Consider the following 72,089-nt stretch of genomic DNA (forward strand, 5'->3'; position numbering starts at 1 on the left):
ATTAATTCCCAACAGAGAGCTTATCTGAATTCAGCAAGGAATTAAGCAGTGTAAATAAGTATCAAACTTTCCAGAACTAACAACACTTGTTTATGATCTTATGCAGTTTCTTTCCAACCCTGAGTAAACTGAAATGTGTATGGTATCACCTGTTATTAGCCAGAATTAGATTAATTTTATTGCAATTTAGAAGACTGTGTGTATGTGTACATCTCTGACATCCGACTTTTATTTCCTTTGTAGTCATCGAGAGCAGTTTTAGAGTCCAGTGTATCTAGCACTATTACTAGATGAGATAAATGACGTGCAGAAATGCCAATTGCTCATTACAAGGAATTTCCTGTTTAACATATTTATTGTTGATGTGAATGACAGAATTGAAAGCACCCTTTGTAAGTTTGTAAGTAAGTTTGTGGATGATACCAGTCTGGGAGGAGGTGTTGATCTGCTTGAGTGTAGGAAGGCTCTACAAAGGATCTGGCTGAGATTGCTGGACTGAGACCAATGAGATGAAGTTCAAGACCAAGTGCCAGATCCTGCGGTTTGGCCATAACAGCCCCAGACAACTCTACAGGCTTGGGGTAGAATCTTCCAGATGGAGTATTCTTCCAGATTGGCTGGAAGACTGCTTGGAAGAAATGGACCAGGGGGTGTTAGTCAACACTTCCTGAACATGAACCAGTAGTGTTCCCGGGTGGCCAAGAAGGCCAATGGCGTCCTGACTTGTATCAGAAATAGTGTTGTCGTCAGGAGCAGAGAGGTGATCATACCTCTGAACTCTGTACTCAGCCCTGGTAAGGCCGCACCTTGAGTACTGTGTTCAGTTTTGGGCTCTTCACTATAAGAAAGACATTGAGACCCTAGAGCGTGTCCAGAGAAGGGCAATAAAGCTGTGAGGGGCCTGGAGCACAAGTCTTATGGGGAGTGGATGAGAGAACTGGGTTTGTTTTGTCTGAAGAAGAGGAGAACTTACAGCTCAGGAGAGAACTTATAGCTCTCTACAATTGCCTGGAATGAGGTCATGGCAAGGTGGGGGTCAGTCTTCTGCGTAACTAGCGATAGGGATAGAGCGAATGTAACTAGCAATAGGGCTGGAGGAAATGACCTCAAATTGTGTCAGGGGAGATTCAGTTTGGATATTAGGAAAATATTCTCTAAATAAGTGATCAGGTACTGGAATGGACTGCCCAGGGATGTGATAGAGTCACCATCCCTTAAGGTGTCCAAGAAACATTTAGATGTTGTACTAAAGGACATTGTTTAGAGAGGAAATATTGGTGGTAAGTGGAAGGTGGACAGTTGGACCTCAGAGATATTCTCTAATCTTGATGACTCTATGATTCTGTGATTCTATGAAATCAGGAAGTCTGGACAACTAATTCAGACTGGAAAAAAAAAAAAGTGTGTTTTCATAACTGAAAAATTTGAATTCATAATTGATCACACCACACAGTTTCATGTTCTCCACAAACCTCCTGAAAATAAACTCAATCCCACTATTTGTGTCAGTGATTAGGATATTAAAGAGCACTGGTCTCAGTACTGGTCCCTGAGGGACAACACTTGTCACCAGTCTCCAGGCAGACATTGAGCCACTGACCATTACTCTCTGGGTATGATCTCAGTACATGCTCTAATTCCTCTTTCCTTTATTTTTCTGCATGTGGTAATCTGAGATTAGTGATAAACACATCAGGAAAACAAATCTCTGTCTGACATGATTAAGTTTGAGGTATGTGGAGATACATCCAGTTAATGAGTTCAGTGTATGTTGACTGCAAAATTTTTTTTAAAAAATGAACAAGGTAAAGAAGATGAGTGTAGTACATGCTTGGATTTGTAATATTTCAGCTATCTGAACATCCTAAATCTCATATGTATTCTATGAATACCGTTAAAGATCCAGACAGTACTGATAGTGGTGTCTCAGATATTTCAGACTGAAATATGCATACTAAATTTAGTATGGGCAGGTTATGGTAAAAAAAAAAAAAAAAAAAAAAAAAAAAGCAGTAACTATATATACTTTCTTATGCACTGCAATAAACGCTGACATATAAGATCCACAGGAAAAGATGAAGAAGAAGGTAGAGGGTTGCATTTAGTGAGACAAAGGCAAATCAGGCAGCCAAAGGCCAAGTCTTTGAATGAAAAGGTAATAAGATAGGCAGCCAGAGAGTGGATTTTAAAGGAACAATGATAATATAGGCAGTAGGGAAATGTGCTCTAATTCGGAGCTCTGTAGCTACAAAGATTAGAATGCAAAGGTGATAACAGTAAGCAGTTTCCATTCAGTGCTTTGTATTCTTCTTTTCTAGGCAGGCACTATTACTTATCGTCTATTTTCAGTTTCATACGCCTTTGCCTCTCTGTCTGTCAAGCTCCCTTTCCCTCCCTTTTTTTTTTTAACCTCTTCAACTTTCATCTTCACTTTTTATTGTATTGTCTTCTCTCTTTCAGATCATCTCCCTTCCTTCATTTCTTGCAAACTGACTCAGTCCTCTGGTGTACATTATGAATATGACTCTGAGGGCAATTATTTTGAAAATAATATTTTCAAATTTTGAATTTTTTCATCACACAAGTTTTTTTTTTTTTTTCCAGAGAAGATTTTTGGCCTATTTTTCTTGTGTCACTGGCTTAACTTTTAACACTGTGATTCAGAATAGAGCTGCTTCTGGAGACCTGAGGTATGAGGAAGATAGTTCCAAACTCTTGCTTAAAACAGGACCAAGATTATAGTTAAGTTGTTTAGGATCTTGTTATAAAAGTCTTCAAGGATGGATGCCATTCTGGGCATCCTGATACAGTATCTGATCACCTCAACCTGGGAAGGCTGAGTAAAGACCAAGGCAAAGAAGACACTGAATATCCCAATCTCTTCATTTTCCTTTGAATAGAAAGTGTAAAACATTTGTTTCTTATACAAGTAAGGTTTCATCAAGTGAGGAAAAAAAAGCCAGCTACTTTGTTATTTCATTTGGCCTCAAGAACCTAATAATCACATAGGACTAAATATAAGTAATTTCAGAATCTAATGACAGTTACTGTTCACATGGACTAGACCACCACCTTGGAGAACTGGGTTTTAATAGATTGTGAAACTGATCACATTTTCTGAGTTCATGTTGTGATAAATTTTTCAGAAAGTACCTTGCCCTCTGCAAAGACATGACAGAATTTATACTCAATTTGTATATGAGAAAACTTCAGGTTAGCACAGTGACCTGACTATCATTATAAGAGAAGACAAACAATGGGAAACAACTGAGTTACAATGACGTGGAATTTGCTAGCACAAATGAAATTCTGCAAGATGGGAAAGAATGCAATGGCAAAATCATTCCCTCTCCAGCTGTGTGACTTTAAATATATAGGAGTGCCTGAATAATGTTTTTATTAATAATCATATATGCACTTTCCTACCTAACAAAACCTACTGAGGGACAAGAACTTCTAACATCTGTAAATACAAGCTAGGCAGATCACATCTCTGTGTTACAATAAGAGCATTTTGTAATACCAGAGATGAACAGAGAAATTTTAAGTGATGTTTCTCTTTTTTAAAGAAATCACTTAGTTCATCCAGAAATTATTGATATGAGAAATGTTAGAAAGGAGAGCACAATAATCACAATAGTTCTTGAATCACTGATTAAAACTTTTCTTGAGGAAAAGTCCTAAAAATAAACCATAATATAAAACGACTTCTAAGTTTATTTACTTTAATGGAATTCTGTCATTTATTTGCAAAAAAAAAAAGCTGTCCTGAAGAATCCTACTTGAGCAGCTGTAAAGCCCATTATAAATAATACTAGATAAAATGTACAAAATAATCTGAGACATCTTTTCCCTTAGACAATATTGCACTCCTCTGCAGCACTGCCAGGTGTGTTCCATAGTAGTTTATGGGTATTGTGCTGAAGCTGATTGGCTAGTACAGTGAACCAGTACATATGGATTGCAGCATTGCATTTAGAATTATAGAACAGCTAAGGCAGCAAGATATCTCTGGAGATCATCTGATCTATTCCCCTCTCAGAGTAAATCTAGACTAAATTACACAAAGCCTTGCACAGTCAGCTTTTGGGTGTTCTCAGTGATGGACAGTTCATAGCTCTCTAGACAACCTAATGTACTGTTTGCCTATGCCTGTGGTGAAAAAAATCCAAATATATGAATGAAATTTCTCTTGTTGCATTTTTAATAGATGCCACTTGTTATTTTTCCATTTACTATCTCCATCTTCTACATATCTTCACATCCAATAGTTGTCTATAAGATAGTTAACTATAAGATCTCTCTTCTCAAAGCTGAACAAATCTATATCTTTTTATCCTCTCCTTACCTGTTATGCACTCCAGACCACTGACAGTTTTGGTGGCATTCCCCTGAAGCCGATTCTATGTCTTTTTTTGGATTGCATGCAGATATAACTGATCAGAGTATGCAAATGCCATCCCACAGGTATGAATAGAAGAAAAGTGCCGTCTGTAAGCAGTTGGCATTCTTTGCTGCAAGGCAACACTATTGTCTCAAGTTTATCTTGTTCAGCAAGGTCCATTTTCTGCAAAACTGAACAGTCTTTCTAGCCCAATGGCTCCCAGCCCCCTCCTTTTCCAGGGGTTTATTACATTACCAATCCAGGATTCTGCATTTGCCCTTGCTGAGTTTTGTGCAATTATTGACAATCCACTTCTCTGGTGTCTTGAGGTTTCTGAATAGTGATCCTACCCTCCAGTGTATCGATCCCTTTTCCCATCAGCTCTGTGTCTTCTGTAGACTGGATCATTACTGAAGTATTTAAACAGTATTGGGCCTATCTTTGCCCCTAAGGAATCTAACAGGTAGCCAGGTAAGAATGTTGATTATCACAGCCCTTTCAGCTCTGTGGTCAGTCAGGTTCCAAAACATCTTTTAGACCATCTGTCCAGTTTAGTTCTCTTCCTTTTGACTATATGAGTATTATGATCAAAGGATGTTTTTGGATGTTATAATTGTATCAGAAGTATTGTTGAAGATGAAGTAAGCAATGTCCACTCTGCTTTCCCCTCTGATGAAAACAATCACAACATAGAAGGACAAGGTCTCCTTGGGCCATATATATTATCTCTTGGTGTGTAAGGAAGAATTATAAGCTTATGCTATTTTTTTTTTTTTTTAATTTTGAAATGTCTGAAATTCTGTGAGATCTGTTTTTAAAGTATGAAAGTAGGATTGGATGCTACATGCTCTTGGGAGGCACAAAAGCGTGTGTGACTCTCTGAAGACATAAAGGTCACTGGAATAGTAATGGAAGAATCGATTTTGTTTTTGAGAATGACCCTGGAGTGAGTTATCCTCTGAAGAACAGCTAAGTTCCATCCCTGGAAAGGCTACCTGATTGACTGGAAAAGAGAGTCTGAGTGTGGACAGACAATTAAATGAATGGGTTTCCGAGAAGAAACCAAGGAAGCATGTTCTCTGACAGAGAACTTTGTTTAAAGGCTGACACCACTATCACTTCAGTGTATGAGATTTCCTCTGTCTGAATTACTGGCAAAGGAGAGCGTGGGAAAGAACAAGGATTCATAGCTCAGCTCTCTGAAGTTTTCTACCTAAAGTCCAGAGCATGGATTTTCAGGGATGTGGTATGTTCCCTTGGTCGAAATGGGGTATAGTCAGAATCAAAGTTTCTTTCTTTGCACCTAAACAAGAAGAGTTTCATGTTTCTTTAAGTTATAATATGGAAAAAACTTGAAATCACTGATCTGGAGGAAGGCAAACTCAAAAGCTTTAAAATTTGATTTAAGAATTATACTGTTTATATCAAGACACTTTTTTAACAGGGTGATTATTGATGATTTGATCCAAAATAGTTCTGTAAAAAGTATAAAGACAAACAAGAAGCAGGAAATGTACAGAGTGGAGCAGGTGGAAAATCAAGTGTGAAATTGGCAATTTTTTGCGTTACATGGGGTCTATGGCTTTACTGTTAGACATGGGGTAACTGGAACTGAATTGCTGAGGCTATGCTTTCTAAACAACAGCTATTTTTCATGTAGGAGTAATAGGATCCTGAACCCAGATTTAAAGAATGTGAATAATTATGATTTAATTGTAGTGAGCTAGACAAGACATGACCAACATATAGCTTTGACCCATGTAAATGGGAACTTTACTACATGTGGAGATAAAACTGAATGTCTCATTGCCAAAGCTGACTAAGGATTTTAATCCTGTCATGTCAGCACAGAGTAAAGGAGATGGGACTACACAATTTTGCAAGGACAGTTAGTAAAACAGATTAATTCCTTTTGCTTTACTCTGTAATGTTCTGTTAATATTAGTCTTATAAGGAGCAAGACTCATCATACCTGAATGGAAAGTATTGAATTAATAAATGATTATCGTTAATATACCATCAGAAAATCAGGAGATATCTATAATTTCTGGTAAATTTGTGATACTTGTTGTACTTACAGATTATATTTAACACAGGCACACCTCTGGCTAACGAGAATATTACTTAAATTACTGGAGAAGAGAAGAAAGTATGAAATCTAAAAGTGTCTTTAACTAATTACTCTGTGCAGTGAGAATTTTCACAGAGACTGTGACTTTCATTTCAGAGATATACATACAGACTTAGCTCATTCCTTGTTTTGCTTACAAACATTGATTACAAACATTGAAGCTAATGTATCAAAACAGCTCACACAGATTTTATTAATAATATAAACCTACTTAGGTTTAAAATCAAATATGTAATCATAAGAAACAACTGCAAATTTGTATAAACAAATTTTCAAATAAAAAAATTAAGACAGGAAGTGTAGAAGAAACTATTTTTTGTGTCACTACATTTTTTCTCCAAATTGTTCTTTTCTTGAATGTGAAAAGTGCATATTGACCTGGTTTGGGAGTGGTAAAATTTCACTTTCTATACTGCATTTTAGGTAACTGTTTTACAGGACCAAAGGTCATCTAACAACTAAATAATGACACCACAGTAACAAGATAAACTAAGAATGTAGTTGTACAGTTCTTAAGCAGAAGGATCAATATTAGCTTCTGAAAGAATATCATGTCTGTGTGCAGCACCCATCATTCTCTCCCTGTAGTTTACAAGGTTATCAATGAAGCTGTCAGTCACAATGGTGCAGTTTATTTGAAGGAGCTGAAGCTGCATCAATGAACTGTCCACAAATCTGGGAAACTGCCGGGGGAGAAAGCAAAATGACTTTGAGTCTAAATGCTGTCAGGATAATGTCGGAGACCTTGATCCACACTTTGCCACCCTCCTACTTTTCCTGGAGAAAGTGTGCTTGGGTCAGATTCTTTATATAAAAATAGGGATAATAAATGTTGCTGAAGACATGAGTTTTGAACAGATTATGAAGTGTTTCAGTGTTGCAGTGATGGGGAAGTATGAGTGTCAGACAAAGCGTTTGATGGAGTTTTCACTACATTATGAAAAGGAAGGTAAATAAAGCAAACAAAACCCACCTGTTTCCTTCTTAAAGCCTCATCTCCCCAGATCAAGTCTCTGTAGACTGAAGGTAACTATGCCCAGGTAGGTATAAATTCAGAATTTCCTGTATGTTCTTCTGAGCTTTGTTTCATCTTTAGATATGTCAGTGATAAAAAACATTAAAAATTCACTGAAAGAAAGGAAAAGTAAGCTCTATGTAATTTACATCCTGGCAAGTAATTTATAGTTGTATTGAATTTTTTTGACTGTTTTAAACACCCAGCTTCATTTGAGTGTCTGGTGATTAATAAAGGATTTTTGGTTTACCACTGTTATACTATTAATTTCCACTATTTTATTCTGTGTCTATATCTAAAGAACAGATAGGTCCTAGTGAGGACATGGATGTTATTTGAAGATTGGAACTAACTAAACTTTAGATGTCGGTAAACTGTAAAATAAAGGTGTTATAACCATGCTTGAAAAAACTACTTTTCCCTTTCTACTAAGCTGAGGCTGTCTTGGTCTTCACAATCTGTAACTCTGTCGATAATATAAGTATACTTTTTGTGTCTGTCCTTTTGGTTGTGGAACTTGGTTTTCCAATGGACATCAATGGCTTTTGCTTTATAACACAAAAAGAAATCTCAGCAGCATTTGTGGCAGCTTAAGCATATAATTTCTGTTAATGTTTATAGGAATTACATGCCCGATCTACCATGCACAGCCATAAAGAGTTTTCAGTATACCTTTTTTTTCATAACTGCATTTGTGATACTGCTTGTCACAGAGAGTTGATGCGTAATTTTACTCTTTTAATACAAGCAAGTGCTATTGACATTTTTCTACTTAACTCTTGTCATTATTACAAATAGCTGCACTTATAATTATTACATGAACATATTTATATTCATGTAATTTATATTATTTATACAAGAGGGGATGGGGAATTAAAGCCAATGTTTTCTTGTGAAGGACACAAAAGAAGCAGCACATTTTCACCTAAACAGATGGGATCAAAAAGTGTAGATTAATGTGTATTTTCAGTAATGTCTGTCCTTATTCTACCCTGTGGAACCCACTTGTATCTGTTTTCAGCAACATGAAGTGCATTTTGAGAGAACCTGGAAAGTAAACATGCAGTCTTACTGAAGCCAAATGTCCCTTGCTTAAGGCTATTGGAGATCTATGGATTTTTAGCTTTTCTATGCAGAATGCCACTGAATTCTTTGTTTTGAAAGTCAGTAGGGTGTGATTAGTACTTTTTTTTACTGTTTACACAATGCACATTCACTACAATTTTACTGGTAAGTCAGCTATTTAAAGGTAGCTTGGGCTATTCCCAACAGATATTCCTTTCTATCTGATGGAGAAATAAAATGATTTTCCAGCCAGAGTTCAGTTCTTAAGAAATGAGGGGGCAGTTCAGAATTGACACCACGATATACTGGCAGTACCCTTAAAGACTGAACACTATATGACCTGAGTCATATTCTCACTATGAAGAGTACTACACAAGAAGATAATATTATGCATTATAAGATACTTCCAGAGCTCTCCATTTTTTCTGATTTATTCATCCCTATTAAAAATTCATGATAATACATGCTGAGTGATTATTCCTTCAGAACGAACTAGCATTGACTTTTCAGATGCAAGTGTAGCCTTCATAAGGGCAACAAACTGTTTTATATTCAGAAGATATATTAATTTACACGTATAGTTTAATCTAATTTAGGTAACTAAGCATTAGTTGTTCAAACTAATTACCTTATGCTCCTAAATATGAGTGTTAACTCATCTTTGGGAATTCCCTATCTATCTCCACTGACCGAAAGAAATTTCTAGGTGCCCACACTGGATAAAATAAATTCTATGCAGTTAATTTAAGCTCCGAAGGGTCATAGTCATAGTTCAACTCCCTTATGGCCTAAGACACTGGGGCATAAGGCAACTCAACTGCTGACACTGTTTAGATAAATTTGCGTACTCTGACATGACTGTGCTGAGTGTTAATGCATTCTGACTCTTGGGTGGCTTACTAGCCCATGGGCGTACTCCTACACTTCTAACGTTTACTTTTGCACTATCCTGGTTTGTACTGTAAGTAGAGTCAGTTTTATTGATAAAGCTGCATAATTTGACCCTATCTGGGCATAAAACTAAGTGTAAAGGCACTTTATTTGACCATTCAAACAGATTTATTTGACTAGTTGGAGACCATTTAAGACTACATTCATTGCGTACATTACAACTTTTCTTTACTATATGGATCCAGATGTTTCTTTCAAGAATTTATGTGGATGTGTTCTATACTGATGAAAGCATATTCTTGCACATATCAGGAGAGAGCTTCTCAGGAGATTAGGGATTTGTTTCTTGTATATACAGCTTGAAAATAATTTTTGCAGCCAAGCATTTGAAATTGATTTGGCTGTTTCACTACTTCTCTGTTTTTGTGTACTAGCATTTGTCAGCTATGAAAATAATATTTTTGTATTGTTTTGTTTGTTTGTTTTTACTACAGTTCTCTTTCCCCTGGACATAAAATGTAACTAAATGCAAGCAAACAAACAAACAAAAACAGAAAAGGAGGATCATACTAATGAAGATACAATTATTGTCTTACCTGTCCTCACAGTATCATCCATTCCAGCCAGCTGAACCCTCTTTCGTTTGTGTTGAAAGAACAGTTTGTCTATGCAGAAACAGTCCTGTAGAAAAGCATATATAGATCCTCCATTTATTTTACAGATCTGAATTCTTAAAAATAAGAAATCAGTGGAATAGAATTGTGGATTTTATTTCTTTATTTCTTTATTTCTTTATTTGGTATTAATTATTTTGTCGCTTCCCCGTTTTTTTCTTTTACCTAAGGACTTGTGACTTTGTCTCTATACAGCCCTAGCATGCAAATGTCATATCTGTTTTAGCTTCTCAGTCCATTTAAGCCTGTCCCATCTTCACTGCCCTTCTAGATGTTCAGCATCTCTCCCATCTTACCAACACCTGTTTCTCCTCTGTTCCCAGTGATGTTCTCCAGCTTCAGGTTCCCCAGAGGACAATTGGCCTCTAACTAATCTCTCACCCTTGAATTCAGCTGTTACTGAGTGTTGTTAGCCTGCTGGCTGGGCTTTTCTGTTACACTGTTACAGCAAATTGGGAAAGCAGAAAGCATATAAATAGCAGTAATGGCTCAGCAAAAGAAACGTTTGCCTTTTTGAAAAAAAGACACCTCCCTCCTTCATCTTCTCCACAGTGTAGCTTTTTTTTCTTTTCTTTCCTTTACTCAACAGATAATTACATGGCATTATTAGCCATATGGGCTACAATAGCATAATCTGCAGATTTTATCCATGGTAGAGTTATGGTAATATTCTTATGTGGGCACTAGGACTCAGACGCTTACACTCCTTATTTAATTGTTGCAATAGTCCCTAGTCTGCTACTCACCTCAGCAGACTAACACTCTCCAGGATGTTTCCCAGATATAACACAGGCGTTTAGCATAGGCTAAGTACACAGTTTGGGTCCAGCCAGATAGAGAGGAGAGAAAGTTTAACAGAATGGATACGAGCAAACCATGCCTCTTGCTTTGGTGACCTGAGATAATGTCCCAGCACATTTTCTTTCCTATTATAAATGTAGCCAAAATTATTCACCTTTCCAGTTCTCTTCTAAAATTAGTCCAGTGATACCTTTGCACTTACATATGTGATGACCATATGATCTATGGATATGTAACTATATGGTTCTACTAATGTCAGGAGAGCTCCACTAGTGCCAGTAGTTGCGTATTATAGGACTATACAAATACCTGTTGAACATGCAGTGCGTTCTTGGATCCTGTGTTCATGTGACTATGAAAGAATCTCAAGCTTCATAAAAAAAAATAAAATAAAATAAATAGATTGCCAGAAAAACTTGAAAATATGTCTTCTGAGGCTGTAGCTTTAGAAATTCAAATTATGAATAAGAACATAACTTTTCTAATAAGAGCAAAAAGTCTTTCCTAAGTGTAATTTTTTTTCATTACTTTTAAACATCTGGTCAATTTTTGTACAATCAAAACTTGTTAGACTTATCAAATGTATTTTGTCTTGCCATTTAAACAGATGTCCAAAGCACTGCTGACTCAACTGGCATATATGTGTGCATGTTCTTCTGCAGTTAAGACTGGATTGTTATTGCTCTTACAAAGCTGCTGCCCAGAACAGTAATTTGAACCACCTGTTCAATCATGTTAATTCTGCAACCATTTGTTCATCTTAATAATCTCCTGTTACGCACTGTTCTGGTCAACAGTTTTGGAATATAACACTTTATTTGTGCACTATGTTTGATATTTAATCCATTCCACTTCTGCAATTTTTTTTAATTTTTTTTTCTGTCAAATGACTTTTTATTTTTATTTTTTTTCCCCCCAGTGCCAGCAATTAGTATTTCCAAGCTTAGTTTTTTATTTTGTTTTGTTTTGTTTATTTGTTTGGCTTCTTTTTAGAATGGTTTCAGGCTTGGGCAATGTGTATGTCTGTACAGTGCCAGTTTCTTTTTCCCCTCCCTTTCCTCCATGATCACACAGTTTAGCAGATTCTCAGGATGCTGTCTGATGTAAAACAACGAGGTCTTTCCAGCTTGAAGCACAGATGAGGTCAAAAGATACTTTCTTCATTCAAGATCCAGTTTCCACCTCTGATGGACGATACCAGCAGATCTTGTGCCTTCACTAGCATCAAAGTCATGCATCAAACATCCTCACTTGACAAAAGATAGAAACAATTCTGATGGATTGCAAGCAATATTTAGTATTTGCTAAAGTGATTTTTGTTTGGACTTCATGTGATAGAAAAATCCATAGTCTGAAGAGTTTTCAGAGGAGATTTTTAGTGGTTCTGTTAGTTCTGTTCTTCGACTATCTGATTGCTTTCTGTTTCCACATTTGGTTGCTCAACTATGTGTTGCAAGAATGTGGAGAATTTTGTTTTTATTATTATGATTTTTTAGGCTGTATCTGTTTCCTTACTGTTGAGGTCCAGATGTATGAAGCAGGATAACTGTCAGTGTCAGGCATCTTAAAATCAGATATATTTCAATGCCAATGTTTACTGGAAAGGAGAAGATAGTTATCTGCTCCCACTGTAATAGCTACAAAATATTTAAATCCAGGCATCGTGTTCTTGCTGGCATTCATAGTTCACCTGTAATGGTTTATGAACGTGAAGAATAATTGAATGCTAGTCTTCACACAGAAAACATGTTTTGGGGATTACATGATTCAGAAATCCTATGAACCTCTTTTGGGTGAGTTCTCCTGTTGTCTTTACAATTTGTCTGATACAGGCTCTGTTGATAAAAACAAGAAATTAGCTGTAAGTGGAATGCACATACTACACAGGTAGCTCTGTAATGTAAGTAATACCTCCTGTTTATTTCCATTGAAACTATAACAAAGAGCAAAATAACACTACTTGATAGAGCAAAATCTCATTGTTTTTCAACATAGGCACCACTGCTAGCTATGTATTTTCACCTGTCATAAACAAGAGGAGGCACAGGGAAACATCTCTCTATAACTACCTGAAAGGAGGTTGTAGTGAGCTGGGTGTAGGCCTCTTCTCTCATATAAATAGTGATAAGACTAGAGGGAATGCCCTCAAGTTGCTCCAGGGGAGATTAAGGCTGAATATTAGGAAATACTACATTCCTGGAAGAATGATCAGATGCTGGAATGGGCTGCACAGGGAGGTGGTGGGGTCATGGACCCTGTACATGTTCAAGGAACATTCAGACATTGTTCTGAGGGACATGGTTAAGTGAGAGCTGTTGGGGATAGGAGGACGGTTGGGTGAGATGATCTTATATGTCTTTTCTAAGCTTGGTGATTCTATGATTCTAAGAATCTGCATACCACTCATAAAAATCTGTATCAGTGAAGGTGCCCCACTACTTTTTCAACTGATGAGACATATCACCCTCTCTCTCACTGTGATCACATCCACTGTTTGGTCTCCATAAACTTTCAGCAAGTGTCAATGTCAATAAGTGCCATTTTTTCTACATGGAGGAATTTAATCACATACCTTTGCTTCATCTGTCCTTCCATGTCAAGACACCATTTTTTTCAGACTGCCCCCCCTTATTGCTATCTGCTGTATCACAGCAAAATGTAATGGAATATTGGTGGAAACATTCAGTCTCTACTGACATACCAGTAACATCTGCATCTGGCATCTTAGTCAACATAATAAAATAAGAGGCATTACTTTCAGAACAGCCCTCCTTTATTTGCCTGCTTAAGCCACTCACTGGCTGGTAGCAATCTTGGTTTATGATAATGATCAATGTGAGGACCAAAAGGAAAGATATTATCTTTATGTTAATGGGTCCATCAAAATTGGCAACTGATTCTATGAGGAAGACAACTATATTACTCCGCTCTGGTCCCCAAATGTATAAAACCAAGATTTTTACCTTCTAGTACTCAAGCCTGAATTCCAAGTTGGGGAGAGCTTTTTTGGTGTGTGGAAGTGAACAAGACCAGTGAAACAGCAAGATTTTGAGGGTAAAGTCTTGAGGAACTATATGTGTGTCAGCATCACTGGTTATCCATGAGCTCTTACCCATAGTTACTCTTCAAAAGAGTAGAAGTAGGGAAATGTGAGCCAGTTCACAGCATTTACTCCAGTGGAAAGTGTCATAAGTAATATCCTGAAAGAAACAAAGAAAAGCTATTGGAAATGCTATGCACATTTCATTCATGTTATAATATGAAATTCATGCAGTAATATAAAATTTATGCAGTAATATATTGGATAAAAATTCAGGGGCATAAAGGAAAACTGTTATGGCAATGGATACATTAACAACATCTGGAATAGTTCTCGAATGTATGATGCAGACCACTGTTATCTATTTTGACCATCATTACTAACATGAACAGTATTTCTATCTAAGTAGTTTTACTGAAATCAGTGGGATTTTTGTTTAATGTAAGATGCTGCTCGGCATAAGGTTGGTTCATGATCTGAAACTGATACGTAGAAAAGTTGAATTTACACTAGTATGAAAATCCTTTGTTTGATGAGGTGAAACTGAACAAGAGTACATAATTGCTGAGTGGTATATTATTGAAATTCTATAGTGATTTTTCTGATGTTTCTGTTTTGTCTGTTTTTTATTCAATTATGAATTTGTTCTTCATTTCTGGACAGAGTAATTGATTTTAATTTTGTGTTAATATAAACAAATTCCTTTTGAGTCTATTCTGCTCAATAGAGTTGTAAAATAATCAATATTAACAAACAGGGAAATAGACAAATCCCAGACTAATTAAAAAAAATAATAATAATTAAAAAAAAAAAAGTTAACCATCTGGTATAAGGATATTTAAATTTTGGCTTAATCAATAACATAACTAAAGCTCACAGCCTAGGCACAGCAAGGGCCCAGTCATGTTTGTTAACATGCACCTCATATTTTGCATAGAGTTTTGAAGTAACAATTTTAATTTTGATTTTTTTTTAATGCTTTAATGGATTTGAGTACAATTACTTTAATGCAGTTATTTGTCCATACTATATGTAGGTAAGAACTTCCTTTATTTTCCCCCCCCCCTCTCTGTTTTGGAAAAGAAGGAGTGCAGTGAAGTGATTTGACAATTATTCAGTTTGCATTGTTTCAATTTAATCTTCCTTATGGTAGAAGGATATGGGTTGTACCATCTGATATGCAAGAGTAGGACCATATAATAGTCATACTGTTTATCTAATTAATCAGTAGAAATATATGTGATGAACAGAATTGTTTAATTTACTTATAAGTTTTCTGTAACACAATAGGTAAATTCCAATAAGCCCACTGATTAGTAGGATTTTTCACCAAAGATCCAAATGATAACACATTTGAGATAAACCAGAATTTCATGTTTACATAACGTTATCTTTCTGGTTTATCTTTGAAATTACAACACTTTCTCAGATACTTTTTTCTCACTGTTTTGCCATATAGCTGCTAAATAAAATTATTTTACTCCTACCAAAATTTAAATTCCCAAAGACTTGAGAAAAGGTTGAGATTTTACTCTTTGAAGTTTGAAGATTAATTTAATATTCACAGTACTAATTTATTTAGATTTTTTATTAAAGTGCAAGAAAAGATTGAAATCCAAGATAACATTTTCTAGCTAAATCAGCTATGTATATATATATATATTTTCCACTGTGTTAGAAAAGTTGTTAAAACAGTTTTACATAAAGTTGCCCTCCAAATCAAAGTAGTTTTCCACTTCTGACCAGAAATGAATCAATATGGCTAAATAGACACACAAAAGGAGAAGACAATGATTAGCATCCTTTTAAGAACAAATGCAAGCACAGTACCTTCTACCACAATTAGGATATATTAAGAAAGGGCTTTCTCATTAATTTTAAAAGGTTGGTGTTTTCAAGATTATATGTTACAGTTATGTTAGAAGTTAACTGTATTTGGATGTTTTTTCCTTGGACATACACAGATACCTGCTTGCTGCCCCTGCTCCTCCCAATTATCCACACGCTTGTGTACACAGAAATAAATGAAGGATATCAGTTTCTAATGCACAAACCAATTATAAATGACGGGCAGGAGAAAAAAAGTGTTTAAATTGTTTAAATGATTTTTTTTGTCCTATGAGTCACATGGTAATAAGGACCATTCTAAGAACAGCTAGAGAAATAACATTGCTATGAGGCACTGTATGCATACAAATTATTTCCATTTAAGTAGAATCATAAGAGTCATAGCTCTTCGTCCCCCTCTCTATAAATATAAATTGTACCAGATCCAATGTTAAGTAACTGACTGATCCTTATACAGGAAAAAGTATTGAATATTTGCATGCATCTGAGGCATATGTATGATAGGTAGAGAACCTCAGGTACCTAGCAGGCAGTATATCTCACATCTCTAGCGTAGGCATCTCTGAGGATAGCTCCTCAAATGTTAATTAACACAGATCAGAGGATATCTAAGCTATTATCTAAACTGAGTGTAGAGAATCGACCTCTGGAGCTGTTTCAAATCCATCATGATGTCAATAATCTTCTACGTTCCCTTTCTGCAAAGAAAAGAAAGACAACATACATGATTATTTAGACAGGAAATTAATTTTTTAGGTGTGTACAATGCAACAGCTCAACTCATTCATCCTATTTGTCTCAGTAGGTTTTTTTCAAAATATCCTGAGTTTACACATGTATATGACAGTCTACTATTAAATGTGGAGGTTGGTGGCCCTGCATGTGGCAGTGGGGTGGGAGATTCATGATGCTTGAGATCCCTTCCATCCCTGGCCATTATGTGATTCTGTGACACATTCTATGATGTGTCTGGTAGGGAGAAATTTGAGCATGAACACAACAGTTTTCAAAGCAGTACTGCCCTAGTTCTCTACAGCAATCCAGAAACTGTGATTACATTAAGCACCTAATAATGCATCTTTTCGACATGCATTCATTTCCCTTATGCAACATGCTTAATTTCCCTGGAATATTGCAGTCTTTAAACTTAAAGTCTAATGTTACAAATAGATCCCTTGGACAATCAAGGATAATTATGCTTTCTTGAATAGTTCTGGAAGTCACATTTTCTACTCTGCTATGCTAGAGCTTAAGAAAATGGCAATAGTTACAGTGCAAAATGGGTCAGATACAGCCTGGTTGCAACACTGTTGACATCACTGCCACTATTTTTTTGTTGTTGTTGTTACAAAGGAATATTACTGTTCAGGCAGGGATAGCTTGGAAAGAGTCTGGAACGATGTGGGTGGTAACATCCATAAATAATTAATGATAATTGTGCAACAGTCTGGTCACTTAGGAAAGTTTCATAGATACACAGATTTGCTTTTATATTATCCTGGGCACCTCAGCTCAGTAACATTTGTGCCTAAGAGAAGAATTTAAGCAATCAATATCTGTTTGTCTTATCACAGAATGGTTTCAGAGCATCTCCTTTGAAATGGAAAGAAGTAGACCCAGGGAAATATATCCAACCCATCTTTGAATAGTTACTTCTTGCACCTAGCACAGCTGGAAATAACATATGCTTTCCAGACAGCAATAAAGAGCTACGTTTGAATGAAATAGCTTTGCTCTTTGCAGCAGAGAAACAGATTTTCCAGGCTAAGGAGAGCTCCATGTTGCCAAGGCCAGACTGCTTCCAGTAGCTGATGTGGAACCTTTGAAGCAAGCTCTATTCTCATAGGTAAGAAGTGGTAAGCCAAATAAGGCTGCTATGCTGGATCACTTGATTACAAGGGGGATTTCTGCTAGAACTGGTCTGTGGCCAAGTGACAGAATCCAGTGACATTTGCAAACTAAAAATGTATGGATCAGAAGTATTTCCTTCTGTTGCCAAACAGTGCCTTCAATCACAACTGCTCTGATCTACTGGGGAAACAGAAAACCCTTTGGCTGTGTCACCCTAACAGCTTAGCTTGTGCTCTCAGACTGCAGAATGTGACTCATACTTCTCTGTGTCCATACATAAAGGTCTCCTCAGGCCTGTGTCTTGTGCTTGATACGAAGTCTTCAGGGAAAACTGGGGTAGTATTCACGTTAGACTTCTGGCATTCCACCTAACGTGGAGTTTATCATGGAGACCAGTCCAAAACAGAAGAATTTCTCAACTTGGCTTTGTTTACACGGAAGGCTGTCACATGGACAATACCTTTTTTTTTTCATCTTAAAGACAGCAAATCAAACTGCTTGAAAATAACCTTATCACATACTCTTTTTTTTCTGTTCCAGAAACAACCCAGTAGTGAATGAAAGCAGCATAATTTCACCTCATTAGAATCACAATTTTTTTTATAATCTCACATGGTAAGTTTTTAATGGCTTGTTACTTTAAAATACTTTATATACACTTGTGAGTTTGATCTCTTTTCTGTTCTAATGGTGATCAGGAAGAGCTGATAGTGATCTAACGCAGAGTTAGAAAGAGAAGAAATGAATTGTTAACTGTACAATACCCATTCCTATCTGCTGAGCTAAGTATCCTAAAAGGTATAAGATTTTGTGATGCTTGAATAAGAACCCTATCAGCTGCTTAATGTGAAATGTCACTCCTTAAAGACATAGGTAGGGCAATCAGCACCTGTCACTCCTTGAAACTCTGAAGCTACTAAAAAAAAACTACTAAACCTATATATCTCATTTAAAGGGCCAGGCTTTAGCTTTAAAATTGTCTGAAAGAACTGGCTGATCTGACCATTCATAATTATCTCATAATTATAAAATATGATATTATATTTCATAATTAGTTCACGATTATTTCCCCTAATGGCTTTCTTGCCAAAACTGGGGAGAGATAGAAGAAAAAAGAGAAAAGAAAGGAGATTTGTGTTTCTTCTAGGAAAAAGAATAATAAAAAAGACAAGAAACCATATACAAAATTATATAAACTTTATAAAGCTATTAATGAAAAGTGCTAATGATATATACAGATCTACCAAAGTATCAAAAAATTTCCCTGAGAAGACTGTGTGTGCTAGAAGGTTTCCCATTCAGATTGTCTGATATAACTTTCAACATGTGCTACCTGAAAATATAAAATAGAGCTTCTTTGTACAAGACTAGGATGACTAGATGTCCTGCCTTTGCACTAAGCATCCTATTGGTGATCCTACCCACAGCAGGGGAATTGAACCTAGATAATCTTTGAAGTCCTTCTCAACCCAGGTTATACGATTCTGTGATTCAGTGAAAAGATCTGCCTACTGTTGCTTGGCTAACTTTATTCTCCCTTTTGTGTTGCCTGGGCTGTTGGACAAAATCACTGGCCTTCAGTTAAGGCTTCTAAATCTTATGAAGTCTTATGCAAAAGATTTCAAGAGCAAGACTTTTACTCCCATCCCCTGTCCCCCCTTCACTCCCCCTAAATTCAAATTTTGTTTGACTGAAACTGTCTGAGAACTTTCACTGAATTAATTCTATTGTCAGATCTTCTGACATGACAGAAAATAAAATAATACAACACAGATTAGAATAATCTTTCTTGCCAGAACCAAAATATGTGCTATAGCAATTTCTAATTGAAACGTCTTCACAATTTAGTGATCTTCAATTCACTTGAGTTTTGTTTGCAGATTACAAACCCCTAAACAAAATCTCAGAATGTATCTTTATAGCTTAAATAATATTTTAATTCAGTTTTAAGCACTGTTTTTTTATTCACTGATTTTCAAAGAGCTGCCATTGTTTGACCATTCCATTAACTTTTCATCATTTCCTCAGCTACCTTCTACAAACTAATCTACATTTTTAACTTGCTACAATTCACCCACCTCTTTCCAGCCATTACTACAGAAAGCAGAGTCAGCACCCAGCTATACTTGTCTGCTAATGCGATCTAATCTACTACTACCTGTGAGTTTTGTTGTTTTGTTTGAATAAGGCAGAGGCTAGCCATCAGCTTACATTTTAAGAGACTTCAGCTGATGAGGTATGAACATAGTGAAGTAGAGGTTTCTGAAGTAGCAAAGTGGAAGTTCCATGTTATGGGGAGTAGTCTGAGGGCACATTGAGGCATTTTGGGGTGCAAAGCGTTCTAGGATGCTTTCAAGGGACAATACAGGGTAGGCAGTGCTAATTGGCAGGGGCAAACTTGTACTCGTAAATCTGCTTGTACTTAAGTATCCTGAAAAACTGCATGAAGCCTGTGTCCAGGAGTTGGTTTATATACTAGAATAAATAGACACACGTCCACACGATTCTTACTTCTGTTGCATGAAGATCAGTGTATCAAAAGATATGTGACATGTATCAGGGCTAAAACCTCTTTTTTTTAATAAATTCTTGTTTTTTTCCTTTTCCTATCCTTTTTCTTCTGAAGAAACATTACTCACTCAGTTGCCTGCCTCTGGCCTGCCACTACTACCATATGTCCTGGAGAATTTCCTCTCCATTTACACAAACAAACAAAAAAGCAGTCAGATTTCATGTTAGAGGGAGATGAATATAAACAAATTCCTCTGTTTTCTACAAAATTCAATTTAAAAATGCACATTTCTTTTTTTTTTGTTTGTGTGTGTTTCAAGATATCTCATTTGTTGTATTGACCTACAATGCTAAATGTCATTTCCCTGCTGTATAAACCTGACTCAGTATCATGCTTTATGTCAGCTGAACTGCTTTGGTCAAAACAGTTGAAGCAGTTGCTCATGTTTCCTGGCCTCCTCTACAGTTTCCACTGTCTTATTTTTATCTCTGGCATGTAATTAGAGGATTGATTAAAGAATCTCACTATAATAATAAAAAAAGATTTTAAAGACTTTAATGTGACTCTATGCTGTCATATCAAATGTACAAAAGATAGGTCTTAACAATTGTTCCATGGTCTTTTAATATTAATTTTTACTTTATTTATGCATTTATACATTTAAGCTAATCTTACTAAGGCTTTTTTGTTGTTGCTGCTGGTGTGATTTTATGTACTTATATGGAAATGATTTTACTCAGACTTAAGCTTTCATTAGCTGCACAGGATTCTATTTTTCTTCTTGTGATTTGTCATTAATAAGTTCAGAAGAGACCAGTGAATGGAATGATTGCTCAGCTGATTGTTGCACTGCAGCTCATGTACACTGAAGTGTGAATAATTTAAACTGTGCTGGCTTGTCAGTATAGGATTTGTATGTGGTGTGAGGAGGTTTCAGCTAAATCACTAAGCAGAGAAAAAGCAAAACAAAAAATCTCCAATAAAGATGGATAAAGGGAGAAAAGTAGGGTGCTATTGTATGTACGATGTGAAGAGAGAGGGGAGGATAAGTTCTATCGTTTTCAAGGAACTATCTGTCCTATTTTCAAGGAACAGTTTGCATACTTAGTAACTTTAAAACAAATTGCACCAGACTGAGGCATTGTTCAGGTCTTCCAGAGGAAATGGTTTTCTGAATTTGGTGGCAGTGAAAACATTTTGAGATATGTCTTTCAATAACTTCTCACTTTCTTTTCTTTTGAAATCATTACTTTATATAGTAACAGTTTAATGGAAGATGGTAACAAAAGAATGAGATTCATATTGGGAAAATAATAAATTCAAGGTTAAAAGTCACTAATCTTTCAGTTGTTGTGATTAAAGACTGGGAAGAAAAAGGGTTGGTTTTTTTTTTTTTTTTTTTGCTTATTTCTAACCCCCTCCACTTTAAAAAGGTTGTGAAATCTCCTCAACAGAATAATCAAGTGGAGCAATAGTATCTCTATGTAAATGTTTTTTATTATTATTTGGTATCGATACTTCAGAGAGCCCACAGAACCAAACAGCAGTCCTCTACTTCCTGCAATATTTATTCCTAAATGAAAACATATTGACTGAAACCAAGTCATGTTTTACTTACTACCAGTGATTGCCAGATCTCCAAGAATCATTCCAAGGGTTTCTCTAGATAATGCAGGTAGCACAACTGAAAACAATAATAGAAAAGCATTGTTAATTTGCACAATGAGCTTTTTGATTGTAACACTTTACTTACTTCATAGAAACATAGAATCATAGAATGGCTTGGGTTGGAAGGGATCTCAAGAATCATCAAGTTCTAACCCCCCTTCTGCATGCAGAGCCACCAACCTCCAGATTTAATACTAGACCAGGCTGCCCAGATGCCCATCCAACCTGGCTTGAACACCTCCAGGGATGGGGCATCCACAGCATCTCCGGGCAGCCTGTTCCAGCACCTCACCACTCTCTTGGTAAAGAACTTAACTACTTGCACATGCATTATTTTATTTCTCCTTTCTATTGTGTCAAAGGCTGATATATACTTTGTGCCTTAAAATAGAGACAGCAACCCTGTCCTTGCCAAGTTTTATCACAGGGTCTGAGTTATTTCCAGTTTTCTTTATTTCAGTGGTTAGCCTTCATCAAAGGCCGAACCAGATTTGTAGGTTTGGCTGAGAACTGACCACGATATCTTGACAGCAATAAAATTCAATGGGATGCAATGTCCAGTCCCTCTAATAATGACTAATGATTAAATGCTGTTTTCCCCCAATAGAAGATACACTCCTATGCCACCACACAGCTGATAAAAAAATTGTCTGGGGATAAAAAAGAATAACTATTTCTTCATGTCCAATATTAGGTACTTTATTGCTTACTTGCAATAAAAATACATTACTTAAGTATGCATTTATGGTGAGGATGCTCTCATACTTTAAAAAATCCTTGGGTTTTGAACAAACTGGAAAAGACAACAGAGAAGAGGAGCAAAAGCCATTCGCATTTTCTGATGCAATATCACTACATAATGGCCCCAATAGCCTCTACTGCAAAAATAAAATAAATATGACTTGAAATAATAATTATTCGAGAATGTTCTCAACAAAAATTTCCTTTTAGCATCTCGTATCACACCAGGTATTTTTGTGAAGGGTCATTTCTGCCTGCCTGAAACTCATAATATATGTATATGGTTAAGGAGAGTGTCTGCTCCCTGAGGGATATGGTCAAAGCCCTTTTTCAGTACAACAAACGTTTAATAAAAAATGAAGGAAGTTTTGGAAACCAAGCTGGATCAGGAATGTCATGGAATGTCAGAATGTTCATCCAAGCACAGTTGTCCGAGTGAGGATCATGGTTCAGGATGATGAAAGTAAACATGGAAGAACCATAAGAAAAATGCTGAGACATAGATCTGAGAAAGCAAAAATGGAAATAATGACAAGAAATAAACTTCCATATCGCACCGGTTGATGAGCTGTCAAATTACAGACTTCACTTCCAAGAAGACCCTTGTGTGGGGTAGGGATGGACCTGCACTGGGAGAATGTAGAAACTGCATACCCAAGGAGATTTATACATGTGAAATGGGAGTTGCAGGAACAAAAAAGACTAGGTAGAAGATGGTATGAAAAAGCCAGTCATATCTAAAAAGGAGATTGTCCTTACAATTGACTGGGCAAGCTCTCCACCTGATCACAACAATCTACACTATCTCAACAGACTATTCTATCTTCTGGGACCCTGCCATTACTGGGCTGGGTCCCAGCAGTAATCTTGAGTGTTTGGAGGAGGCAGCCAGACTTCATTACCTCACTTACCTTATACGATACCAGATCTCAGTATTTTTAGACACTACCTAAAATTTTCTCTAAAAATCAAACTACTAGCATATGAAGAATACTCTTTTTTTTTTTTTTTTTCCAGAAAAAAATGAACTATTAATATTTATTCATAGCTATGTTTATAGTATGAAACCAAACAGTGCCAGTTTTCTCCAGTTCTGAGTTCAGCTAGCAGAGTTTGAGTACATCCATATGACAGTAATATTTTAGCCTATATCCAACACGTTTCTGCTAGCTTCTGAAAAATGCCTGGAAACTTTTAGGAACCAGCTGGCCTAGGCCAAAAATATAAAAGATTCTTTTTCTGAGAATTTACAATTAGAGGCATTTAATTTTCATTGTACAAATCTGTTTATGACCAGGCACTATTGAATGTACTGTTAAAGATGTAACCCTGAGGTTCAGCACATGGACTTGTGCATAAGACCAGTGTTTTGTCTCCTGTGGAGATAGAGAATCTGACTTTTTTCAGGCTGTAACAGCAGCTGCTAAAACTAGATCACAGGATATATGCTACTTGCCACTTATATCTAACCTATGTTGAGTTGTATCAGTTAGAAATAAAGGGATGCTCATTAAAATTTTGCAGTTGTATCGTAATAATGGGGCAAGTCCTATTTTTAGGTTAGATAGCTATAGAGCTCGGTACCGATGAAATAGCCTGGAATGAAGTGAGATAGAGTTTTTTGGAATTATTTTACTCTTCTAATGCAAAACATTATTTTTGTTTGGAGCAGCAAACAACATAATCATACAGTATTTCATTAAAGTGCTTTCTTAAAAAATACCTTGTATTTCTACAAGCCCTCATAGAACAAAAGAAAGAGTGAACGACTTTTTAGATAATCATTTTGGAAAAAGGCAATTTCCTTTTTTCAGTGAGTCTACATAGTCCCATTTTATCACACTATTGGTGGAAGTTGCTTAAATGACCTCATTTTGAAAAATGGGATAGACAGCTGAAAGAAGCTTCTGTGAAATGAGTATTAAATATATATATATATATATAGTGAAGATAATAAATATTTACTTCTTAATCTTTCCTAAATTTTTCTACTCTACCGAACTTCCAAGCACAAATACAGGCTGGGTGGAAAATAGCTTGAGAGCAGCCTGGAGGAGAAGTATTGGGGACACTTGAGTGAAAGATTCAACATTAGAAGGCAACGTAAGCTTCCAGCCCAGAAGTTCAACCATATCCTGGGTTACATCAACAGAATTGTGACCAGCAGGTTGACAGAGGTGTTTCTGCCCCTCTACTCTGCTCTCTTGAGACCCCACCTGGAGCACTGCATTGAGTTCTAGAGACTCCAACACAAGAAGGACATTGAGAGGTTGGAATGGGTCCAGAGGAGGGCCAAGAAGATGATCAGAGGGTTGGAGCATCTTCCCTATGACAACAGGCTGAGAGAGCTGAGGCTCTTCAGCCTGGAGAAGTCTCTGAGGAGACCTTATAGTGGTTTTCCAGTACCTGAAAGGGGCCCACAGGAAAACTGGGGAGGGACTTTTTGTAAGGACAGAGAGCAACAGTATGAGGAGAAATGGCTTTAAACTGGTAGACAATAGATTTAGAGTAGATATCAGAAATAAATTATTTACCATGAGAGTGGTGAGACATTGGAACGTGTTGCCCAGCAAGATTGTGGATACCCTCTACCTGCAAGTGTTCAAGGCCAAGCTGGATGTGGCTTTGAGCAACTGATCAAGAGGGTGGTGCCTCTGCTTATAGCAGTGGATTGGAACTAGATGATTTTAAAGGTCCCTTCCAACCCAAATCATTCTATGATTCTATGATTCAATTACAAGAAATATAATGAATCGTAAATGAAGACAGAATAGGCAAATTAATACATAAGTGTGTCTACATATTTACATTGAAATAAGACTGCAAGAGGCAGATGGATTCTGTCAAGATTATGATAGGGGGAATCCAAGATGTTTACCCAGTTGCTTATTTCTGCTTTAATGAGACAAAATGTTTAAAACCATCTGTTATGTGTGCAAAACTTTATCTTGTCATGGTATTCCAAGGAACATAAAGCAGGCAGTACATACAGATGAATATGTTATAATATTTTACTTACATTTTAAAGTTTATCTCTTATAGTTTAGGATTTTAAAGAGCGAAAGTGTTAAAATCATAGAATCATAGAATCATAGAATCACCAAGGTTGGAAAAGACCTAAAAGATCATCCAGTCCAACCGTTCACCTATCACCAATAGCTCCCACTAAACCATGTCCCTCAACACAACATCCAGCCTTTCCTTGAACACCCCCAGGATGCAGTTGAACAAACTAACAAACTTTCTGATTAAATCGTGATGGTTAGTATGCATGTTATATAAATAGGAAAAAATTAATAGGTTAAAAATATTTTATATTCTTGACAGTTTGCTTACTTACTAGGCTTACAATATTCTTCTTTGTTGTAGTACAGCTTTACCTTGGTGTTGTATTCACATTTTTTTTCAGCCTTAGACCTTCCTTGCAAGCATGCCTTGGCAATATTATTTATATGGGATAACTTTTTTCACAGCACATGAGATATTGTATATTGCTGAATGTGAATACAAAAGATTTTTTTGTCCTTAAATTCAAGGTTTAGCTACACGGTCTAGTTACATAATCAGACTGCATCTGAGTTTAACAATCTCTTAATGGTCTGGTTCTTTTTTTCTTCATTTCATATGCTATTAAAATCTTGCCACATTTATCATTGTGAAGTATGTGCATTACATTAGCATAAAGTAAAGAAAGGAAAGAAATTTAATTTCTACTTTTTATGCCCAAGCAAGTCAAACTGTCAAACACATTGGAGAATGGAATACCAGAAAACACATATGGTTGAACTAAGACTGAAAAATGATTATTAATTCGTGTGTTGATCTTTGCTGCTTTGTTTCAAAAGTTTGGTTAATTCTTTTGACAAAATCATCTAATACTTATGTTCAAGCACTGAGTCTTCCTGTTGATCTCTTTAAGGTTTGTTTTTCAGTATAGTTAATATGGATTCAGTTTGGATTTGGACTCAGTGATACCAGCTGATTTCACCACACTGGGGAGTAATTGGGAAGTGTTATATGCTCCAACTAGTCTTCTGAAAAAGGCTAGCAAGCTATGTATGTGCATTCATCAGAAGATATTTGACACTTGGAGTGTTTTTTTCTCTTAGGCTCTTTACTCCTTTACTTCTAAATTATGTACAGACTCATTTCTGACCAAAATGGAAGAGAGGAGGAGAAAAAAATGAAAGAATATCATCTCTTGAATTGCTTGGTTTGGAAACAGAAGAGTGGATATTTTGCACTAGGAATAAGACAAAGCTAGCATTTTCAATTTTTTCTTCACTTATTGTACCAGGAATGATGATTCCAGGGGCCATTTGGGATGCATGTAGCCTTCATATATATGCTACTTGTCTCAATTTTTTATCATAGAATCGAACAGTGGTTGAAGGGGAACTCTCAACAGGAAAGATCAGCTACTTCTAGCTCCTCTGCCATGGGAAGAATTACCTTTCGCTAGACCAAATTACTCAAAGCTCAATCCAATCCGAGCTTGTGCAGTTCCAGGAACAGTTTATCAGAAAGTTCTTTGGATAACCTTTTCCAGGGCCTCAGCACTCTGAGAGTAAAAAAATTCTTTCAAAAAGCAAGGCAAGGCAAGAGGAAGGAAAGGCAAGAAGAGGAAAGGAGAGGACAGGAAGAAGGAATAACAGAAAAAGATACAAAAGATATAACAAAAAAGAAAAAGAAAAAAAAAAGAAAGCAAGATGCACGCTCATGGTATTTAGCCTTTCTATCACTCTATTTGATATCTGAGTTGCTATTGATTATGTATTTATCAATGCAGCTATGGTTTACAATGTTGGGAAATAGTACATGTATTTGAATCTACAGGAATTAACTCAACAATTTATTCTGTTTTTTCTTAAAAAAAAAACCAATCAATCAAACAAAAAAAGCCCAGTAGCTTTTCCCTGTAGCTTAAACTATGATTTCTTCCTTTTCTGAACTTTTTGACTCCAGCAGATTTAAAATCACTATATACTTGAAATCCATTTTAAGGCTAAGAAGGTGTGGAGGCAGGAGAAAAAAAAGTGCCAGTTTTCATCCTATCTTGAAATCCATTTGGGATGTCAGTAGCACTATAGTACCAAAAAAGGTATAGTGGAAATCGTGTGGGCTTTCTAACAACAGTACTCAGGACTTATTAGTGAACTGAAGCTAACATCTGTGATTCCAGAAATAGATGAGTAAGCTTACTTTAAGCTTACTTATGATACGTAAGTTTTTTTTCCACAGTCAGCTTGCTGTGTTTTGCTTATTTGTCTGTCCTAAAATATCTCTTCTTAAATGTCTTGTTATCCGTGCTGCAATTAAAATTTTAAAATATGTATTTTTAATAAATATTTAAAGTTAATTCTTTTGTACTTCTCCTTATGGAAAATCTTTTTATTCTGTTACTAATATGATAATTTAACAATTAACATTCAACTTTCAAAATGCTCATTTTTTTGACATATGTGACCATAGCTTAGAGGCAATAGAAAATTTTCAGTTGTAATTAAACCATACCCTTTACTTGGAAGTTCTGTTTAATTTCAGTCAAATTAACAGCTCTTTAAGCATTTTGCTGTGCCAAAGACTATGCAAGTTTCTTGTCACAGAGCTGAGAACTGCCTCTGTAAACCACTTTTCACAGAATGTATAAAACCATCAATCTCAGGAGACATAATAACGGACTCCGAAGGCTTATCATTTAAAAGTATATGAGTGACTCAAAACATAAACTGCATAAAATGCACAAAATGATTGTCTCTTTCTTTTGGGTGCCCACAGAAATAACCAGAGTGCTTTTGTTTGGTTTCACCTGAGCTGTGAGAAGTTTGGAATCTGAGGATTTCTCATCTGATATTAATGGATTGTTTTTATTATTTTGTCTTAAAAAAAAAAAAATCACTAACATATTAAAAAAAAAAAAAGTGTATCCTTTATCTTTACATTTCTTATTGAGGATTCTTATTTCTTATCTATGGCCTATGTAATCACAGTGCCAAAGGAATGGATGCAAAATAACAAAGCCTGTTTGTATGTTTAAGGCTAATAATACATGGAAGTTTATTCCTGAACCAGGAATTTCACCCTTTACTCACTGGCCGTAGAAGGAACCTTTATTGTGACAAAAACTTTCACAGTGGATTAAGAGTGCATTGTTCTCCAAACAAATCAAAAATAATTCATTTCTCAAGCAAATGCTCATTTAGAATCAACTGGTAGAATTAAAGGAGTGGAATAAAATATGAAAAAACAACTAAACATGTTTCTCTGGTCTTTATCTTCATGCAATCTAATACTTCCCAGTCACATGCCTATGTAAGAGCCACATGCCATGCTTACCTTGTGCAAACTGGCTGAGCAACATTTTGTGATTAATAATCATCTTCTAAGATGTCATTCAAAGTGAACATGCAACGACACTCCAATTTTATAGTATTAAATCAACAGCAACTTGAAAACTACATTTCTATTTACATTTGTATCCATTTCAATTTGTAATAAATAGTAACAGTAAAAAAAAAAAAAAAAAAGCAATTCCAATCTTGTGCTGAAATATTTGAGATCAGTATTATTTATTCCATGCTGAGTGCAGAGAGAACACCAATGTTTTTATTCTCCAGTTGTAAAAAATGTTACAGATAACCTTTATTAATTTAACATAAAATTATTTTAGGGTCTTGGAATTCCAAAATACAGTATAAAGCCTTGTTTATTTTTGATTCATAAAAAGTATGGAAAAAAATAATTTGATATTATCAAGAGATACTCAGAACTGTATGGAGTTGAAAGGGACTCTTAAATGTGTCTGAGGTCATTTCTGAGCTCTGACATATCTGTGGTAAGAAAATGCCTTTAAAGTAGCTTCTTGTTGAAAGATTCCACATCTTTCCTTCCTAGTCCTCCAGTTCTTTGTATGATTTTTTTTCCTTATAACAAATCCATTCTTTACTTTCTTGCTGCAAAACGAATTGCTTCAATTCCTACTTCCAGGATATGTGGAAAGCAATCATTATAATCTTACTTTATGAATAGGAGAAAGAATTTAATACATACATTTATTGATTCATAAATCTCACTTTAATTCTTTAACATTATATCTAAGTTCACCTATAAAACATTTTATGTTGAGGTGCCCCTGACCCATTACTGTGTCCTCAGTCAGTAGCTCATATAAATATTAGCTGTTTAGGCAAAAATTTAGCAAGTAAATACCTTGTTTAAAATAAAGGAAAGAAAATATATTTCAACATTATAAATAATTTGGTCATAGAACTCATTGGAATGATTATAGAATCATAAAATCATGACAGTTGGAAAAAACTTCTAAAATCATTTAGTCCATGTGCATCTAACCTTTTGGCCACATTGAGAGGAGTATTGTCTTGGACCTCATAAAATATATGTTATAGATAAAGTAACCAGACTTATTTTTAACATCTATAATTTGCTAAAACATTAAAAAGAAAAAAAAAAAAAAAAAGCAACAAAACATAACACTAGTGGGATGTTTGACCTTGTTTCTGTGAAACTAATGCATCAGTCTGTTTTTACGGAACTAGCAATTCTTAGGAGTTCTCAGGGTACTCAAGATTTTTGATGAAATTTTACTCTTCCTGTATCTCATTCATCCTAGAAAACAATTGTTCACAAATGTGCATACTGCCAAAAAGTGATAATAAAGCACGATTGTGAAGCAAGGGCATTTCTCTCTGAAAAGGTAGGCCTTGCAAAAGTCTGGTAAAGAGGTTGCAATCAAATTTTTGAATTAATGTCTGATTGGAACTCTATTCCATAAGAAAATTCACAGGCCATGTTTTTATGTTGACTGAAATTGGAGCCGCAGATATACAAAAAAATAATGATGAATTTTTAGCAGTCTTTAAACCTATTCTCAAATTCCTTTATCAAAACAGAGAGCAAAGCTGCATATTTTTTGCTGTTCACAGGACTGTATTTTCCAGTGCCTCAAAATACACACAACTATTTGGTATCATTTGAGTTAGCACTGCGCAGTGCTCTTCCCTTGTCCTGATTTCAGCCCAGACAGAGCCAATCACACAATGCTGTTTGGTTGGTGCTGAGGATAAGTATGCATGCTGGGCCAGGCTTCTCTGTTGGGCAGAGCTGCTGCCATGATGGCATGGGGCAGAGTACAGCCACAGTAGAGTTGTGCCAGATCACATGCAGCCTGTGGGTTGTAGGTTGGATGCCCTTGATCAGTCTAACCAGACCTAATTATGTAAGTAGTGAAAGTGTAACTGAGTTTTACAAAGAATTTAAGCCAATTGATAGTGCTAAAGTTCTCAAGGTCCAATCTAATAAAAGGATGAAATGGCGTTCTCTACATAAACTACCGTTTTGAGAAATTGGAGAGAACACTGTTAATGCACCAACCTGTATTTGCCCTTCTTTTAGGATACTGGGAAGTGTCAGAAACATTGTCTGGGCTATAGGAATTTGTCTAATCGTGGATATGTATTCTCATCTCTTCATATACATCCTTCTCTATAAAGAATAGGAAATTCGTACTGTACTACATGATTCTTCTTTCCAATAGCTTTTTGTTCTATATACAGAATAAAAATGTCTATTCTGATATTTGTTTCATTAATGAGATTGATTCATTCTTAAAAAGTATGTATAAATTTACATTTATGTGCAGAAACATATACCTAAATATTAATAATTAAAATACTAGTCAAAGAAATCAGATTTGTTATAGTAGTTACAAAATATTTTGGATTGTAAATATGAATAATACTGTCTATGCCAAATTGTCTACTGACACCATGATCAGTAATTATATTTTGATTTTGATTATATTTTGATTTTCTATTTTCTATGTATATATTTCTATTTTTTATTTTCTACATTTTATTTTGAAAAAAATAACAATTTTATTCAGTCCTTATTTTAAATATCTGATGAAAAGAATAAGACAAAATGCTTGTTAAGTCTTGTAGGTTTAAGTTGCATGTGCCTTTTTTAATGTGTATGAATACTTTGAGTTAAAAATAAATATATATGTAGATCTTCCAGTTCTTTTCCTGGAAAACACGGGATATTGCTTTGTGCACTAAATCCAAGTCTGGCAGTTTTTGTCTTGATATTCAGTTTTAAATATAAAGATGTTCTCACAATAAATAAATAAATAAATCAGGGGAAAGCTAATGTAACAGTTTGACCCAAAGGCAATTTAGTGAGAACTTTGGAAATGTGTACCAGCTATAAATTATTTCAAAGGCCATTTATAAAAGTGACAAGGGAATATACACGTGTAGGTTCTCCAGCTGTTAGACTGCTCAAAGACAAAATCTTTCCATATGTTCCTTAATGCAAAACTCTGAAATAAAATATTCTATAAATAGTTTTTACAGCTCCACTAATGCCATATTTTAATGCAGTTACAGGAAAATATCATTTGTGCATTTCTGACAGCTAAGAAATTGGAATTTTTCAAATGAAGAAAAAAAAACTGATGCATTTTGTAGGTATCTTTGTTTTTCTGCGTTTCTCATGTAGCCCCATGTATGTCTCTTTTCCATAATTCTTGAATCTGGTTTCATTTTGATTCATATAACATATAAGAATGTGGTTTTTCATGGCTTATTTTTTCCCCTAATCACAATTTTTCAAAGCTTGTTCAGTGTCCTGGACTCTAGCATACAGAAATTGACTGTATGTTCTTTAAATAAGAGAACACTTCCATTGTCTCAGCATATGCATTCCTATCTATTTTAAACTGTCAAAAAAACGGTGCTGACTTTTAGCTCATTGTGAACCAAAGTAATTGTAAAAGCCTCTACAGACTTATGTTGACTCTGTAATTGAAAGTAACTGAAATTATTTACATATCCTGGAAGAGAAAGCAGAAAGTGCAAGCTAAATACCAACCTTAAAAAAATAATAATAATAAATCAATAGTCTCTTAAAAATAGATCTTCTTCAGTCACAACCCTTAAAATGGCACTCTGAGATGCGTCTCATCAGTACCCGTAGACATATGGATGTTTTTGTTACAAACCTGATCTTTACTTACAGCAGCAGGGATGTTGTTTTCTCACTCGCCACCTTCCAATCCATATGCTGAAAGAGAAATTGCCTGTGGAGACTGAGGCAAAAAAAAAGTTGAGTACTTCAGCCTTCCTCTTGTCTGTTGTCATCAGCCTGCCTCTGTTTCTCACTGAGGGGTTAAGCCTTCTTTAGACTTTCCTTTCCTAGTTAATGTGGAGGTTAAAGCCTTTTTTTGTTTTTCTTTGCATCCCTCACCAATTCCATTTCCAGCTGGGCCTTGGTCTTCCTGGCTCTGCTCCTGCACAGCCTAGCAGCATCCTTATACCCTTCTCAGGGCACCTGTCTGTTTTCATTGCCTGTGCATTTTTGTCTTGCTCTCCAGTTTGGCATGGCTGCTTCTTGCCTGCCTTTCCTGACCTCCTGGGAATGGATAGCTCTTGTGCCCAGAGAAAAGTTTCCTTGAAGATCTGTCAGCTCTGCTCCCTTGTTCATGAGGACAATTTTCCAGCAGGTTTTGATGATTAACTTCCACCAAAGAGATGGAATTCAGCTTTCTTAAAATTTAGCATTGTGATTTTATTATTTGTCTGTCATATATCCCTCAGGAGTGTAAGCTCCATCATCGCATGGTCATTAAAGGCTAGACAGCCTCCAATCCTGATGTCACTGGTGTTATGTGCAACAGGTCCAGCACTGCATCCTCCTGATGGGGTTGTCTGTATTTTCTGGCTCAAGAAACTACTTCTATGTGTGCTTAATGTATTCTCAGCTTTATTACTGAGGCAGAATAACTGGTTAGATCTACCCATTTTTATATAATTAAAAACAGCCTCTGTTTTTGGAGATAAAGTAGGAAAGAATATCATTTCTGAGATGTACCTTGGCCAATCTAACTCCTTTAAATGCCAGTGAACTGTAGCTGCCTCTACAACAGAAGAAATTATGAGAAGATTTTGCTTACGAACCTTTCCTGCTGATCACATTCTGTTTTTAGGAACTTTTCTGAAAACCTACCTTTTAACTACAGATCTCTAAAAATAATTGATGCGCATAGAAGAAATTCAATCTATGGTTCTTGATTATTTATCAGATGGTCCTTGGTATACAGAATGATCTTGCGTGAAATAAAGTCACATGAGAAAGAAGATTTGTCTAACTTTGGTGCAGATTTTACAGGAGGAGATAAACTTAGCCCTGTCCTGATTTCTGAACAAAGCTATGAGCAAATATATTAACTGCTGCTAGGAGTGCAGTTACAAAGAAAATAAGAATTATTTAACCCTGCCCACAGCAGGGGTTTGGAATTGATGAAACCTTAAGGTCCCTTCCAACTCAAGCTATTCTATGATTCTGTATTTCCATGGGGAAAAAAAAAAAAAAAAAAGCCCACATAGTTTTATAGATATTACAGAAGCAAGATCTTTTGTGACAAGAATGTTGTCACATTGTATATGGTACATTTTTTATCTACATAAAAGAGAAACTTGAAAGAAACTAGCAGTCTATACCAAAAATGTAGTACAACTCTAACTAGATATGGCTGTATAAGGAAAGCAACACTGAATACTGAAGATTTTGGGCAAGGTTAAGAGAAATAAAGAGTCTCAAGCTATCAACTGCCACAGAAAAAAAAAAAGAAGGAAAAGATAAAATAGAAGAGAAAAAAAAAAACAAAAACTTTTATCAGATAAAATATTTAAAATGGTCTAAATTTCCCAAATTCCCCAAATCAGGTAGTGTTGCTAGGAGAGTTACATTACCCAGTTTTATGCAAGAGAAACATAAAAAATAAGAAAAATAAAATAAATTGGGTATGAGGATGATGGAGAGAAATATGTAATAATAATTATAATTTCCTGCCTTGAAGAGTGGAAAAAAAATGAGTGAGTGAAGATAGACTTGGATTAAGTAATAAGTGTAAGTGACAGAATGAAGGCATTGAGAACCTCAGCTTTCTTATCCTCAGTGATCATGTACCCTGCACATATAGTAAAGGATGAAAATTCTCCTTAGCCCTTGCAGGGGAACTGTTAGGTCATAACTTGGCCTGGTAATTGAGCACCTAGTGAATGGGTATGGCTGTCCAAGGAACATACCTGTTTGCACCTGTTCTCCCCCCATGACCAGAAAGGTTGGTCCTAGGGTGAAGTCATCCTGGGCTCGTGTAAGGGCCAGCCTCTGAAAGGAGGGCTTCTTTTGGACCTACGCTTCTTCCTATGAAGTAGTACTATAGAGCCAGAGAGCCCTCTTCACAGTTTGGTGAGTTCCATTCTCTTTTCTTTATATGGCTATTGGCCTAACTGTGAATACTTTGGCTACTAACACCAAGAACCTGCCAGAAGCAATTTTGCTTCTTCAGTAGCAGAATAGCCCTTCTCTTACTGTTAATACATTAGTAAAAAAGGTTTCTCTTTTTGTATTCTCTTTTAGTCTTGTAGCAAGTTGAGTTCAAGTTGGGCTTCTGCCTTTCTTCTCTCTGCATATCCTAACAACTTCTTTGTACTCTCCTTAAGAAGACAATAAACAGAAAAGCATCAGTAAGTTAGTGACATTTTCTAGTAACTTTTATGATTAAAATAATTGTATTACCTTCTGTTTAAGAACTATGGAAAAATAGATGCTTTGTTCAGAGTAAGTCTTTTGTTTCACTTCACATTTTTAGTAGAGTACTCAAAAAGCTGGCTGATATTCTTGCAGAACCTCTCAATTACTTTTCAATTATCATGGGAATCTGGAGAGGACCCAGCTGACTGGAAGCTGACAAACATCCTCTCCACTGTAAGCCATTCTATGATTTTTTCAAGAGGAGCAAGAAAGAAGACCCTAGGATGATTACAGACCTGTCAGTCTTACTTCACAGCTTTGAAAAATGATGGAGAAAATGATTCTGGGAGTTAGTGAGAAACACCTGAAAGAAAATACAGTTACTGATCACAGCCCACACGAATTCATGAGGGCAAAGTCCTGTTTAACAAATTCCTTTTATGACAGTGTTACCCACCTACCTGACCGAGGGAAGCCAGTTGATGGAATCTTTTTGAAGCAAATCTTCCAATGTTGTTTCTGACAGAACTCTTCTGTCTAGGTCTGGCTCAAAAAGCTTACAGCATAAGGTGAGGCTGATAGCTAGTCACTAGTGGCTGTAATTTATGGCCATTACACTTTAATGTTTTCATCAATTACTAGGTTATAATACTTGAATGTACAAGCAAGTTTGCAAATGACACCAAATTGGAAGAACCTGTTAAATTTCTTAAGAGTAGAAATTAGTGCTTGCTTCCGCGCTTGGGTTAGAGTAACCCTAAATATATATACAGACTAAGGGATGAGAGGCTGAAAAGTAGCTATGCAGAGGAGGATTTAAGGATTCTGATTGATAACAAGCTCAATCTGAGAGAGTAGTATGCTCTAGGAGCCAAAAGGTTAAATTGTGCTCTCAAGTGCATCAGGTACAACACTGCCAGCTGAGTGAGGGAAGGAACTGTCCTGCTTTGGAGTGATGTAGTGTAGGGTTAACTATGTCTTTCTTGTCAGTATTTTTTACTTATTTATTTTTGTTTTTGAATTGGCATGTAACAATTTTAGAAACAAATTTGACTCAAATATCTTGAATAATTTGGAAAGTGGAAAACAAGTATGTAAATATATAGATTACATTGCAAGTGTTTTCTGTGCCTTTCAGGGTCAAGAACAGCCAATTTCAAGAAGAGCACAAGACTGAATTTGGATAAATCTTCTGTATAAAAAGTACAGGGTGGATATCAGGAATAACGATTACCTAATTTGTAATTTTGTAGCTTTGTTGAATCAGAGAACTGACTGTTCAGGAAGAGCAGAAAATGATAACAGACAATTTTGTTTATCAGGTAAGAATTTTCAGTGTGTTGCTCCAACAAAAAGTTACTATCTCTCTACAGTGTATTTAATTGAGAATCTTAGTAAGCTGTAACTAGTTGCTGTTCCTGCACTTCCACTATTTTAAGTCTGGTCAGAGGACTCTATGTTTTTATAAAATAAACTAACTTTTTATAAACTAAAACTCTATTTTTATAAACTTAAACAAACAAGCAAAACAACAGAGACTGAAGTCTGTGACTCTGAAAAGTGTTTAGTACAATTTTATATATTATGACACAGTTTTAAGGTAAGCTGTAAAGAAAGCTGTGGCTGCTTAGAAATACTTTATAGGTAAAATGTGCAAGTTATAGGGATTGCTATACCTTCACTTATAGTACTGTCTCTTCTACCATCAACACAGACTATTAATTCTCTGAGCAATTCAAATTGAGCAGAAGTTTTACTACATATGGATGTTCCATAAAAAAAAAATAAAATCTGGAAATCGAAGATACTGTACAGGAATATTTAGGTTAGATTTTAGGAAACAACTTTGAAGAGTAAGGCTTTGAGTGTTTCATCTTGCACCATAATATCTTTGGGGATTAAGACAGTGACTTGAATTAAAAATTAAGATGCAGACCTTCAGGCAAATAAAGGAAGTAGTTAATATGTGAAATTCACTTCCATCAAAGGTATTTTTAAAGTGCTCTGTGTGAGAGAATATCAGAGAAAGGATTATGATGGGAAATCCTTTTCTTTTTCTGTAGGGGTCTATGCTAAATGACCTCAAAGGCTTTAAAATGACTTTCATCTAATATTTTAGGAGTCTCAAAAAACAAGTATTCTGGAGAGTAAGCAGGTCAGTTACTCATGCTATGCTATATATTGTATTTATGAGAAGATGCTGAAGCTGCCTCTTTCTAGATGCTTCACAGTTAAAGGAATTTTCCTTTCAAAACTTGACTGTAATTAATGAAGACCAAAAATAAAGCCATTGACATATGAATTTCCATGATGTTGAAAAACTACTTATCTATAAATCTTGTGAGGCAGACCACTTCCGTGTAAGTATTTTCACACTCTTAGGTGTTTCCACACCTTTAATGACCATTATAGAATAGAAAAACTACACCACAAAGTAACAGTTTCAAGATAAAAATGAAAATATACACTGCTTCAATTAACTATTTTGTATGTGACAGATATTTCGTTTGAAGGATTTGCCTATTTGCATTATAAACTGTTTACAGTGTCATAATTTCAGAGTACAGCCTATAATTTTATTGAAATACTCCAGTTCTAAGATTTATAATGGGAAAATAGTTTGAGTAACAGCAGAACTAAAGCAAGACTTGGTTTTCAATTCACAGTAAACACTGACCATTCTAGTGATTTAGTGCAAGTTTCCAGTGGCATAAAATGCATTAGTAGTTTCTAATATAATGCAGAGATGAGCCATAAAATTATTTTTTCTGGGCGTTATCACTTCTGAACATTAAGTGTTTCACAGGAAGATTGAAAAATGTAGAACAGAAATGTACTATGGATTATTAAATACTGACAGACCATTTCTAGCAGAGGAAGATCTTAAGCAGTGAATGATTTGAGGGTAAGGTGATACTTGGTAGAAGTGTTCCTGCTTTCTTCTTAAACTTGGTTCCAGGCATTCATTTCGGTCACTGGCTGAGGAAACAATTCGTGCTAGATGCAGTAAGTATGGCTACTCTCACAAGTGAAAAACTTTTGTCAGTAAAAGCTTTTACTTTGTTGTTTGCATATGCATGCTGGTAATTATCTGGTTGTCTGTATGTATAATTCTGTTTCAGCCATTACCTTGTACCATGGTGTTTGAGAGCACTTTTGTTCAAAAGTAGGAAGCCGATTTTATAAAGTACACACAAACACTATCTGAAGAATTTGTCAGAACAGGTTGTTGAAAAGCACTGAATTTTTCCCTCTATGAGAACAAAAAAAATTCTATGTGTTCAACACTTATTTTCATTTGTAAACAGGTCTGATGTATTCTCAGACAGGTTCTGCAATGTATTCTGTCTGTGTCCATGACTGTCTTAAAATCAGTGTTGCATATTTTTTTCTTTGTATTCTTTTCAGGACAATATCTTGCCTTTCTGAAGAGATTAGCATCAGGAATTCTAGTCAGATCAGATAAAATGAGTCATGAGTTTACTGAAAATTATGGAAGGAAAAATAGAAAGAAACAATGATGGAAAAAAATAATCTGACAACAGTTCATGAATTGATTCTACATAATTATTCCACATTGTAAATAATAGTATAAGAAAAGATAACTGCTTCATCAGATTTCTGCTTCGGAAACTATTTAGCTGCCAAGTGATGAGTGTTATCCATTAGAAATACTTACATATAATTTAATTGACCTTCATATACTTATATGTCCGTTAATGATTTCCTCATGGCTTTGCCAGAGTGCCTACTTTTCTTCTGTATTTGAAATTAATAAAAGAAATGACCATCTTTTGGTAATTATTTCTGAATTTTTTAAAAATTTAAGTACTTTTTCATTCAAACTCCTGTAGTTTGAAGTCTCTTTCAAAGCAGACCTTTGTTCTGAATTTTCCTTAAAACTGCATAACCATTCTCAGAATTATGTCAACTCATATAGCTGAAATTTGAAAACAGATTCCTCTAAGTAGTTTCTTAGCTGCAAACTAAGACGCATGTAAGTGTTACAGTGGAAAAGCTCTCAGAGTAAGCAATATTTCTGCTACTTTTACGCTGAGCACAGCCACACACTGTGAGCAAGTCATTTTTCTTTGCACCTCTGCATTCTCTTTTTAACATTAGTAATGTACATACAATTGTACCTTTATATCATAAATATATGTATTTAAATGACCGCTTGAACTGTCTATATTGACAAAAGCTTTTTCAGAGAACAGTTTATTCAACCTGAAAATAAATTAGAATATGTTTAGTAGATTATAATGTTATGTATTTGAATATAGTACACCCATATAAAGTTCTAATACTTAAAATACAGTGAATAACCAAATAACAGGTTGGGAAAAGACCTATCACCTAGTCTATCTTTAAGCCTAAGCAGGATATTCTATATAAATTTCATTCTTAACAGACATTTGATTAGGCTTTTCATTAAGATGCACATCTTCTGAGGTTCCCATAATCTCCTGACAATCTACTATTCTTATCAGTAAAAATGTTTCCCCTCACATATGAATTATTCTTCATTATAATAGTTTAAATCCATTCCTTTTCATCCTGTTGAGAACATAATGTTCTTTGAAATACTTCTAGAAGACTTATCTTTTTTTTCCATCTCTATTACTTTGTGTGGCTTTTGTATCTAACCAAAAATATTCTAAGCTGTCCATCTTCCTATTGTTTATGTTCTTCAGGCCTCTGATCTCTGTTGTTTCTCTCTTCTGGAGTCTATTCTATTAACCACAAGTCGTCTGACACAAATAGAAGTTAATACAACATTGAATATTGGATTACAAACACCTTCCTAATTCTGCTCGTATGCACTGATATAGAATTTCTGTTACAGAACAGTATGCCATTTAAGCCTGCTAACTGGAATTCCTTTTATGAATGGAGTAACCTCATACCACAATTTATATGTGTACATCTTACTTATGAGGAAATGCATAGAAAAATAAAGTCACAAGAGAAAGTACATATAATTTTAAATGAAATTATTTTAGAATAAAGTAGGATCCTGTCCCAGTCCTACTGTGAATATTCTCACTATGTTACATTATAATCCTTGCATTGTGTTCTTAATACTTAGTTAAAAATGCAGAACTCAGAATGATCGTCTCTGCAGTTGTGACTATTTGTGGACCACAGAGGCAGTAAAATGTTGTACTGAGATCAGTTTATGTGCAAGGAGTAATTGAGCTGAAGTTCAACACAACAAAAAACAGATTACAATAGGAAAGTGAATCACAGAAGTGTAGGGGTTAGAAGGAACCTCTGAAGATCACCTAGTCCAAACCCCTACTAAAGCAGCTTCCCTACAGCAAGTCACACAGGAAAGTGTCCAAGTAGGTTTTGGCTATCTCTTGAGATGGGAACTTCACAACCAGGCCTTGCTGGACGTGAGCAGAGTCTCCTCTCTTCTCCATATTTTATACATAAAAAGACTTCTTTATCAGTAGTGGAAAATACAAAGCAACTATGGAGGTCAATTAAATTATTTAACACCATTGTATTAAGGAAACTTGAACTGACAACTTTTTCTCATCATAGACAAAAATCACATTAATCGCAGCCTTTGCTGGCATTAGAAAACATACCTAGAAGTTTTTATCTGAAATTAATCTTGTTTTAAAATTTTGGTGAAATCAAGTAGGGCTTCAACCAATTCACGGCATGCTCTAGTGGCAAGATAGACCACAGTTTTACAAATAATTTTGACCTGTCATATCTTGTGTTAAGGGAAAAATTTTACCACAGTATCACATATACTTGTCATGGCAATTTGGTGGATTTAAAGTACCTAAAAAATTAGATAAATCCATACTTGAACTTCAGTAAATCAAAAAGCAGTTATTTGTGTACTAGTATGCTCTTTGTAGATCTCACAGTGACAGCACGATTGGAAATGTGTCATCTTTGCTGCTTTGAAGTTTTAATGTCATCCTCTTTCATTTATGTCATAAAATATAAATGCTATTGAATGCTAAATCTCCTTGTGATAGCTCATTTTAAAAAGTATTTTGCAGCTAAACTGTTTATGAATATTTTTGACAAATGCATTTACATTTAATTTTGTGATGTGATTAACAAAGATATATAATTATACTAAATAGACAAAAATTTTGTCTTTAGGAGAAGAAAAGAAAAAAAGATCAAATGTGGTCTCAAAGGAAAAGTAATTCAAAATCTACGATTGGACTTAATTCCTTTACTCCTTTAGAAAAGGAATGGATGAGAATTTTGATATATTTTTGTACTACACTTGGAAAGAGTTTAACAATCAGACCTGTTACAAAGTTTCTGATTTCAGTTTGTGAGAAGGATTCAGGAAATGGTGGAATTCAGGATTTGAATAGATGCAGTCTGGCATCTTTAGTTTATCTAAACTGAATACCTTATTTTCCCACACTTATTATGGATATATTCCTTACCGTACTTTTTCTAACAATTTTCTACATTTTCCCATGTGCAGAAAAGAAAAGAGCTTATGACTAATCTCACTGTGGTGAAAAGAGTGACCTGGCAAATCTCATTTGAGCAAACATCTAGCTGAATAAAATCTCACCTTTTAATAATTTGGATGTGCTTGCTTTCTGCTGCTACATACTCCAAAGTTTTGATCAGGCAGCAATTCAAATATAGAAACTTAATATCTGACTACTGTACACTTCCTTCAGATATTTCAGTTTCTTCCATTGCTCTGTGACCCAGTCATCTAGATTACAGTCTATATGTGTTCATGGTTGATGCAAAAGATCCCATTTGAAATTTTTTGCAAGCAGCATTGGAAAAAAAAAATAGGAAAAAGAATTCCAATCTTCAGTTTATTGTTTAGATAATCAGAATGACCTTAAAGCTCTTTGGCTGAACAAGACAAAATACTACTGCTACTTCCAACATCTCTGATTATTTTAATGTTGAAATTATCACTTCAGTTTCTACTCTTCATCTGATCCCCAAGGAGAAAAAATGATCCTCTCCCACACTTGAGCTCTAGTTTTTTACTTATGCACTGTTGTCACTGCTGAATGCACAGTGTGTTTAGATACTAAAATCCTGACTGCATCTACAGCAAACAATCCTTGACTTATATTTCTAAAGCTGTTTTTCAAGACGTAGGAAAGAAAAACCTCTTTTGCAGTTTTGGGCAATCAGCATTTCTTTGAAGTTTCTGCTGTAGTGTGTGCCATTGCAAAGATTTTTTTTTCTGCAAGATTAACAATAAATTTAACCAGAGATTAGACAGCTGCTTTCTTTGAAGTTTGTATGAATCAGTGATTTATTTGTGAATGTCTAACAGGTAAGAAACTGATAGGTCAATTTTTGTCTTATGCTGCCTGCACAACTTCTGAAGTGACCAACTATTTATTGAATAAAGGTTTGTCAGAAGATACTAAGCTGAAATGAATCAGAGAAATCTGCTTACAGAATAACTGTATACTGCTATCACTTTCCCACAAACTTGCTTGAAGTCCAGGGATGTAGTGGTACATTCATGAAAAAGATGCATCACATAGTCCTCACACATAGTGGTATCATTCTTCTATACCCTTGTGTACTGTTAGTATTCAATTTGAAATCATGATTATACATTAAGTAAAACATACAGCTACAAAAACAAGTGATACAAGACAGATTTTCTTTGCAGAAGATCTCTGGCTGCTGCGAAGCACGTCAGATCTAGGACGAATTTTGGATCTGGTTATGGAGGAGCTTCATGCTTGCAAAGGAGGTGTGAACTTAATTTGGTTCAACAAACCTTGAATTGCTTGGTAATAGATTTAGTGCAAGGTATAAAAATACAATTGTCTTTTTGTAAATTTGCCTTTATGTCAGCAATATAATTATAGTACTTCTGAATTTTAAAATAATATGTTTAACTGACTTTATTCTATTGCTTTTGGCCCGTGCTATGCTTCGATCTCCAGGGTTGAGTTACAAAGAACTTTTGAATTTTAAATACAAGACATACACTGTGTCAATTAATTTGACAAAAAAAGAACTACCGGCACCTATATGCCATCTTTATTCTCAGAGGATTCTAGGGCAGATATGAACTCTAACAGCTACTTAATCAACTTAGAAAGAAACTACGAAGGCCAACTGCATTCCACTCCGAACCTGAGAAGATTCTCAGAAATAGATAAATGTTAATTAAACTCCTGCTAGATTCAAAAAGGTCTGTAAAGGGAAGTGGGAGGCTCTTAGATTACAGCTCTGTGTAATTGTTCAGATGTAAATCAAAAAATAAGTATACTTAGAGATGATGCTAGTGGATCTGAAGATTCACAGATAAAAATCGACTATTTTACATGTGAATCTAATTGCTTCAAACTCATTGGAACATTATGGTTATATATCACTTTGTTCTTCACAAAAATTTCCTTTCTAGAAATGTTCGAGGCCTTAGACATACAACTGATTGGAAGATACAGCATCTCCAGCCATTACTTCAACCTGGAGTGATGGGTCTGGGCTAATTCAAATACAGGTATGCTGCTTATGATTTATCACTGCTCCACTGTAAATTCTAATATTTAGAGGCAATTCAAATATAGATCAGCATGGACTGAGGTATCTCACTGGATAACAGACAGTAGAAAAACTTACTCAATGCATTCACCTACTTCTTGATTTCCTTTGAAGCTTTCTACACATTAGTGCCACTAATACTCATGAAAAAATAATGAGCTGATTAATGATCTTCGGAAATTTTAGAGGACATGCACTGTAGTTGTGAAAGAGTTTTTAAAAACTAGGAGGACACTCATGTGAGAGTTCAAAAATTTATACAATCCTTCTTCTGTGCTGGAAGAGATAAATTCTTATTCCAAGCCAGGTGTCAGATTCTTAACTGATATAATTAGTGTAGGTCATCCCATTGTTATTATTCCTTTACTGCTGCAAGTAACTATGTGCTTAATCATTAAAAATAATGCTACAATCTGTATTTTGATATGTTAACAGTATTCTTTCAGGGATATCAGTGTATTCCTTAAAGTGCTGTTTTAAGAAGAACACTTTTCTGCATTTCATGGTTTACCTTACATCCTTCTTGGATTACCTTGTATTCAAGAAAAAAATAATACTAGATTTTGAGGAGAAAAAAAATCCACCCTTTCAACAGCATATATTTCTTTCTTAGGGCCAATCAACTGAAGACAAGAAAACACAGTAACAAAACATGGAACATTTTTACTGAAGTATACCTCCTATACATGCACTTACATAAGGCATGTAAATTAAACATCTCAATCAGCACCAAAAGTCATGAATAATTATCTGATATTTAAAGGTCATTTAAAGATAGCAGACAGCCTTTTCACATGATTTCTGATGAGATTTTGAGGTGGTAAACCACCTTGAGAACTGGAAAAACATTTCAAAATCACAAGTAGGCACTTTATCTTCAGAAGATGCCTTGATTGGTATTTAATAACGAAATATGAAGCCATATGAATTACAATGAAAAGAAATACAATAATGAACTTCTGTTCCTAAACACATCATCAGTATGCAGTGAATGAATCAAGGGTCTTGAGGAAAAAAAAACAACCAACATTTTGATTAGGTCATTGAAAATCAAGTTCAGGTAAGGGAAACTGAATAATAATATATATATATTTTCCTCTTTGGCCTTTCAGCTACATTACTGTAAGGTTTGGGATACATGGCTGCGGTTTAGATTTCTATTTTCAGTAGAGTACCTTTGTATTGTTGCTAGCATACAGAACCGCCTGCAACATTTCACTTCAACAAAGCATTATGGGACCATCAATATTCACTTTCTCAGTGCGTGCTGAATTGACAAAGTATGAAGAATATATTTTTGATTATTACAAGATTTTTAACATTATTTTGCTTGTGCTTTTGCATATTTGCCACCATTTTCCATTTGCTTTCTTCCCTCAGTCATTTGAATGTGCTTCCATACAAGGGTATTCCAAAGATAACACATATCAATAGTTCATTGCAGGAACAACAAAAAACTACCAACTTACCTACCTACCAACAAGAACAAAAAGTACCCAGGTGTTCATTCAGGATTTCAATCCTCAGATAAAATATGTTCACTTTATCATGGATCTAAAAAAACAATGAATGACCACAATGAGGAATATGACATATTTGAATTAGTAAGCCACTGAATCAATATATTTGCAAGGACAGCAGAATGAGTGAATAAAAACATATCTATGAGAGTTTCAGATTCTACATATATATAAGAATATAAGAAAAATCTAATTCCCCTACAGAAAACTGCATATAAAAGTCTGTAGTGGACACTAAGCTGGAAAAAAAAAAAAGAAAAAATTAATTTTTATATCTCAAATGTTTTATTTTTATTATGTTACTTTGTCTACATTTGATCTGCAAATCTTTGTTGTTGTTTTGTATATATTGTTGTTGTTGTTGTTTTGTATATATTTTTAATAGTATTTTAATATTGTGATCATGGCAAAGTTAACTTCTGCCAGAAACATATTTCAAAGTTCTCAAAGTCTTTCTATAAATTATCTATTTCAGTTTCACTGTACATCATATTTTCATTGGCTTGGAAACAACATGCAAACTGTAAACAATATTCTAATATTGTATATGGAGTTAAAATCTGTATTGTTGCGTTCAAGTTGTATATTACAGGAATCATTTGACTGAATGAAAAAAATACTTGAAATTACAGTTTTGTGGGTTTTTTTTTCATAACGTAATCCTTTTTTACATATTTATTTATTCACTGTCTGTGCCAATGCACATATATTATCAGCCGCAGGAATGACTTTTATAACACATATTCACACGTGTTTTCAAATTTGTCATTCTTATAAGAAAGTCAATGGCAACAAAGGAATTAGCTAATAATTAACAATGTTTTGAAAATCTGTCCTTTGTTTACATGTTTTCTGAAAATCTGTGTCTGTTTACAGTCAGGCTAACATATTTAGAAAATCTGCATGCCTACAGTTACATAACAAGCAAACTTATAGCTCCTGTTCCTCAGGCTACAGATGTCCCTCTGAAGTTTAAAGCCATATGTTGACATTAATCATTGTGTATTAATGCTAAGCCTTCCTTCTGTCATTCAAAGCTTTGTCTCTCCACAGAGATCTAAAGAATATTCTCTTATTTGTTACTGAAATGATTATAATTAACTGTAAACCTTTCTGGACAGTTTGAAATGAATGAGCAAAAGAGAAAGCATAACTATTATGAGCACTGCCCAATTTTTTAATAGTAGGGTGAGATAATAGCACTAATAAAATTCTAAGGATTTTTTTTCTTATGTGTTTTCTTTCTTGCATTACAATTTGTCTAATCATTCCTCGTCTAATAAAATATTTGTTAATTACTGAATATGAGAAGAAAAAGACTTCTAAAAACAAACTTTTTTACTGATTCTTTCTTTAATATATAACTCTATCTAGATAGTTTAATTTCGTCTACATTGATACATTTTTATAATTTCAGTGTCTTTTTCTGCCTTTGCCTTTCACTTGACAACACAGCTCCTCCAAAATTGCACACCTCCTGCAGGTGAAGCAATGTATCTGGAGCTCTAAAAGAAAACTGTGCAAATATATATACATACATTACATTACATTATATATATAATGTAAATATATATTATTTAAATGTTAGAAGTTGTTTCATCTTGCATTTTTATATGTATAAAATATCTAAATTATATTATTATATTATTATTTTGAACAACATATATATCCACTGCAATTATTTAGATACAAAACTGAAGAAAACCCTTTTAAACCTGTCCTATGTGTCTTGTTTTTTCTTCTTGTGCTTAAGCAGAAAGAAAAATAATATATTTTCTTATTAACTCAATACAGTTTTACAGGGATTATCTGTAGTTTTACAGTCTCACAAATAGGTGGCACTAATGAATTCTGCATTTGCAGTAGCACAGTAATGTCTCTCTTCCCAACTAAGAAAAATTCTTAAAAACTGATAAGACAGCAGGGAGTAGAATATGTTGCCCAGTCTGTTGCACTCTACATACTTGGAAACTTTCAAGACCCTACTAGACTAAACCTTAAGCAACCTGGTCTGATTTATAGTTGGCCTTCATTTTCACCAGAGGTTGAGCCAGAGGTTACCTGAAGTCATTTCCATTATGAAGTATCTTATGATCCTCACATTGCATACCGCAGCATTAACAAGAATAGCTAGATGCAAAAGTAACATGGATGAAGTTTCAGTGATAAAGAATTGGTTTACTAATAGTGCAACCTTTATAGAAATAACTATGCCTGAATTGATTACCATTTATAAATGCATTCATACATGCACTGGGGGGCAACTATATAATCTTTCCAGAACAGTTAATTTCTAACACATCCCTTATGTAAAAGAGCAGTATACTCACAGAATCACAGAATGGCCAGGGTTGGAAGGGACCTCAAGGATCATGAATCTCCAACCCCCCTGCCACAGGTAAAGCCACCAACCTCCACATTTAATACTAGACCAGGCTGCCCAGGGCCCCATCCAATCTGGCCTTGAACACTTCCAGGGATGGGGCAGCCACAGCCTCTCTGGGCAGCCTTCCAGCATTTCACCACTCTCTCTGTATACTACCAAGGAACAACAACAAAACCAACACCAGCACAATATTATAAAGAAAAAATTTACTAAAATACCATCATCAACCGTCAGCTACTGGTCTCTAAATAGCAATAATTTCTGAATGTTCTTGTTCCATTGAACTAGACACAGATGGGATATAAACATATTAGATCACTGAAACCACGTCTTACAACATATGTCATATAATGAGCAAATATTGACTTGAGTCCACAGTAAGAACTTAAGCTGGCAGGAAATTCCATTGCCTTAAATAAATTGCCTTAGTTTTTAGAATCAATTTCTTTTGGCTTATTTTTTGTTCTTCTGTGTTTTGTTTTCTTCACAAACCCCTGAACTGTGAATTCTTTCCTGAATCACTATTTCACAATAATTAAACCACCACTTTGCAACTAAAGTAATACTATACAAACAGGACCCAAACTGTCCTTAATCTAAAAGAACAAGTAAAAGGAAAAGCTGTCTACTAGCAGAAGATCTTCAGACATACAACACATACCTGTATGAGTCAGGCATAGTCAGATTTCCCGGCAGTGTTCTCCAAAGTAGAATTAATTCAGCCATGGCTTTGTATTCAGCATTTCTGCAGATTGTGAGTGGCTGTTTCTAAGTGTAAGAATATTTAGGTTTTTAATGCAAGCCAATTATTTTTTCCAGACAGTTTTATGTATTCCTGTCATTAACATAGATCTCTTGCAAACAGCTACTGGCAGGGGGTGTTTAGAGGCTAACTGCTTAAAGGTATATGATAGCAACTACATTCATAATTGAGCTCCTTTGACCTTCAAGTAGTCAGGATGTAAGCTAACTCAAATTCAGGAGGCCTATACCAGGTTGAGTATTATCAGCTCAGATCAGCATGGTCTTTGAGAAACAGGATATAAGAACAAGAAATCAGTAAGTCCTGAGTTTAAGCTGGTTTGTGGTTAGCCAGCCTAGGGTACAGCATGTATGCTATCATCTGCCTGTTTTAGAGCATGTAAGCAGCATAAAAATTGGTATATGCATAAAAATGGGATTTATCCAACCCATGATAGAAAGTTACCAAGTGAATCGTAGTCCTGGACACAAGAACCATCCCAATTTAAGGCATCTATAGGCTCTGTTTTGACCTGTGGTTTGCTTCTTCTTCAACTAGAATCGTTATATTTTGGACTTGGCAGCCACATCCATTTCCCATTCATGGCAGGCTCCTGTCCTTATCCAGACATAATTTCTGTCTTATTCCATGTATCAGTTCTAGAAATCATGATTTTTTTTAACCTTTTTTTTTTTTTTTTCCGGGGGCGGGGGGGAGGAGGAGGAGTAGAAGGGAAGGAAGCAGGGAGATGTTCAATGAGATGAACAAGCTAGAATACCTTGACAGTTACAACAAGCACAAAAGAAGAGTCATAATGTCTACTGACTGGTAAGTGTTAGACAGTTGTAAAATTGCTTGCTAGACTCCCTAGGGAACATTGGTCTTCCAGTTTTCCTGAAAACATTAAGATTGATAAAGGAAAGGTATGGCCATCAAAAGTCACAGCCACCATATTCTGAAACGGCATGGAACAATCAGTTTTCTGGCAGGGAATGCTCCCTGCCCTCTTCCATTTACACTTATAGCTGTAAATTCAATGAGCTCATAATGAGTAATGGTGCAATTTTGTGCTGGGAAGAGAAACTAACTGAAATATTTGGTAACAAATAAGTGAAAACTCTAAACAGAAAGCCATGTGAAATGGCTGAAGAGTTGCAAATGAAGCTTGTAAAATTATTTCTTTATTAGACTAGAAAGTTTCTGAAGCATGACCTGAGAAATAAATAACAATAATGAATGCTTGAATGGAATATCATTTTAAAAAATGAAAACACGCAAACATATTTTAAAGAGAGAGAATTTCCATGTAAATAGAGTTTTGGAGCACTGGAGCAGCAGAACCAGAAGTAGTGTAAGGTCACTTACAAAAGTGAGGAATTAAACAGGACTTGTGGGATCTTCTGCCCAGCTTCAAGATAAAAAAGGTGTTTCAGAAATTGGAATATACTCTGTAGCATATTTCTACATTGAGAGTCTTTTGTATCTCATGAACTGGGAATTTCTTCTTCTCTAAGGTGAATTCTATACGAAGATTCTGCTGCCTTATGTCAAGAAAGTTCTCAGTTCCAAGCAGGTGAAAATTTATTATTCATTCAGGTATTAAATAAGAAAATAAACAAAACAATAAATAATGGAAAATCAAAGCCTTAGGAGGGATGAACAAAGCTGCTTATTACCTGGCATATTACCTCTTTCACATAATTACCTGTTTTCACATATTACCTGTTTCACATAATATTTTACCATCATTCAGCCACATTCTAAAAAAAAAAAAGTCTGTGGTCATCATCCTCTCTTTAAAATAAATGTTTCTGATCAGCAGCAGTCTTTTCTGAAACTGGCAGAAGGGTATAAACCTATTAAAGCTCTTTTATGGTGTTCTTTTATTGTAGTTCTCTACTTATAACTCTTCATCACACACTTTCAGAATCAATTTCTATTCCTTTTTATTCAATTCTTTAGTTTTTGCTTCTGCTATCCTTAAAGAGTGATCATTATTTTTTGTATTTTGTTATTGCAAGATAAATATTGAAGATACGAACTGTGAACAAATCAAAACTTGAAATTTGCATTTTCTGAAGGAGCCTGAGCCATGTCCAGAATGTTTTGTTAATGATATTTAAAATTACTGCAGAAGACAGAATGTGAATCATATTTCTTAGAATATGAAAACTGAAAGTCTCTCCTTAAAAGATTAAAATAAAATTTTAAAAGTTTTGAATAAATATTTCTAAACAGGTTTATTTCTAAACATAAGTTCTGAATATGCAGCTGGTTATTCAAGGGGCTCTGATTTGATCAGCGCCATGCTTAGCAATGTCAGCTAAAATAATGGCATGTGCCTTGAGAGTTTTATTTTTAAATTGAAATTTCAAAAACGTCTAATTTCAGAAGAGTTTATTGTAAATTTTCTATGGCCTTTAATGAGGATAAAATGAGGACTAGTTATTTCAAACCAGTCAGATCATTGGCTATATATAAGAAATGTGTTTATTTGGATGTTTCTCTAATTTATCAACAGAAGTTATGTTACCATTGTTGTCTGTATTTCTTGCATCATCTTCAGTTCCATTTGAACCCCAAGGACCAACACTGTGTCTGAGTGAATATTTTACAACTGTTTCCTAGAATAAATGTATCTTTGGGTTCCCTAAAGTCATTACTGAATCCAAACTGAATTACAAGAAGGAAAAGTGTTTGGAAACATCAAAAAACAAACAAACAAGCAAACAAACAAAACAAACAAACAAACAAACAAACCCAACTACTCAGGTTAGATTCAAATGAGCAAATGAGACATTAAGATCTGATTTGTAAAAGGTAAGATAAGTGTTGCTTGCATCTAAACATTTCTAAGGTAATTCTTAACCAATGGTCTAAAGGTTATAATTGCAGCAAGAAATCATGACAGAAATCATGAGTATCTAAATTTGAAAGTGGTTACTGGTATCTAGAACTTTCCTGTTTTGTTTTGTTTTGTTTTTAATTTCTGAATCTCCTAATTCTCTTCATAACACTTTTCTGCTACTTAGCTGTTCATTTTCCATCAGAACACAGTTTCTTAGTTCTCTACTCCTAATTTCATGAAAATGTTGATGAACTGTTTGTTCAATTTTAAAGGAAACTGAGCTACTGCTTGAAGAATAATATATTTCTCATGATTTTGAAACAGTATAATTTCTCTAAAAATACTGTGAGAAATATAGGATCTACTTTGATATTTTCAAAATATAATGAATAAAACAACAACAAAAAAAATGTTATAAGAACAATGCAATGGCATTTAATTTGTTTGAAGGCTAAATGTGAATGTCAGTCTTGAGAAGGTTCAAAGAGAGAAGCCAGGAAAGCAAGCTTGTTCTCTTTTTCAGGTTTTTATCTCTATGGAGATTTTAATTAATATCCTCTGTCATGAATCACGTAGCCTTTATGACGTTGGAAAGGAGTGCGAGGAGAAACACCATAAGAAAATGGTGCAAAAATTTATACACAATCAGAATATTTTCAGTATAGGTGGAAGAAGTTGCTTTTAGTCCATTATCTTTAGCAACAATATGAAATTATTTCTTACTTAACTCTGAGGTTGTAAAGGCAATTATTTTTTCAGTAATGTAAATACTAGTCCTAATCTCCTACTGTGACCTTCTGGGCAAGTATGGAAAGTTAAGAACAGAAGAAAAAAAAAACTGTTATGGACACTGATTACAGCTGATCAGTGAGAGCACAGGCTGACAGAATATTATCTCTACAAACTGTAGAAACTGGTTTGATTAAGTTCTGCCTATTTCCTCATGACCAATTTACAAAATAAAGACGTAATTGCACTAAAGTAATGTTAGACATTGCAGCCTTCTCAGCAAAAACATGATGGAATCAGAATGCATGCTGAAGATATCTCAAAAAATATACATTAAACAGATTAGAAAAAGAAAGGGTAGGTTCACCCAATCTCTTTGTAGATAGCTGCACACCAGATGTCTTTTCTGTGCCTCTAAAGTAGTAGTAGCTAAATTGTACATAAATGATGTAGATTAATAGGGACTTTTAGTGTTTAATTTGATCTGCTTAAGATTCTTAATTTGCACTGATATAAAGCATATCTTAGAATATGCATTTCTGGGTTAGTAATGTGTTACTTGGACACATGATAATCTCCAAAGTCTTTTAGACATAAATATTTGCCTTTTTATCGGTGGAAATGCTCACTAATCATGTCTGAAGAAAAAATATAATACTTATTGGCAGAGAAGACAGTGAATTAGGCATGAATGGTATTGGTAAAAGTTTTAGAACTGTTTTTCATTTGTTTGTTTTGTATTCCTCTAATTGAGATGTCCCATTTGCATAGACAGCATATGCTTAAGTGCATACGCAAGAGGCACCAAGCTCCCAGGCTTTTTCTTTGTCTCCAGTTGAAGGCATATTTAATTATTCTGTGCATGGAATATCAATTTTAGCAAGATTGTATAATCCACAATGGGGAGAAAACAAACAAACAAATAAACAAACAAAAATCTGAACCAGACCAAGTGTTCTAACTTCATTGGAAAATATAATTCAAGTCATTGAAATACCCACTAGTTTGAGAGTTAACAGCCTACAGTTCTCTGACAAAGTGGGTTCTGCAAGGAGTCATAATTGATCCCTCCACCCACTCCTCAACAACTTCCTGGCTTGCCAGGGGACACATGCCAGCCTTAGTTCTCAGGAAGGAACTCAACAAACCCAACTGTCTGCCTTCTAAGAAAAGGTCTTCAGGAGTTGATAGCTTGTATGAGCATTATTACTATTACTACTAATAATTGTTATTATATTTATTATTTAGGCGCTATTTCAAATACTCTCAATCTTCAAGTTTCTTCAAGTTCCTTTTCACAAATAATTCAGTTTTCTTCGAGGTTGGATTCATTGAAGATACACTTGAAGTTATTCTGTTGTTGTGTTTAGGTAGATAGGTAGGTTGATTGAATGACAGATTCAAAAGAAAACGCAAAAACCTGATTAAATGAATAATTCTTTCAAAATAACTGCTCCATGTAGATTATTTTTTTAAAATATTTGGCAGGTAATGATAAATCTCTATATAAAAACATGAAGATTTAGTCCCATTCTAAACAAGATCTTTATTTTCTAACTAATACAACAGTGGGTGTTTCCATTATCAATGTAAATGTTTAGTTGTTTTAAAGCTTACTAAGTATTTGAAATTAGTAACATATTATGGCAATGAGTTCTATCAACTTAATAGATTTCCATCATGAAAAACAGACAATTTGTTTTAAATCTATTCCCATCAATTCACCTTAATTTCAATTTTAAAACGGTAAACTGAAGACTTTGAGTTTGCTATTTCAGTTATTCCTTTGACTTAATGTACCTCTCTATTGCAATCTATTATTTACTATCTTTTTAATACTTCTTTTTTATCATAAAATATAAATCTTTTTTCCTTTACATCTGGAATCACTTTTAACAAAAGTGATCACATAATCAGGTTAGTCACAAGTACAATCTGTGATGAAACCATAAAGAAATAGAATTACAGTGGTTTCATGGATCAGTCAAGAGTTATCAAGTACAAGCCCTCAGGCAGAGATGAAATGCTTGAATTCATAACTTCTTTAGCTGGGGGTCAGTCAAGCTAGAAGAAAAGGAAAAATAGTGACTTTCAACAATTCTTGTGACTTGCATATGTGATGTGTGGCCCACTTTGTTCCACTTCATGAGGAAGGCAAGAGTTGCTTCATTTGCCAGTGAGTCCTGACTGTGTATATGAGACATGAAAATGCCCAGGTTGAAAAGCTTTTAAGAGCAGATGAGTCTCTAGACTTAAATGCTATATCAAAGTTGTTGAAATGAATTTACTTATACCTGTAAGAACTGAGCTGTGACTTCCTGACCTCTTTTGATTTCACATCTGATGTTAAGCCCTGAAATTACTGCTGTTGGAAAGGTTATATTCTTGATATTTTCAATAATATAAGTTTCTTCAAAGCACTTAAAAAATGACACTTTCCATAACACGTTGGAGAAGAATTTGCAGCTACAGTCGTATCTGTGATTGCTGATGTTCAATCCAAACTCTTCTTCTTTTCTTAGAAGACACTGAAAGTGAACAGCCACAAAGGAAAACAAGATCAGTCTGGTTTTACAGTGAAGGAAGTACTCCAAGAGGAAAAAAATGAGGGACTTCATTCTTGATTTATTCTCACGGTTTCTCAGTATATTATTAAACTGTGGGGGAAGATGTAACTGAACGAATAACCAAAGAGCTTGATTGACCTTATCACTGTGATGTCTTGGGAAACTGAAATGTAAGACAAAGAGCAAACGGCATCTAAGTGTAAACAGGAGGTTCTTTCATACGAATTGTTAATCTTGTCATTCTTGAGAAGCCTTTCATCCTTTATCACTGTTGTTTTGGAGAAGTTGGGGCCAGTTAACTCATTAGAAGAACTGTTAGAGGAACAGGAACTTCTTGCTTGTTAGTGGATGATAGATAAAATGTATGTTGAACAGTATAACAATTCTGATGCGTACAAGAAACTGAGAGAACTCTCTAAGTCGACTGAGTGCCAACATTAAATAAGTGATCTTTTTCAAATATGCCTGTATTAGTGAAGCAGCACCAAAGCCCATTTACTGTCCCTGAATCTGTTTAAGTCTAGCTTGATCCCTACAGATTGTATGAGAGATCATAGAATCATAGAACTTCTCAGGTTGGAAAAGACCTTAAAGATCATCGAGTCCAACCACAACCTAACCGTACTACCCTAACTAAAAGCCCTCTGCTAAATCATGTCCCTGAGCACCACATCCAAAAGGTTTTTAAACACATCCAGGAGTGATGACTCAACAGTTTCTCTGGGGAGCCTATTCCAGTGCTTAACAACAATTTCTGTAAAGATATCCAACCTAAACTTACCCTGATGCAACTTCAGGCCATTTCCCCTCGTCCAGTTACCTGTTACCAGTGAGAAGAGACCAAAGCCACTCTCGCTGTAAGCACCTTTCAGCTATTGGAAAAGAGCAATAAGGTCTCCCCTCAGTGTCCTTTCTGTACTGAGGTGCTCAAAACTGAAAGCAGTACTTGAAGTGAGGCCTCACCAATCCCGAGTACAGAGGCAGGATTACTTCCCTAATCCTGCTCACCACACCATTTCTGATGCATGCCATTGGCCACCTGGGCACACTGCTGGCTCATATTAAGCCGACTGTCCATACTGTCCATCAGTACACCAAGGCCCCTTTCCATCAGGCAGTTTTTCAGACACTCCTCCTGCTAGTACAGAAAAGCAGCACAGGGAGGACAGTGCAATTTACCAAAGTTTCTGTGAATCTCCCTCAAAATTTATTTATCTGTGTAGACATCATGCTAATAGAGCAGGAATGTTATTCTCAGTATAGGCATTCTAGAGATTTTTTTGGAGTAAAATGGATTTGATGGATGAACTATTCACTGGAAAGGGAATTGGCCAGATGGTCGCATTCAGAGTGCTGTGGTCAACAGCTCAGTGTTCAAGTACAAGTGGAGACCAGTGATGAGTGGTATTCCTCAGGGATCATTACTAAGACTGGAGTTATTTAACATCTTTGCAGGTGACATGAACAGTGGAATCAAGGGCATATCAGTTTGCAGATGACACTGAGCTGAGTGATGCAGTTGATGTGCTAGAGGGAAGTCATGCTATCCAAATGGACCTTGATATGTTCGAGAAGTGGGCCCATGCCAATTGAGCCTCATGAAGTTCAATTAAGCCAAATTCAAGGTCTAAATTGAAAGAAAAGTCTAAATTTCATTTATTCATATTGGAAATTAATTATGTAAAGCAAACAAAAATATTCTGCAACTTAGTGAAATGTTTTGATACTTTAGTTCTTTATTATCACAGTTGTTTAATTCTCCCTAATGGCAATATTTTTTAAATAGATAAAAGTATTTTTCTGAATATTGTGTTCAATATGTTTATCCTTTAAGAATGATTCAATTCTAATCTTTTCTTTTGTTCCACAAAGTGGCAAAATCTACTGCTGTGTTCTAAAATTCAAAGTGACCGAATGATCATAGACAATGAGCATCTCAAACGTATCGTGCATAACTATTAGATTCTTTCTCCATTTGTCCTTTTGCTTCCTGCAGTCTCAGTTGACCACCAGTGAATCACACATTTAAAAAAAGGAAATAAATCTATGGGCTACAGAATTGAATTAAGTTAATACAGTTCATGCTACTAGGACAATACTTGTAACACAGCAGGTTGAATTTGTTCTCTGTTGCTAGCTATGAATATTAGCACTAAATATCAGCAAAGTGATTTTCATTACATGAAGTTTTCTGCTGTGGGATTCTTTGCAAACTTAATGACCAAAATGTACAATGACCAAAAAATGTACTCTTTTACAATGGTGTTCTTCTTGGGAACCACACACAAAAGTGTTTTAAAAAGTAGGTCTACTGAAAAACACGGAAATGCAGCCTGTCTTGATATCTGAATCTGAGTGTAGCCAATGAAGAAACCTTCAGGTTTCCTGTTTCAGAGCAGGAGTGGAACAGCTTGATAGTTTCATACATAAATACATATTTCCTGAGAATGAGCCCTTCTAATTGATTGTGAAGTCACTGTGAGAACACTACTTCACACATTACATTATTCTCTGGAAGTAAAAAGCATTACTGTGGCTTTGAAAGGTGAATTCTGCTGAATGCGCAAGGTTAGTGTGATGTTTAAGGGTAAAAGGGAAATTCAGCAGGGAAACTTTTTCTTCAAATAGTTGTAATCAGAACCCTGTTTTATGGCTGGGTTATCAAAAGTACCGCGCACACAAAAAAGCCTCTCTTGTATTCAATAGCTTGATCTCATTATGCTTGTTGCTAGTAGCACTAATCATTCTGATATTTTACACTGAGCAATGACAATGTGAATTCACCACTGAAAGCAGAGGGAGGAAAAAGAGAAATCTAGCATTTTTTCGTTGTAAAAATGTTTTTGGGATCTGTCATTACTAGGGAATGATTTCAATAAATTCATATTCATCTGTAATTGTCCTAGATCTCCATAATTTTCTTTGAGTTAAAACAATTTCCTTTGATTTTTCTGAGTTTGTTTGCTGATTTAAAGAAAGGCAAGATGGGGAGGTTGTGTAATTTATATGCAGTTCATAATGTACAACCATGTAGCTGCCCTTTAGCAGCTAAGTAGCAAGGCTACTAAAAGAGTAATTTAGGCATATGTTGTTATACGATATTATCTGATGTTATGGGACAACTCAGCCTTCTTTAAAACACATGGGTAAGAAGGAGCAGAAAGTAGATAACTATTTTCAGAAGATGATTGATGGAGTAGATCCACTTTAAAGCTTATCATTACGTGCTATACTGATTATCTTAATAAACTGGAAGTAAATCAATAGCCAATTTAATTAAAAACAAACAAACAAACAAAAAAAAAAAAAAAAAAAAGCAACAAGAAAAACCCAACAAACAAGAATCCTTCACGTACTCAACAATTTAAAGTGTGTTCTGATTTAAATGTAGATAATCCTGCACATTTAATTCCTCCAGAAACAGAACCGAAGGTATCAAAAGAAAATCACTAAGGGATTTTAACAAATTCTGAGGATTTATTATTATGCACAAACTGGAAACGTCTAATCCTTTCTACATTCAGTCATCCAAATGAAAAGCAATACATGTAATTATAGTAAAGAAAGACACCTTTAGCAACATTGGCTTTGAAAAAAAGAGGTCTCTAGCATCTGCCGACCAGAATAAGTGAGGATAATGAAAATACTCATATAACAAAACTTCATTTTGTAGAAAGCTTCTCTCATGTTCGGGGGGGTTAAAATACCAACACTAGCAAGAAATTAAATTAAATCTATTAAAAACAAACAAGCCAAAACAAAACAAAAACAAACAAACAAACAATAAAAAACCACGAGCAAACAAACAAAAAAAACCCAAAAAAATACCTACAACCAAGATCTGATTCCAAGATCTGACTGACTTCTTATTTGTGGCATTTTGTTTACTACACATATGGATGGCATGGCATATAGGAAATAAAAAGTTTAAAGAAGTATCTAAGGATGTTGCCCTTACCTGACTATCTGGTTTCAAGTACCAGCAGTGGAATTATATCTTTAAAAACTGTTTACTGTCTGTGACTGTAGGTCCTATAGTTAAACTGGCTGCAAGATGCCTGAGGTCAAATCTGAACTGAGACTTTAGAGGCAAACTTGCTAAGCTAAAGCATGAATTCTAACTGTCTTGGGATCATTCAAAGATGACAAATGGAGAAACACCTTTTGTTTTGAAATCCTTACAGAAACAGTGAATACTTTGGAAGGAAAACAAAGAAAGAGGGAAAAATTGGCTGCAGATTCTGAATGGTTTAACACTTTAACCTTAAATACTGACAACACACTCATACAACAATTAAATCTGAAGCAAGATTATTGCTAGCTGGTTTTTTGAACTCTAGTGGCTGAGTTACACTATGTATGATTATTAACTAGCAAACTGTTAACATTCAGTATCAAATAACACATTTTTCTGGCTTTGTTTGCTTGTAATCTAATTGAAAAAATGCTATGTTTTCTGATTTTGCAGTTCGAACAGCATCACCCCCTGCCCCAAAAAAAAAAGGAAATGGAAATAGAAGGAGAAAAAAAAACAGAAACGAAAGGCAAGTTAGTCATCTAGGCATGGTTATTTTAGCACTTAAAAGAAATAACAATTTAAATTAACCCAAAGTTTATCAATGTACAGATAGATATTTTTACATATTAAACCTGCTATTATGCAGAAGGAAAAAACCTCTACATTCCGATCATTGATTTCCCATTAAAGTGGGAATATCCTTGCTGCATAAATTGAGAAGGTTGCCCCTTGGTTAAAGAAAGACATTGAGGCCCTGGAGCAGGTTCAAAGAAGGGTGATGAAGCTGGTGAGGGGTCCGGAGCACAGGCTTATGAGGAGTGGCTGAAGGAGCTGGGATTGTTCAGTCTGGAGAAGAGGAGGCTCAGGGGAGACCGCATTGCACTCTATAACTACCTGAAGGGAGGTTGCAGCAAGCTTGGGCTCTTCTCTCATGTAACTAGTGATAGAACTAGAGGGAATGGCTTCAAGCTGTGCCAAGGGAGATTTAGGCTGGAAGTTAGGAAATACTGCTTTTCTGAAAGAGTGGTCAGGCACTGGCATGGGCTGCCCAGGGAGGTGGTGGAGTCATCGACCCTGGAAATATTCAAGGAACATTTGGATTTTGTGTTGAGGGACATGGTTTAGTAAGTACTATTGGTGATAGGTGGATGGTTGGACTGGATGATCTTTCAGGTCCTTTTCAACCTTGGTGATTCTGTGAAGGTATTATATGCATTATATTGGTTTACAGAGACAAAGTCAGACATACAATAAAACACCGTATGCATTATGTCATTGGATAAAGTTGACTAATAAGTAAAATTATGGTCAACTTTTTTTCTCTTACATGAAGGCTTTTATAAAATTAGATCTTTTTTCTCCCTTTTCTGAGGGTGTAAAATGAATATTTAATAGGTGTTTCCAACTATCATTTTTTGCCCTTGTGGAACTGCACATTTCTAATTAGGTTTGTATAGTCTTTAGCCAAATTATTATAGAAGTCTTTTCAAGTATTTCTATGCAAAAATCTAGGCCAGTTAGACTTCTTTCAACACAAATGCACTCCTCTCCTAAAAGCAGTGGATGTGTCATGCTATCTGGGTTTCTGGTTGTTCAAGCAACTCTGTATTTATTTGGAGCATTATATCTGAAGTGGGGATATTAATTCTAAAAATGCACTTTAAAAAATTTACAAAAATAACATAAAATATAGCTGCTTGTAAGAGCCTAACAACCTAACAAACTACTTCTGACTATTCAGAACAGTCTGGATGAGGCAGTTATTTCATATGGTCTGATGCTACATTAAAGTTTAGATAATTTTAACATTTTCTTAAAATTAAATGAAAAGTAAAGATGGCTTGCAATGAATTGGAATAATTAGTCACAACTTCATTTGCTATTAGTGGCCAAACTCTTCTTCCAGATATAGTAAAAACAAATGGGAGGAGGAATTTTCACTGGTGCACATCCCCGGTTGTACAGACCCATTTAAATAATAAGGCTGTATTTAAATAAAAGGCTATATCAGGCCTTAAGAGAAAGCACCAGGAAAAGCTGCTAGAGGCCTTTCAGTGTCTAAAGAGGGTTTATAAGTAAAAAGGATACAGACTCTTTATCAGAGGTACAACAAGGGAAATAGTTTCAAAATATATATATATATATATATATATATATTTTAATGATAGTAAAAGTTTTTATTCTATTAAAGTAAAAGTTTTTATTTTATTATCATCCTTTACTAAGGATGATGAGGCACAGGAACAGGTTGCCCAGAGGGCTGGTGAATAATCCATCTCTGGAATCATTCAAGGTCAGACTGGGCAGGATTCTGAGAACCTGATCTAGCTGTAAGTGTTCCTGTTTATTGCAAGGGAGTTAGACTGGATAATCTTTAAAGGTCCCTTCCAATTCAGATAATTCTACAATTCTATGGTTCTATGATCCCTAGGACAGCTCCCCAGACCCTCCACTAAACATAAGTGAATGTTGCTTTTGCTGCCTGTGCAGACGCAGGAATACAAAAATGGTGCATGGAAGTAAGATCTTGGCACTGGATTTCATTTTTCTGTTTCTCATTTTATTGATTTTTCCATAGTAATGTCTAGTTTCCATGCTTTTTGAAATGGGCCATGAGGTCCATGCAATCTGTTTGCTCTGTATATAAAAACTCCTGAGGTTCAGTTTCTAGGTCCTTCTGTATTAACCATTCTCACAGTGCCCATTCTCACTCTCACAGATAACTTCCTAATTTTAATTCACAGAATCCCCTATTAACACTCACCACATTGATCCTCAGCCCCATGCACTAAAGCTCTTCCTCTTCTACTGCTGACAGACTTGGTGCTTAATGCCAGGGCAGTTGTACCCTAGCACAGGTTTGCTAGCATTTGGAAGCCAGTGCGCAACATCTTTCTTATTCTGGCTCACTAGTGTAAGGTCTTCCTACTAATGGGTCCATGGCAAATACAAAACAGAAAGTTCAAGAGGCTTTGCACTGAAAAGTATGGGGTAACGTCTAGAGTTAGAAGCCTCTTCCTGACACACAGTAGTTTGCAAAGAGTAAAAATTAACATTTTCCCCAAGCCCCTTATTTTAAAAGATTTATTAGAATATCTATGGATGCTTATTAATGGTATCCTGCAGTACATCAAAAAGAGTGTGGCTAGCAAGTCAAGGGAGGTGATCCTCCTCTCCTTTGCCAGTAAGTCCACATCTGGAATACTGTCTTCAGTTCTGGCTCCTCAGTTCAAAAAAGACAGGGATCATCTGGAGAGAGACCAGTAAAGGGCCACAAAAATGATGAGGGTGCTTGGATCATCTCTGTTATGAGGAAGTGCTGAAAGGTTTGGGACTGTTCAGCCTGGAGGAGACTTAGGGGTGATCTTATCAATACTTATAAATATCTAGTGGTTGGGATTCAAGAGGATGGGGTCAGGCTCTTTTCATAAGCTTCCAGGAGCAGAACAAAGCAAAATGGACATGTACTGGAACATAGAATGCTCCATACGAACATGAAGAAATCTTTACTATGAGGGTGACAGAGCACTGGAACAGGCTGTCCAGAGAGGTAGTGGAACCTCCCTCTCTGGAGATATTCAAAACTCACCTGGGCACTTTCCTGAGCAACCTACTGTAGGGAACCTGTTCTAGCAGCGGGTTGCTCTAGGTCATCTTTGTAAGTCCCTTTCAATCCCTACAATACTGTGATTAACATGTCATCCTCCTAGGTTGTCAAATTTTGGAGCTAAGAAAACCTGTCTAATTAAGGAATGGTCTGCCACTGTGATCTGCCAACAAAGCCTTCAAATGCTGAGAATTTGTACTAGAATAACAGCTTTCGAAGAAGCAGTCTATATTGCTCTTCTAAATGAAAGTTTCTATATTAAAAAAAAAAAAAAAATGTTTACTTGTATAGTTTTTGAGGATTTCTCTCATTGCATATTATCCTTTGCTATTATTGCTATTGTTTGAAAGGAATACATACTGGGCTGGCTATACTTGATTGGTAATTACTAATAGGTAATTCCAGCAGCAGCATATTAATGCTACAGAAGTATTTAAATGCATGCTAGTCTAAAACTTCTACCTTACTAATTGATAGCAGGAAGACTGACAGTGAGCTCCAAATCTCAGACTATGGGAGGCTATAAAAATCATCATTAATATTCTGAATTATACTGAAAGCACAACCAAAACCAGTAAAGAAACTTAATACAGGTGTCAGCAGGATAGTAAGAGATTTTTTTCTGCATCCAATTAGAGGGGAAAAAAAAATCAGATATGAAGATTTTAACTTATTCAAGAATATTGGAAAACAGATATTTTTTAAACTTAAAATTGCATCTAATTGTGAAGACCATGGCAAGTGAAACTGTTCTTCATTAACTCTTGCAATATTTTTACTACAGCCCCTTGCAATGTTTCAGTCTTTATCATTTTTGGACCTGTAGGTCTGCTCCTGATTCTTCTCAGAGGCCACATTCAACTCTAAAGGAAAGACAGTACTGCATTAGACTTTAGTGTTTAGTAGGTAGTCATTATTATTAGGAAATGCTTATCTCATATTACATCAACATTTTAAAATAAAACCCAGGATCCTACTATTTAAATATAATACCTAAAAATATCTGTAGACTATAAGATTATATTTTCATATTGCCTGTTGTCATTATACTACTCCATTTATGATGACCCTAGTCTGTCAATGAAATGGCAACAGGTAGAAGCCAACAGTAACATTCTATGTAGATCACTCCAAAGGTAATGCCTCCTATTTATTTCCATGGCAACTACAACAGATTAAAACAGCACAGTAATACTATTTGATAGAGATGACTCAGCTACAAAACACGACTTTCGACATAGTCATCACTATTGGCTGTGCATTTTTGTCAGTGGTGAACAAGAGCCTGCATGCAACACTTGTAAAAATTTGCATCAGTGGAGGTAATCCATTGTTTCACAGTGGCTATGACAGCACTGATGATAGAAAAATAGCAGTCTATATTTCACCGGCCTGAATAAATAGAAGGCAGAAAGCACTAAACTCAAACTGTGTGGTGGGTCTGGTGGTACAGCCCAGGCAAGATTGGCAGTGTACTCCTTAGTCTTCAAACCCGTGTGAGGTCTGGCATTATCATGTTGCAAGAGAAAGATTGTCTTCTCCTCTGGCCTTACTGTCTCTCCAGGACTGTATTTCTGTATTTCAAGCTCTCAGCTTAGTCGATGTCATGATGTAGCAGTCAGTTGATATTCTGTCCAGTTTTGAGGAAATCTAGAAGGATTACAACTTTCCTATCCCAAAAGGCAATCAAGACTGAGGGTTGCATCTTGAACTTTTTTTGATGTGAAAATTTACAAGTCGCCACTCCATAAAATACTGTTTTGATTCCAGGTTATAGTATGACACTATGTATGTCTCAACACCAATGACAATATACAGGTTGCATCTTCATGCCAATATTCCATTAAATTTTGTTGCCATGTGATAGTGTATTTCAACAGTGGCAATGCTGTAAAAGATAAACCACGTTCCAGACAGTCACGAAAACCTGGTAAATTTTGAAAATAATTTATTTTACATATTATACTCCTTAAGATTTCTGTTTATTTCTAAAAGAGATTTTTCAGACTTTAGCACAGAAATTACCCTACCCTGTGAGCAAATACCTGTGAAATCTGTTAAGTATGTATCTCATCCATATAGCATACAGAATTTTGCACAGAATGACAACTTAGTGGTACTAGCAGTTATTCCTTTATTGCTTGATATGACCCAGAGAGTGAACCTAAATTTTCCACCTTCTGCATAAAAAGAAAGGAGGTCTTTCTATTTATAGCTTTCTAGTTACAGCTATTAACTTTCTAGTTAATTGTTGACCTAGACAGTAGATTGCTTTTGTGGAATTATAGTTCTCTGATCATAGTAAGTCACTTAAATTTAGTTTTTCAGAGGAGACTACGAACTACATGTTTCTCATTTTCTAGGTGTCTAACTTGAGACTAGACTCTGATTTATAGAAGTGCGTATACAGTCAACGGAGACTGTGCTTTGAATGTATAAAATGTAATATAAACTCTCTGCAAAATCAGATTCTAAATTTCTTATTCTGGACACTTAGGATTTGTAGATAATCTTAGATTTAATCTATAAAGGGAAAGAAGCCTTACTTTTTTAGAATGGGAATGATACACTGTTCATCTCACAAGGTTTTATGGAAATAAATTCACAGTTCTATGTCAAACAGATAAATATGAGTCTGGAGATAAATAAGGGTATTGATCTACACAACATATGATATGCCAGAAGAGATTGCTAGAAAATATTTTTTATTAGTTTAAGCAAAAATTGTTCAGTAATATAAAATAAATACAATCATATAATTAACAACAATATGATTTTTCCGTTTAAAACATGAAGAGATTACTCTGATTTTTAATGTGGTTGTACTTCTTTTATACAAGTTTTTTTTTTTTTTTTAAATATGTGTTGTTGTTTTAAATTATCCAGGTTATATTTTTGAAGTGCGTCCAATTAACACAATGATTTTCTATGGGATTGACATTAAAAAAACAAATTTAGAATACCTACTTCAGAGACCTAGCTCAATTTTTGCAAGGCATACACTTTAACTTCTATGCAATGTGAATGAAGTTATTCTGTGAGGAAGGGATGGAATTCTACATAGAGGTTGAGGAAGTGCTATTCTTAGAATGAAAACGACAGAAATTTTTAGTGTGGTTACTTCTCATGCATCACATCACAAATCAAAAAGAAAATTCCACGTACTTTAAACTGGATGGTCCTCAATTAAAGAATTTTCTATCACATAGTTTTTCCTGATTTATTTGTTTATAATAGTTTCTGGTAAAATATAGCTTTGAGATTATCTTTGGTATATAAGTAGCAGAAATTAAAGTCTAATAGAACTCCTGCACAGTACTCTATATGGTACTTTACAATGTAGTCATTCATCCTCTGAATTAAGGGTTATTTACTATCATCATTAAAAAAGCTAACAAACTTGTATGTATTATGTATATGTATGTATGTATTATATGTATGTATAGTATGTATATATTATATGCCTGATTTGTGCTGTTTTTTCCTTTTTTCCTTCATTTTCATAATTACACTTATAAATATAAATTATGTGAATATGTATACAAAGCAAGTTTCCTCATAAAAATAGTTGTATCTATGATATAATTAAAATAGACTTTATCTAAGAAAGCTCATGATAAAAGTCTAATCCTCCACAATTATTTTTACAAAACTGTCTTTAATATGACAATATTGAATATCAGTTTGACTCTTGTGAAAGCTTCATTATGTTTTTTTTTTTCAAAGGATTTTTTTTTCCATTGGAAAAAAAACAAAACAAACAAACAAAAAAAAACCTACAATCCATGGTATAAACACTGTCAGTGTAACCCTGAGGGCCTAATCCAACTCTGTTGAAGACAGCGCCTGTCTTTTGATGGCCTACAGAGTATAGCTGAAATGGACCTGAAGGGTAAGACTGACTAAAAAATGAGTTATATCAAATTCCAAAAGGAAAAGGTCATCTCAACCATAGTCCAAATCATGTCAACTTTAATAGGGATTGAAACTGCCCTGAGTACTTGGCCATTCTGTGAACCTTGACAACAAAGTGCTGCTCAGTCCAATGTGGCAATAGGAAGTATGCAAAGAAGACAAAAATCACAATAAAATTTAATGAAGAAGACTGACAGATCCTTTTACACGCAAGAACATAACTTTCTCTAACCAAAGGGTAGAAATCCTTATGATTTTCAATCCTTTGTTCATGCGCCTGAAAATATTACAAAGCATAATAAAAAGTCAGATGTAAAATTGGAGAAATCAATGTGTACACTTCAGATTATGCAGACAAATTTTCCGATTTAGTGTGACTTTTAATAGAAAACATTTAATATAGCTGCTAAAGTAAAAGGATATCTGCATGGGGTACTGTAGACTGAATTCATTAGTTCAATTAAAGCAACTAGCTCTGCACAGCTCCTCTCAAAGATCTGGAACTAGACAGCTCTCCTTGAACGTTTCATTTTAATTGTGATAATATTGCCATTCTTCTCATGAAAGGGAGAGTGCAAAATACTAAAAAATATTCTTGTTTTAATCAAATTTGAAGAAAAGAGAACAGTCTTAAATATAAGAGAAGAAAATAACAATCAAATATAATGATAGCATTATTAAGCTGATTAGGATATCATGAATGCAGCTCAGACTTGGAATTTATCAAAAATTTACACTTTTTTCTTTTTAGAAGTGTCTGTAGACTGAGGTAAATTCAGGCTACAGATTACAAAAAGTATTATTACTATTTTAATTTATGGAGTGCTGAACAGTTAACATATTTATTTTACTAATCAGTGGGAAAAAAACGTTCTGTTTTTCCCTAAAATAACTTCTGCTAGTAATAGTTGAATTAATCAACAATAATTCATGGAATAATACCATTTAGTTAAGATTTACAGATGTTTTATGTCAGGAAAGTAATGCAAACAAGATCGGTGGATCTGACTTATGACTTCTAATGAAATTTCGAGCAAATGAAACCAAGAATTTAATTGTAGTTGAAGACATAATCCTGTCATTGTACTTCAACTTTTACCTTTTATTGAACATACATAACATATTTTCGAAATTTCATACAAATTTTAGAGAAGTGCTTTTCTGCTGCAACCAGGAGGAACATCTGCTGTTCCACAACCCATTCCCCTGAGATCAAAGTCTCGAGTATGGTCTCTGCAAGGAAAGATTTGCCTTTTCATGCAGAATTTTTCTAGAATTAATCCCTTGGGCTCTTATTCTGACCATTTGCTATCATCTAAGCTACAGTTCTTTTTACTGGTTCAGATTAAGTAAATACAATTCTAAAACGATAAAGCAGCTTTAGCCATAGTAATAAATGAATTCCCTCAGGGAAAAGATACTGACCTAATAAAAGATGCTGAGCAATGTGTCTGACAGTGCTCTCTCTGTGTGTTGGAAGACAGTAATGCTCTAAAGACTGAAATTTGGCCTTATGCAATTTGGTGTTCCACTTAAAGGCCTTTGAATTGCCAACAATTTTACAATGGTAATTTCCTCCCCAAAAGGCACATTTCAGCATGGGTACTATGGACATCAGCTAATGTTGGAAGAGGCTCCCTCCAGTCTCACAGATGTCAGCAAGCTTTCCCCAGATCACAGTAGCTTCAGGGATAAACACCAGAGACTTCAGCTTGTTCTGCTATATTGAATTGTCCTGCCAACTTCAGTTATGAGCAAGTTATAGAGATTATAATGTCTGAAATGAAAGTATTGGAGAACATGCTAGAAAGTGAAACAAACATTTTCTGTCATCTGTAAGATTCAGATAAATAGGACAATATTGAGTAGTTTTACTGGTAAATTCTGTTGGAATTGCTCTCAACACAAATGGAAGCAAGTCTATGTATTACTAAAAGCTCACATCAGAGAGGTTGTCTTCCTGTCCAGTGAGCAAGATCATGAAAAAATCCTGTTTTTCTCAAAATAGACAGACATTTTGGACCATACCATCCTCTGCTGGGAACTCTGGCTGCAAATCAGGAAGAACTTACAGAATACCTGAGTGCGAGAGACACCTTGCTGACAACCTTAGCCTATTGCTATGCCTGAAGAGAAATAAATGCTTCTATTCAAAGAATCTTTTACCCACATGTACCCAAAATCTTAATATATAAAAACAGTGCAACTTTATTTAGAGAATTTGACTCCATTGATGACTTGACACTTGCCTTTTAAGTTCACTTGAGGAAACAGTCTGTGTCGAGCCTTTTCAAAGAGCAGTAAGTGGCAATATATATATATATATATTTTTTTTTTGTATCCTCTGAGATTTCTTAGTCTTGCCAGTGAACCTGCAAAAGAAAACAGCTCAGAAAGCAGTCTGTGTTCCCTCACCAGCCTCAGAAATATATGGCTGGTTAGTACAAGTGTGACGTTTTCTGGTAGGTGGCAGCATATGATGATAGAATCAACAATTCATGGCCTACTGCCTTATTGTAAGGCTCTCTTATAATAACTAAAGCATTATGTCTCATACACAAGGTTCATTGATTTCTGGCTTCCCACATTTCTACAAGTGTATTTTTCTTGGTTTGTTGCAAAAGTTCATGACTCAGCAGATAATGTGAGTTTGTAATAGCAGTGACTTGTTTACCTGCATCGTGACCTGCTAATACATAACTTCACAGTAGTACAGTTGGAAATGCAGTACACGGCAGTACGTGGCAATATGATAATGTACTTTGGATGGGTGGTCCTAGCAGGAGCAATAAATATCCCTGTGCTGCACATCTTTTCTCCCTTTCCTCCAGTAATTCTGCAGTTGCAGAAATAGGTGCTTTACATTAAAGTAAAAGAAATACTAACAAAACAAAAATGTTATTTGAAGTTGTCCTCTTCTGCTTTTTATTAATATTGCAGCTTTAAAAATATATGTTAAATAATGTAAGATAAAGTAAATATAAAATTTGAAAATTAATCCTAATGCCATTCCCAACGATCAGTTTATCATTTTCATTACTCATTTTCTATCCAGTACATGAAAGAAGTAAAAGACCAGTTAAGAATCTGATGGATATTATCTTTATTCGGCATTATTGTCTGATCTCCATATGCAGTAAGGACTGACTATAGAACGAGCAACAGAGAAAGTACAAATAATAGAGGAATAATTCTAATAAGGAAAAAAGGTGAAGGATACATTTTGCTGTGAGCTGGAATATGCATTATTTTTCAAATACAAATCATTATAAGAAATAAAATTCCATATGAAGTGAAAACTACTTTTGAAAGCATGATTAGGTTAATACAGCAAACATTGACTGGACTGGAAAATAATATGTTCCGATTTAACTTTCATACTAACACTTGTCAAATTACTGGCATTTCTGGATGGTAAAAAATGTATGCAAATGAAAATTTTAATATGCACATATTTATATAGCTGAAATGATGGCATTAATAATGTCATTATTAAAACACACTAGGAGTATTATAAGAATACAAAACAGTTGAAGTTATTTTTTCATCTTTTTTCTTTTTCTTTCTCTTTTTTTTTTTTTTTTGAGTGTTAGTTTTCATAAAATGTATGGCCAAAAGTGACATATTGCAGTCACAAAAACTCCAAAATACACAGTGCAAATTTGTCCCTTGACAGAAATTCTTTTCTGCTCTACACTACTATGATTATACTGCAGTCAGTGGAGAAAAGCACATTTGAACTGGACAGAGACACTACCCTTGTGGACGACTGCACTGCAGAGAGTTGTTTTGAATACTCATATGCCTTAGTTTTCCTGTGAATTTATAAAGGCAAATATTTCCAAGTAAGGATGAAGTAGGAGCTTGTACAGAACTCTCTCTGAATGCATGAATCTCCTATGTTAAGCACACTGCTAAAATGAGGTCTGATTTGTCATTTGTGCTTTTGTTAGCCAAAATGATCATAAAACTTCTGTTTCAATAAGAAAGATTGCAAGCTATATAAGAAAGGTTCAGAAGAAAGCACTTAGAGAAAATTGCTTATTGAAATCCTCACAGCTGGTAGTAGCCTAGAATGGGATCATTTGGTCAGTGAGGGTGCAAAGAGGTAAGGCTAAAAATAAAGGGGGAAGAAATAGAAGATATAATAGGCTTGAGAAAGACTGCAATTGAATTTAGTTATTAAGAGTTAATAGCAGCACTTACTCTTACTTTTCTCTTATTAGAAAACTCCAAAAAAAAAAACAGCTAGTAAAATATATCTCTTAATTCAATATGGACTTAGACATTAATTAGGAACCTGGTAACTAGACAAAATTAAACTATGCAGTATATAGAATAAATGACTACTTTATCTACAAATGCACCGGAAAGAGAGAATCTTGACCAACAATTTCAAATGTCCCTGATAAATACACAAATGCATGTAGTCTACTAAATAAGAAGGGCAGATCACAACTTTGGTTGTCCTGATTTGCCTTTGGACAAGAATTCCAATGGCTACTGCTTGGAGTAGTGCATTAGTTTTTTCATAAATTGATAAATAAATTTTTCATAAATCTGAGCCACAAAGTATCAAGAAGATTCTATTCTCTTATTAATTTCATACACACCACTGTGACATTTGGTGCATTCACTGGGAGTGATACCTTTATACAATATCTCACAGACAGTTTTTACCATCTGCTTAGTAGTATCATAGTTCATACACATATCAATTTGTGTTTCTGCAGTGCTTCTTTTTGCCCTTACTACATCTTCCAAATTTTCATATACAGATGTCTAAATCCTAAAAGTAGTGTTTTTAGTTCAGAGAGATTTATCTTGTTCTCTGCGATGTGCTGGGAGCACACAGCATGACCAGGAGGATTTCTGTCAGAATGGTATATATCATTCCTCCAGATCCTTAAGCAAGACCTGATCTGTAAAGTATGACTCTTGCATTGCCTTTCCTTGCAGCATTCTGGATTTTTTTTGTTGTTGTTGTTGTTCCTTGTTTTTTTTTTTTTTTTTCCCCTACTCTTCTGTGCTTTGTCTCATCTCTTTGAGTGATTGAGAGACCTCTATACATGCTGCAGGCTGATTCACCTGCAGCTGTGAAATTCTCTATATTGGCATTTATTACACTGCACTGTAAAAGACTTCATAAAATAGGATTTAGACTGAATTTATATAGAAGCATGTATTATTCCTGCAGTTCTAATCAAGCCTTGCTTGAGCACTTTCTAAACACGCTATTGTGTGTGCAGATGTTCCAGGAGTAGTATGCCTCTTGAAAAGGACAAAACAGAAATAATTCTGCTGAAGTAATTAAGTTAGCAGAAAGATGATTAGTTACAACAATGCACATGAAATTGTGCAAACCACTTGTGTGAGCCTCCTGTAGGACTAGTAAGGTATTTTGTACTTTACAACTGTGTATTTCTCCAGCTGTACTGGCAAAACAGATTAACTGTACAGAAGATCATATTTTAAAAGTGAATTGTTCCCTGAACTACTCTGTCCTGTTCTTATCATTGTTTAAAGGAAATTACAATTACTTAGCTGGGGAACAAATATTAAAAGAAATATTTATATTTTCTTTAATAATATACAGACACTATCATCTGGTTGTTATCTCTTCCCCTTCACCATCTCAAATCAGTAGCACCATAATGAGTTCTGTCAATCAGGTGTCTTGAAATGTTGTTACTGTTCTACATTATCTCTGATTGGACTTTGCAGTACAGCTTGTCAGAAATAGTAGTTTATTAATTAAACAATATAACCACAGTCTTTTCTGGAACAGAATGGACAAAGTGATGTGCTCAGATGTTCTAAATAAAAATAATTTAAAAAAAAAGGAAATGGTTTTAGTTGGTAGCAGTTGACAATTGCCAATTACCAATTGACAGCATTGTTCTTTTAAGCTGAACGTGGAATCATTACGTATACTAATCAGTCATTATTCTGGCAAACAGTTCTTACACTGATGACACATAAATTCATGTGCCTAAGTAATAGAGCAGAATTTTCATGTTTAGAGCTTTATTCAAAGATTTAATTTCTT

The 72,089-nt window shown here is 35.0% G+C and overlaps 2 long non-coding RNA genes across 3 annotated transcripts; both read left to right on the forward strand.

Annotated features, from left to right (window-relative positions):
- Window positions 1-17,604: 17,604 nt before the first annotated feature.
- On the forward strand, window positions 17,605-36,393 carry LOC122193436. The gene is made up of 3 exons (XR_006182907.1): window positions 17,605-17,695; window positions 18,241-18,315; window positions 36,315-36,393. It is a non-coding gene; the product is annotated as an uncharacterized LOC122193436 (long non-coding RNA).
- Window positions 36,394-42,814: 6,421 nt separating this feature from the next.
- LOC122193431 lies at window positions 42,815-55,073 on the forward strand. Of its 2 annotated transcripts, none has more exons than XR_006182894.1 (3): window positions 42,815-42,908; window positions 43,569-43,667; window positions 54,456-55,073. It is a non-coding gene; the product is annotated as an uncharacterized LOC122193431 (long non-coding RNA). The 2 variants fall into 2 exon arrangements; XR_006182897.1 differs by lacking the exon at window positions 54,456-55,073 and adding an exon at window positions 44,322-44,400.
- The last annotated feature ends 17,016 nt before the right edge of the window (window positions 55,074-72,089 follow it).

This window comes from Lagopus leucura, unplaced genomic scaffold (genome assembly GCF_019238085.1).
Source record: "Lagopus leucura isolate 7727_CA_CO unplaced genomic scaffold, USGS_WTPT01 Super-Scaffold_73, whole genome shotgun sequence".
Lineage (NCBI taxonomy): Eukaryota > Metazoa > Chordata > Aves > Galliformes > Phasianidae > Lagopus > Lagopus leucura.